The following is a 55,000-nucleotide window of genomic DNA, read 5'->3' on the forward strand; positions in this document are numbered from 1 at the left end:
ATATTAATGTAGAGCTCCAGGCCAACACACACACTACACACACACACAGACACACACACAGACACAACATATTAATATAGAGCTGCAGGCCAACACACACACACACACACACACAAACATACGCTCACACACGCTCACACACACACACACAAACATACACTGAGCGTATGTTTGTGACCAGATATGATGCAGTGCAGTGTGTGTGTGTGAGCATGTGAGTGTGCGCGTGTGTGTGAGTGTGTGGGCGTGTGTGTGTGTGTGTGTGTGTGTGTGTGTGGACATCAGGTTAGCTGATGACATAAAGGTCGTCAAAGGGGCTCCCCCAACCCCTCCCTGGGTCCTGCTGCACCCTCACCTTGCACCCCTTATCGGGACACACACACTGTTCTTTAAGGATTCCCCCCACACACACACACACACACACACACTGCTCTAAGGAATCCCAGACAGCACAGTTGACCCCACAGTGTGCCAGGTGTTAGTGTCTGCTCTCTGTGGCTGGAGAAACCCTTATGGGCAGCAACACACACACACACACACACACACACACACACACACACACACACACTCACACAAACTCACACCTCATTCCATCACCGATCTGAGATGTCCGATATGGCCAATCCTTTCCCAGTCGTGGCTTGAGTGCTGACATGCTCCCCCCCACACATGCCCCCCCCACACACACACACACACACACACACAGGTCTCAGAATATTCCTCTGCTCATGGCAGGAAGCCTTTAGAGGCAATCCCTCCCTCCCTCTTTCTCACATGACATGACTTCATCCTACCTTATGCCGCCACTGACCCTTATGACGGTTTCCTCCTCTCTTTTTTCTCTCCTTGTTTTTTCCTCTCTCTCACCCCTCTCTTTCCCTCTTTTCCCATCTTCCTCTCTTGTCTTCTCTCGATGACGCTTCATTTTCATGACCAAAGGTCCAGACTGACCGCAGCTCCTCCCGAGAGAAGGTCAGACTGACCAGCGCTTGTCTCTGATGACTAGTGCACTTGGACAGACCACTACAACAGGCGTGAGTAGGCCTGAGTCTAGTTGTGGTCATTTCTTCACAGGTCACAGAACCCTGTAGGGTCAGGGGCTGGTCCAACCACTTTGGGGATTCAGTTGTCTCATCTGATCTTATAAGCAACTTGAAATGTTTTTTACAATGTGGTGATTTTCTGTGTAGCACAACTTCAGCACAACACGATAACTGACGTGCTCAGATGGACCCTTACTTCTTCATACCCCCACACACACACACACACACACACACACACACACACACATAGACTCTTACTCCCTTGTACCCCTCGTATTGGGGTCGGAGGTCAGATTCAGCCACTGGTGATGTTGTCGTACTGTTGTGCTCTGAAAGTTTACATTTAAATCGAAGCTTCAAACACTTTAATACAATGTCATATCTCTGCACAATAAGCGGAGTGCTCGGACAGATCCTGACCTCCCTGGCTCCAGGTTCTAGATTATTCCGGTTCTGGATTCAGGCTGCTGGTAATGACTGATGACTTCTCTCTGGTAACTGAAGTGCCGGGCTCCTGATAAACTGTTATGTGCGGGTTGATGACACTTCCAGTGACCCTTTCGGCCGTCCTGCATGGATGTTACGTAACAGTAGAGCGCTCCCATGCAACCCTTCCTCCCTCAGTCCCTCCACACTCAGTGTGCTCAAAGCACAGCACAGCACAACACAACACAACACAACACAACACAACACAACTCAACACAGCACAACACAACACAACACAACACAACACAACACAACACAACACAACCACACAACACAGCACAACACAACACAACACAACACAGCGCAACATACAGCACAACACAACACAAAACAGCACAACACAACACAACACAACACAACACAACAGCACAACAACACAACACAACACAACACAACAGCACACATCATACAGCACAACACAACACAACACAACACAACACAGACAACACAACACAACACAACAGCACACATCATACAGCACAACACAGCACAACACAACACAACACAACACAGCGCAACATACAGCACAACACAACACAAAACAGCACAACACAACACAACACAACACAACACAACACAACACAACAGCACAACACAACACAACACAACAGCACACATCATACAGCACAACACAACACAACACAACACAGTCATATACAGCACAACACAACACAGTCCTATACAGCACAACACAACAGCACAACACAACACAACACAACACAACACAACACAACACAACACAACAGCACAACACAACACAACACAACACAACACAGTCCTATACAGCACAACACAACACAACACAGTCCTATACAGCACAACAACACAACACAGTCCTATACAGCACAACAATTCTCTGCGTCAGCCCTTATTTTGACAGGCTAAACAGGTTTCTTCATGGAGGCTTGCTTATCCTGACATAGATCTTGCAGTTCAATCACTGTGACATGCACACGTAATACCATAGACGCTCCCAAATCTGTGACCTGCAGCCTCAGACCATGAGGAGGCTATGCAATACCATAGACGCTCCCAAATCTGTGACCTGCAGCCTCAGACCATGAGGAGGCTATGCAATACCATAGACGCTCCCAAATCTGTGACCTGCTGTTTCTTTGTTGAACTTCCTGGATCTCCTGACGGTGTGACAGAGACCTTATGAAGTAAGTATCCAACACAGCCAGCATGTTTGAAATCAGAGTTAAGTTGTCTTCCCGATTGAGACAGGATTCCCCAGTGCATTGCGTTCCTATGGATACCTAGTGGGTTGGTTTTGCCCGTCAGTGTAAATTCCAACCAGAATTCCACCTTATACACATACTTATGGAAAGCCGATTGAGCATTTAGATAGATAGATAGATAGATAGATAGATAGATAGATACTTTATTGATCCTCAAGGGGAAATTCATTTATTCAGATATCTTGATATCAGGCATAATTGTCATGTACATGCAAGCCATTTCTGTCCACTAGTTAACTAGTGAGCCATTTCTGTGTGAACTAGTTAACAAGTGACAGCCAAAATGCTCACTAGTTAACTAATAAGGCCCAAATTCTCTCTAGTTAATTAGTTCATATGTTTCACTGAAATGTGCACTAGTTAACTAGTTTAAAGACTTCTATATTTTACTCGTCAACTAGTAAGGTACAAAAATGTTTACTAGCACCCATCAGGACCTGATCGCGAGGCTATGAACAGTAAATTTACATTTAGAATGGGTGGGATTCTTACATAATACCCAATAGGAGTCCTCTACCCACCCTCTCATTAGAATTTGCATAATAGCCGTTTCAGGCACTAGTTAACTAGTGAGCTGCTTCACTGCCACACATGCAAACTAGTGAGACTCCAATTGTTCCACTAGTTAACTAGTGGACAAAATATGCATGCCACTAGTTAACTAGTAAGGCCCACAACACCCTCACTAGTAAACTAGTGGGTATTTTGGCCTTTACATGTTAACAAGTGACCATTTTGGCATCTCACTAGTTAACTAGTGGGGCTGAAATGGCCTTCACTAGTTAACTAGTGGGCATTTTGGAGCACACTAGTAAACTAGTGACACTTTTTGCACCTCACTAGTTAACTAGTCAAATGGAAATTGCCACGACTAGTTCACTAGTGGGTGTTTTGGTGCACACTAGTAAACTAGTGACACTTTTTAGACCTCACTAGTTAACTAGTGGGCATTTGTGTCTTCACTAATTAACTAGTGAGCAGTTCTGCCTTCACTAGTTTACATGTAAGTGTCACATTGAAGCCACTAGTTTACTAGCTAGAGTACCTTTGGCCGGCATGTTAACTTTTGTGCCACATGCAAATGTTGTGGGTGGGATTTCGTGAAATTCTGCACTGTGATTGGTTGTCATGTTCTATTTGGACATAGGGAGCCAATAGAAAGCCTCAATTTTCAGAATTCTCCGCCTCCTAATTTGAATTCTGCGCAACTAGTTGACTAGTATGAATTTTGTCTTGAACTAGTTTAGTAGTATACATTTATGACCTCACTAGTTAACTAGTTTGGACAAATGATGCATCAACTAGTTAACTAGTGAGCCTACTGCCATCAGCTAGCTAGCTAGTAAGCCATTTATGGTTCACTAGTTAACTAGTGACATTGACCTACTGCAACTAGTTAACTAGTGAGGTGTTTTGCCTTCACTAGTAAACATGTGCAAATTTTTGGCTGTCTCTAGTTAACTAGTGAGACCCAAAAGCCTTCAACTAGCTGACTGGTATGCATTTTGGCCCTCACTAGTTAACTAGTTCAAACAAACATGGCTCACTAGTTAACTAGTTGACAAAAATGGCTTACATGTACATGACAATTATGCCTGATATCAAGATATCAGAATAAATGCTCAATTGGCTTGCCATACATACTAGCATCTCCTGTGGGTGAGCTAAGCATGAATGTTTGAGTGTGTGTGTGTGTGTGTGTGTAAGTGTGTGTGTGTGTGTGCATGTCTTTCTTTATCCTGGCCAGGCCCTATGGTAATGTGGTACAGTACATCCAGGCCTTTGTGAGGGGAGGCTTACACACACACACACACACACACATGCTCTAAAAAAAGCGCAGAGCCATGTGGCTCTGATGTGCAGCTCTAGTCTGAACCAGTTGAGATGATGTGGGGCTCAGCAGACACACACACACACACACACACAGCCTCGGGGTGACTGTAGGGAGGCCGTAACACAATACTGTGCAGAGAGGACAAGCTTCTCCTGTTGCTTCAATAGCTCCTTACTGTGCATGCCAACCTAGCAACACACACACACACACACACACACACACACACACCCACACACACAGAGTAGAGAGCAGAGTCATTTTTGGCAGAGAAAAGAGTCTTGTCCACTCCAGACCCCCTTCCCCTCTGTGATATTGTTGTCCTGCTGCTTAATCTTATTGACCACGACTACATGCTTGTTTACGAGACAGACTCTGGCTCTCCAGCGCTCACTTCCTCCCTGTTTACTCGTCCATGCGGACTGACGTCAGCAGAGTTCCAGCACCAGGCCTCCTCTGGGACCTCGATGGGAGGATGACATTTCAGATGCCGACCATGACCAGAAGAAAAAAAGAAAAACAAAAATGAGAAGAGAGGAGAAGTAGAAGATGAACGGACATCACTGTGTGGGTTATAGGGTTAGGACATTTAGAATTAGGATTTGTGTTTAATGGGTAGCTTTTTTATTATACTGTGCACTGGCCAGTTGTTCTCGCCCACTATTCCCATCTAAGAGTCAATAAAGGTTTAAAACAATGAGAAGTAAAAATATAAAAGTGTCATTGGTGCAGTGTCATGTAATGTCCTTAGTTCAGTGACAGTGCAGTGTCATGTAGTGTCATTAGTGTAGTGTCATTAGTGCAGTGTCATTAGTGCAGTGACATTAGTGCAGTGTCATGTAGTGTCATTAGTGCAGTGTCATGTAATGTCCTTAGTGCAGTGACAGTGCAGTGTCATGTTATGTCATTAGTACAGTGTCATTAGTGCAATGTCATGTAGTGTCATTAGTGCAGTGTCATTAGTGCGGTGTCAGGTAGTGTCATTAGTGCAGTGACATTAGTGTAGTGTCATTAGTGCAGTGACATTAGTGTAGTGTCATTAGTGCAGTGACATTAGTGCAGTGTCATGTAGTGTCATTAGTGCAGTGTCATGTAGTGTCATTAGTGTAGTGTCATTAGTGTAGTGTCAGTGCAGTGTCATTAGTGCAGTGTAATTAGTGTAGTGTCATTAGTGTAGTGTCATTAGTGCAGTGTCACTAGTGTAGTGTCATTAGTGCAGTGTCATGTAGTTTCATTAGTGCAGTGTCATGTAGTGTAGTGTCATTAGTGCAGTGACATTAGTGTCAGGAGTGCAGTGTGTGTGGGTAAAGTCTTCATGTTTTTGTCGCTTGAGATTGCTTTGTTGTTTGATTGAGATTTACTGGTGTTAAATGTTGCAACTACTATTAGAAGTGCACAGAACATGTAAAGCTCTATATAATTCATTAAGAGGATCTTTATACATAAGCTTACTTGGTAAATATCTTCTGTGTACAATGGAGGAAACTACACCCCCTAATGGTAGAGGATGGAACTTCACCTTCGGATTCCAAATAGGATGTTGTGTGGAGTTCACTCTTGTGCTTTGCAGGTTTGCATTCATTGTTGCACACAAAAATAATAAGAGATGTGACAAGTTAATGTTTATTAGGAGACAGGCAGAGTATTTCTGTTCACATCAGAACTTCAGACCTAGATATATCATTCACTCATTCATTAATTCATTCATTCATTTGTCTTAGACACATCATCTGTCTGTTAGAGATGCCATGACGATGCTGTGGCTCCATCCAAGCATATAGATGCCATGACGATGAAGATGAGATGCCATGACGATGAAGATGAATCCATCGGAACCATGGTGATTCTGTGGCTCCTGTGTCCATGACAGAGTGGCCTGAGGCTGCTGAAAAGGTCTGATCTCACAGACTACTTGGGCTAATGTTGTAACCTGAATTGACTCTGAGGCTTATGAAATGTTGACGCCTTGGAGTGCTGGCTGCATCAAGGGCACGTGTGTGTGTGTGTGTGTGTGTGTGTGTGTGCTTTGGCTAGTTATGCTGCTGATCGGATCATAAAGGGCCACAGAAATGAAAAGACCAATCATATTCTGAGAGACAAAGCAACAGACCAATCATATTCTGAGAGACAAAGCAACAGACCAACCATATTCTGAGAGACATTGCAGTTTGCATTCAATGGCACACAGCATATGCTTTTGGCATAATATGCGAAATTAAATTCTGTATACTTTGACAGGAAAAATATTTTTTTTTTGCAGATGACCTATCTGATTCAGTCATTCTTTCAGAACATTTTGATTCCAGTAAAAATGTAATTAAATGACCCCACCATGGACGCTTCAGCTGTCTAATGGACACTTTAGATGTCTGGGAAATAATATTGCTGAATTTCTCATCGCTCAAAATGTGACGGAAATACTTGTGTAAAGAGCTGCAGTTTCAGAGAGAAGCAAACCTCTCATTGCTGTTTTGTTTTTCTTCAGGGGCATCCATAGATAGATAGATAGATAGATGGGTAGATAGATAGATGCTGGCCATTGATACCCAGGGAAATTCAAGTTCAAGACATCCTGTTCCCTTCTTCCACAAATGCATATCCTTTGTGCAACAGGCCCAAGTCCAAACTAACTCTTGTTTTCCTTTTTCTGCCTGGGAAAGATTTGTACTAATCTGACATTCATCCGCGCGGTAAATACATTCCTCGCGGTAAAGCCGATACATCCAGCGTGCCCTCGCCCATTATTTGGCTGGACCTCACGGCTCCCCTCGCGATCTGGATGCGTGCCGTACCGCGCTGGTGGCAGCTCACTTACCTACACATGAACACACGCACACCGCACACACACACGCTGGACACGCACACACACGCACACACACCGCGCACGCATGAACACACACACACACACACCGCGCTTTTTACACACACGCTTGAACACACACACACACACACGCGCACACACATGAACAAACATACACACATACACGCACACACACACACACACACATGAACACACACGCACACACACACATGAACACACACCTGCGGCCTTTTACCGCTGCGCTTGCGCCGCGGCATGCATGCACACTCACACACACATACACACACACACACACACATGAACACACACACACACACACACACACACACGCGCACACATGAACAAACATACACACACACATACCGCTACGCACACACACACACACATGAACACCCTGCAGCACACACACACATGAACACACACCGCAGCACACACGCCTTGCATACGCCGCCCAGCTGCCATGCATGCACACACACACATACACACACACACGTATTGCATGCACACTACTGGCGCGTGCAGCACCGCCTCATACACACACACACACACACCACGCTCACACACACACACACTCACACACACACACACATCCACACACCTGGTAGCGTGCTACTCGTGCTGAGGTAACGCTGAGAGACGCCGCATGTGCTGGGTGAGAGAGCAGGGAGAGCAGGCGTGCACTCACACACACACACATGGCACTCACACACACACACACATGGTACACACACACACACATGGTACACACACACACACACACACATGGTACACACACACACAGTTGGCACTCACACACACACACACATGGTACACACACACACACACACACACACACACACACACATGGTACACACACACACACACACACACACACACACACACACACACACTGGCCTCACACACACACATGGTGCACACACACACACATGAATTTTGCACACACACACACATGGTGCACACACGTGTTTGCACACACATGGTGCACACACACACACACACACACACATGGTGCACACACACACACACACACACACACACACTCACACACATGGTGCACACACCACACACACACACACACACACACACACACACACTCTGGGATGTGCCAGCTTCAAGAGACCAGCCAGGGGACTCTGAAAGCCTATAGCGGCAGGGCATTTCAGGCCCTCACGGACGGCTAAGCCAGCGCCACCAGAGCTGTGAGAGCAACATCCTCTGCTCAACAACCTGGGCGCTTCTTTGCTCGCTTTGAAGCACAAACAACCCCCCCTGCCCACAGGAGCCATCCCCTCTGCGCAGAGCAGCCCTGTGCCTCTCTGCGACCAGCGTGAAGAGACACTTGCTGCTATCAACACCGCAAAACAGCAGGTCAGACAACATCCCAGGTAGTGCGCTGAAGAAGGACTGCGGGGGCGCAAGGATGCTTCACGAACATCTTCAACACTTCCCGCAAACGACCATCGATCCCATCATGTTTTCGGCTACCACCCATCATACGCAACCGCGACTGCTCCATCCTGCTTCAATGACTGCAGCCTGTAGCTTTGGCGCACATCATCCGCGGAAGTGCTTTGGCGGCAGTCGTATCATATCAAAACCATTCTCCCCCCACCCTGGACCCTTCCGTTTGCCGAGCCGTAGGTCTGAGAGGATGCAATCTGCTCTATCACCCAGCCCTCACCCTGGAAAAAGAGACTCATATGTGATTGCTGTTATAGACTTCAGTTCTGCATTCAACACCATAATACCACAACAACTCATCTGCAAACTTGACAAACTGGGACTCAGTACCTACCTCTGCAACTGACTGCTGGACTTCCTCTGTCAGAGGCCCCAGTAGTGCGATAACGGCGCCTCAAGCAGCATCACACCGAGCACAGGGGCCCCCCAGGCTGCGTGCTCAGTCAGCTGCTCTTCTTACTGACTGTGAGCTGCACCACAACCTACAGCAACAATCGCAGTGAAATTTGCTGGCGACACAACTCTGGTGGGTCTGTCTTACCAAAGTGACCGAGACTCAATACAGGTTGAGTCGACCATCTGACCACTGGTGCAGGACAGCAACTTGCCTCCTGCTGAGCGTCAGCAAGACCAAAGTTGTTGGCTTCCGGAGGGTCACCCAACACCTGCCACTGACCATCGGCGGTGCTGTGGTGGAAGGCGAGCAGCACCAAATTCCCTGAGGGTGCGCACATCGGCGAGCCTCCTCCACTGGACCACCAACACTACATCACTGGCGAAGGCTCCATAGCGCCGCCTGTACTTCCTGCGAAAACTCCAGGCGACCGTGCTCCACCAGCCATCATGACCACATTCTACCGGGGCACCGTGAGAGCATCATCCAGCTGTATCGCTGTGTGTGTGGGGCGGGCTTTGCACTGAATACAACAGGAAAGCCCTGCAGGCGCGCCAGTGAACAGCTGGAAGGATCATTGATTGCTTCCTCCCCTCCCTGAAGGACATTTACACCACCCACCTCACCCGCCAAGGCGACCGGGTAGCCAGGTGATGCCGGTCACCCGGCTCACAATCTGTTTGATCTACTGCCCTCTGGGAAGAGGTACAGAAGCCTGCTGGCTCCCGCTTTCACCAGACTCTTTTAACGGCTTCGCCGCGGCTGTGGGATGCTGAACTCTCTCCCTCCTCTCCCCCTCCACCCTCAGCTACACCAACACCCCTGGACCATTGGACCACAATGACCTACCTCTCCACCTGCACACTTGAACACTTGCACAACATACACTTTACAACTTGGTGTTGTTGTCACCAAAACCTAACACTTCCTGCTGCTCTTACAATAACACACCACTATGCCACTTTCTTTATTACTTGGGTCAAACAGTATTTTTATAGTATTTTACAGTGTTGCACTAGTGATATTTTTATTGACTGTCTATGCACAATTTCAAAAAATTTTGCTGCTCTTATTTTTCAATTATTATATGTGCCCTCTTATTCCTTATTTACTTACTTTTTTGTTTACTTGATATTATGTTTGTCTGTGGACTTAAAATTGGTCAAATATGTCTTGTCTTCACAGTGGGATAGTGAGAAGCGTAATTTGATCTCTTTGTCTGGAACATGTGAAGGGTGTTAGTAAAGCTGACTTTGACTTTGACTTTGACTTTGACACACACACACACACTCTCTCTCACACACACACACACACACACACACACACACAGTGCACACACACACACACACTCTGACACATGGTACGCTGTCTGCTCTCTGTCAATGCACCTATGGTGCTGGCGATATTTCCACACACGATACATTTCTGCTGTGTACCACTCTCTGTGTGCAGCACACAGAGTGCACGCTACCCCAACCACCGACTTCACTCATTGTTTGCCATCAGGTGCTGAGGTGCTGTTCAGCCTGAACTTCAACCCTGTGTTGGAAAATACCTCACTGGGACCACAGATCACATATTCGAATGAATATGATTGGTCTGTTTTGCCTCTAATGTTTGATGGACACCTAATGGAACTAATTACGCTGTCTATGAGTGAAGCACACACACACACACACACACACACACACACACACACACGTGTCTATGAGTGACAACACTTCCCAGGTCGTGATCTTGTGGGATCTGTCCCGTACGCCTGCTGGCCAGTAGCAGCCACTGCCACTGGGTATGTGTGTGTGTGTGTGTGTGTGTGTGTGTGTGTGTGTGTGTGTGTAGTGTGTGTGTGTGTGTGTGTGTGTGGCTGTGTGTGTGTGTGTGGTGTGTGTGTGGTGTGTGTGTGTGTGTGTGTGTGTGTGTGTGGTGTGTGTGTGTGTGTGTGTGTGTGTGTGGTGTGTGGTGTGTGTGTGTGTGTGCTCGAGACAATGGGCAGGAAGCAGGGCACAATCAACCAGCCTGATCAACAACCTCCATGAGCAATCAACCATGAATGGGCAATGGAGACATCAAACCTTATAAACAGACCTTGGGCGCCAGGCGGTAGCGTGAGCAGGTGTGGGATCAGGTTGATCAGGCCACTGCGTCCATAATATTGCCGTCTGCTTGACGTTCTTCTTCTGAGTTCGCGGCAACTCTGACTAAGCACATCAGATAAAGACGAAAGCTGATCCCTCCTCTCTCTCTCTCTCTCTCTCTCTTTATCTCTTCCTGTCTCACTGGGAACAGGTCAACAAGGCCCTGAGCGGGCAACACCTAGCCCAGCCTCATCACGCTACCACCACCCTCAGGGCTAAAACAGGCAAGGCAGGCGAAACCGTCAGGGGCAGGTAAAACAGGCAGGTGCGGGGTAAACAGGAGCAGAGGTAAGGCAGGCAGGAGCAGGAGGTAAGGCAGAGACAGGGGCAAAACAGGGCAAGAGCAGGGTAAGGCAGGGCAGATGTGAGCAGGGCAGGCAGGGAGTAGGCAGAGTGAGGGTGAGCAGGGCCAGCAGGCCATCATAACTTTTCGTCTCTGATGGTGTTTTACATGCCGCACCTGTTGTTATGTTCTTGTGTGTTTGTGTGTGTTCATGTTCTTATTGTTCTTATTAATGTTTTTGTTTTTTGTGTATTCTTATTATGTTTTATTATATTTCTTATTAATATTCTTGTGTGTTTTGTGTTTTTGTGTATTGTGTGTGTTTTATTATGTTGTAGCCATATTCTTGTGTGTTTGTGTGTGTTCTGTATTTTGTGTCCACTGTCACCGGTGAGTCCTCAGGCTGTGTCTGTATGAATATTCTCTGCTGGCGCAATGCGGCAAACTTTCCGCGGGGATAACAAACCAATAAAACCAAACCACACTCAGTACCCACACACACGCACACACACACACTCAGTGCCCACACACACCGCACAGTACACACCCTCGGTACGCACACACAGCACACACTCAGCACCACACACACAGTACCGCACAGTACGCACGCGCAGTACACACTCGCCAGTGCAACCTGCACATACGCTCGTCCGGTACCACCGCTCGGTACACACACCACGCACTCAGTACCACACACACACTGCCTCGGTACACACACTCGGTGCACACACACACGCACACACACCACGCACTCAGTGCACATCGCTCAATTTTACACACACACACTCAGTGCCTGCACGCTCCTCAATTTTTTACACTCACTCAGTACGCACCGCACACACGCACTCGGTGCACACCTCAGTTGCACACATCACACACACACACACCTCACTACACACACTCAGTACACACACGCACCTCAGTACACACACACACCTCCATTTACACGCACACGCACACAATGCCTCATCAGTACACACACACACACACACTCCGCACAGTGCCACACACCTCCTCACAGTACACACTCCACTCACACAGTACACACCTGGTACACGCACTCAGTACCACCTGCTTTTACACTACACACTACACACGGTACACACACACACACACACCTCAGTACTGCACACACACACACACTCAGCGCACACACACGCAGTGCACACACACTCAGTGCCACACACACTACCACACACACACTACACACACACACAGTGCACTCTCGGTACCACACACACACGGTACCTCCTCAGTACACACACACACACACTCAGTACCACACACACACACACACACACACACACTCCTCGGTACACACGCACACACACACACACTCCTCAGTACACACGCACACGCACACACACACACGCACTCGGGTGCACACACGCACACGGTGCCTCCTCGGTACCCACACGCACGCACTCAGTGCACACACACAATTACCTCCTCAGTGCCACTGGCACACCTGCCTCATCGGGTACACACACACACCACGCACACTCCACTCCAGTGCACACACACACACACACACACACACTCAGTGCCACACGCACAGTGCCCGCACGCTCACTCAGACACACACCACGCTCCTCAGTGCCTCCCTCAATTTGCCCACCTCCTCAGTACACACACGCCATTTACACACACAGTGCACACACTCAACACCGCCACCACACCACACACTCAATTTTACCTCGGTACACGCACGGTACACTCAAGCCACCACACACTACACACACACACACACACACACACAGTACACACACACACACACACCTCGGTACCACACACATAGCTGCCCACCTCACTCGGTACCCCACTCGGTACACGCCAGTACCACCACCTCAGTGCCACACACACCTCAGCACACACGCACTCAGTGCACACTCACACACACACACGCACGCACACACACTCAGTTTACGCTCCACGCACACAGTTTTGCTCACTCGGTGCCACACACACACACACACACCACAGTACGCACATCACTCCAGTGCACACACACACGCACTCAACCTCAGCGCACACACACACACACACTCAGTGCACGCTCAGTTGCACACCTCAGCGCCTGCCACTCGGTGCCACACGCTCCTCGAATTTTACACACCGCTCCCTCAGTGCCGCACACACACACCACCTCAGTACCTCCTCAGTACACGCACGCACACACTCAGTGCTGCCGCACACCTCAGTACCCACACTCAGTGCCACACACACGCCACTCAGTACACACACAGTACACACACACACACACTCCTGTTACCACACACACACACTCAGTACACACACACACTCAGTACACACACACCGCCTCAGGCGCACCACAGACGCACACACACACACCTCCTCAGTGCACACACACGCACCTCAGTACACACACACCTCCGTTACACACACGCCTCGGTACACACGCACACACACACACTCAGTACCTTTACCTCAGTACCTTTGAATTACGCACACCAGTGCCACACAGCGCACACACACTCCTCCAGTGCACGCACACGCGCCAGTGCACATCAGTGCACACTCAGTACACCACCACACACGCACACAGTACGCACACTCAGTGCCCACACACCTCCTCAGTGCACACACACACGCACACGCACACACTCAGCACACATCGATTGCTCACGCACACACACGCACACACCACGCAATTGCGCTCTTGCACACGGTGCCCGCACCCTCAATTCTGCCGCACTCAGTTACCACTCATCAATTGCACGCACACGCGCACTCGATTGCACACCGCTCGGTACACACACACACACACACACACACACTCAGTACACACACACTCACACACACTCACAGTACACACACACACACTCAGCACACACACACTCACTCAGTACACACACACACACTCAGTACACACACACACACACACACACACTCAGTACACACACACTCACCAGTACACACACACACACACTCAGTACACACACACACACTCAGTACACACACACTCACTCAGTACACACTACACTCACTCAGTACACACACACACACACTCAGTACACACACACACACACTCAGTACACACACACACACTCAGTACACACACACTCACTCAGTACACACACACACTTCACTCAGTACACACACACACACACTCAGTACACACACACACACACTCACTCAGTACACACACACTCACTCAGTACACACACACTCACTCAGTAATACACACACACATTAGTACACACACACACTACTAGTACACACACACACACACTAGTACACACACACTCACTAGTACACACACACACTCACAGTACACACACACTACTCAGTACACAGTACACACACACACACACACCACTAGTACACACACACACCTCTCAGTCACACACACACACACCTCACTAGTACACACACACACACACCTAGTACACACACACTAGTAATACACACACACTTCACTCAGTACACACACACACTCACTCAGTACACACACACACTCACCCAGTACACACACACTTCACTCAGTGTACACACACACTCACTCAGTACACACACACTCACTCAGTACACACACACACTCTCAGTACACACACACACACACACACACACTTTACTAGTACACACACACTACTCAGTACACACACACACATTAGTACACATACACACTCAGTACACACACACTTCACCTAGTACACACACACTACTAGCACACACACACACTTCACTAGCACACACACACACACACTCAGTGTACACACACACTCTACTAGTACACACACACCTACCTCAGTACACACACACACACACTCACTAGTACAACACACACACACACACACACTCAGTACACACACACACTTCACTAGTACACACACACTCTCCTAGTACACACACACACACCTCAGTACACACACACACTCACTAGTACACACACACACACTCAGTAATAATAACACTCACTAGTAGTACACACACACACACTACACACACACTCACTAGTACACACACACACTCACTCAGTAATAATACACACTCATACACACACACACACACTCTTTCAGTATCAGTACACACACTCAGTACAATACAGTACACACAGTACACACACACTCAGTACACACACACACTACTCTCAGTACACACACACACACACTTCACACAGTACACATACACTAGTACACACACACTCACTAGTACACACACACTAGTAGTACACACACACTACACTAGTACACACACACACTCAGTACACACACACACACACTAGTACACCGCACACTCACTCAGTACCTACCCTCGCTCAGTACACACACACACGCACACTCAGTACACACACTCCTCAGTACACACACACACACCTCCTCAGTACCCGCACTCCTCAGTACACGCACACTCACTCAGTACACACCGCACCTCCTCAGTGCACACCGCATCGGTACACACTCCTCGTGCACGCACTCGCTCGAACACACACACTCCTCCGGTGCACACACACTCACTAGTACACACACACACACTCACTAGTACACACACACACACACACTACACACAGTATTAATAGTACACACACACTCACTCAGTACACACACACACTCAGTACACACACACACTCTCAGTACACACACACACTTCACTCAGTACACACACACACTCACTCAGTACACACACACACACACACTCACACACACACACACTCTCAGCACACACACACACACACTACTCAGTACACACACACTCACACACACACACACACTCTCAGTACACACACACACACACACACTCAGTACACACACACTACTAGCACACACACACACACACAGTACACACACTCACTCAGTACACACACACACACACTCAGTACACACACACACTCACTCAGCACACACACAGTACACACACACAGTACACACACACACACCACTCAGTACACACACACACACACTCAGTACACACACACACACACTACAGTAAACACACACACACACACACACACACACACACCAGCAGTACACACACACACACTCAGTACACACACACACTCACTCAGTACACACACACACTCACTCAGTACACACACACACACCTAGCACACACACACACACACTCACTCAGTACACACACACAGTACACACACACACACACTCAGTAGTACACACACACTCACTCAGTACACACACACACAGTACACACACTCAGTACACACACACACTCACTCAGTACACACACACACACACTCAGTACACACACACTCAGTACACACACACACTCAGTACACACACACACACACACTCAGTACACACACACACACACACCTCAGCACACACACACCTCACTCAGTACACACACACACACACACACTCAGCACACACACACTCACCAGCACACACACACACTCACTCAGTACACACACACCTCCTCAGTACACACACACTCACTCAGTACACACACACTCACTCAGTACACACACACACTCACTCAGTACACACACACTCACTCAGTACACACACACACCACACACACTCACTCAGTACACACACACACTCACTCAGTACACACACACACACACCACACACACACAATACACAAGTACACACACACAGCACACACACACCTAGTACACACACACTCACACTAGTACACACACACACACTCACTAGTACACACACACACTCACTAGCACACACACACACACACTCACCTAAGTACACACACACACACTCAGTACACACACACTCACCTCAGTACACACACACACACACTCAGTACACACACACTCACTCAGTACACACACACACACTCACCAGTACAATACACACACTCACTCAGTACACACACACACTCACTCAGTACACACACACTCACTCAGTACACACACACACACAGTACACACACACACTCACTCAGTACACACACACACACACTCAGTACACACACACTCACTCAGTACACACACACACACACAGTACACACACACCACTCAGTACACACACACACTCACCTGTAGTGTACACACACACACACTAGTACACACACACTTCACCTAGTACACACACACACTCACTAGTACACACACACTCACACTATACACACACACCTCACCTGTAGTACACACACACTCACTCAGTACACACACACACACACTCACACTAGTACACACACACACTCACTCAGTACACACACACACACTCACCAGTACACACACACACACTCAGTACACACACACTCACTCAGTACACACACACACTCACTCAGTACACACACACTCACTCAGTACACACACACACTCACTCAGTACACACACACTCACTCAGTACACACACACACTCACTCAGTACACACACACACTCACACTCAGTACACACACACACTCACTCAGTACACACACACACACTCAGTAGTACACACACACTCACTAGTACACACACACACTCACTCAGTACACACACACTCACTCAGTACACACACACACTCACTCAGTACACACACACACACACTCAGTAGTACACACACACACACCAGTACACACACACTCACTCAGCACACACACACACACACCCAGTACACACACACACTCACTCAGTACACACACACACACACTCAGTACACACACACTCACTCAGTACACACACACACACACACTCAGTACACACACACTCACTCAGTACACACACACACACACTCACTCAGTACACATACACACATACACTCATTCAGTACACACACACTCACTCAGTACACACACACTCACTCAGTACACACACACTCACTCAGTACACATACACACATACACTCATTCAGTACACACACACTCACTCAGTACACATACACACATACACTCATTCAGTACACACACACCAACTGTAGTACATACATACACACACACATACACTCATTCAGTACACACACACTCACTCAGTACACATACACACATACACTCATTCAGTACACACGCACTCACACTCACTCAGTACACATACAAACATACACTCATACCCTCATATAGTAAATATACACTCATTCAGTACAAATACACTCATTCAGTACACATACACTCATACACTCATTCAGTACACATACACTCATTCAGTATGGTTATGGTTATAGTATTTAGCAAACGCTTTTGTCCGAAGCGACATACAAATAACAACAATACAAAGTTAAATTGAACAGTAAACAATTTAAAAAGTTGATAAGACGATCAACTTTAAGGAGAATAGCAATAATAAACGACAATGTCAATTCAATCAATAGCCTAATGAAAATAAATAAATACTATAATATACAAACCATAACGCTTAATAAACTAAGTGCATGTTGAATAGATATGCCTTTAGACCTCTTTTGAAAGACCCAAAAATCACAGGAACGGAGAGCACTGGGCAATTCATTCCACCAACATGGAACCACTGAGGAAAAGAGTCTTGAATTTTACCTAGCGTTTATGGCTGGTCGACACAACGTACGCTCATCAGAAGACCACAGTGGGCGGTTGGGGATGTATGTCTTGATTGTTTTTTTTTCAAATATATTAGGTCCATATGTGTTTGTGATGTCGTGAATGTGAAAATGAACAGCTACCTCCTCTGTCAGCTCTAGCCACTGAAAAGACATAAGAGGAGAAATCAGGCCAATTGCAAAAGCTCTTCAGTTTGACGTGGAATTGATTGAGCTCATTACTGTTCATGAGCTTGCTCAGTTGAGACCGTGCCCACAGAATTCGTTTAGCTCTGAATCAGCACTAAAAACAGCACCAAACCTTGTCAGTAGCTTGCTTAGGGTCTCTACACATAAAACAAAGCACCAACAACCTTTCAACAACAATTCTTTGGTCACCTCTATTAACGATTTATGGCTCCTCGATTGTTTACATATGTTGAATGGAAGTCAATGGGAGCCGTAAATCGGTAAGAGACGACTGTTACGTGTGTGTGTGTGTGTGTGTGTCTGCGTGCGCGTGTGTGTGTGTGTGTGAGTGTGAGGCTGCAGTGGCAGAGCAGGGTGTGTTGACAGGCAGATAGGTCATGTGAGTCGTCTGCATCCAGCACTCAGCCCATCAGCAGCTGTGTAATATACCACAACACAGTCTCACACACACACACACACACATGCTCTCTCTCTGTAACTTATACACACACACACCTACACACACACGCACACAACATACACACACACATGCTCTCTTTTTGTGTCTCTTATACTTAACTTATACACACACACACACACACACAGAATACACAACTACACAGACACACACACACACACACACACACACACACAGACATGCTGTCTCTCTCTAGTCTCTGTCTCACACACACACACACACACATGCTCTCTCATAACTTATACACACACACACACACCTACACACACACACACACACACACAGACATGCTGTCTCTCTCTCTTAGTCTCTGTCTCACACACACACACACACACACACATGCTCTCTCATAACGTATACACACACACACACACCTACACACACACACACACACACACACAAACACACACACATGCTGTCTCTCACAAATACAAAAACAGGGATACATGCACACACACACACACACACACACACACACACACACACACACACACACACAGATGGGTCATGTGAGTCGTCTGCATCCAGCCCATCAGCAGCTGTTTAATATACCAGCGGAATTAATGTGGAGCTCAACACAACACACACACCTACACACATCTACACACACACACACACACACATGCTCTCTCTCTGTCTCATAACTTACACACACACCTACACATACACACACACATGCTCTCTCTTTTTGTCTTATAACTTATACACACACACACACACACACACACACACCTACACACACACACACACACAAACACACACACATGCTGTCTCTGTCTCTCTCTCTCACACACACACACACATGCTCACACACACATGGTCAAAAACAAGTGCAAAAAGATACACTGTATCCTTTAATTTACTGTTCCTGCTACTAGCCCCAATGTCATACAGAGCACACACACACACACACACACACACAGAGAGCACAGACACACACACACACACAGAGAGCACACACACACACACACACACACACAAACACAGAGGGCACACACACACACACACACACACACACACACACAGAGAGCACAGACACACAGACTTTATCACACACACACACACACACACACACAGACACAGAGAGACTTTATCACACACACACACACACACACACACACACACACACACCACACACACCCCACACACACACACACACACAGAGAGACTATATCACACACACACACACACACAGAGAGACTTTATCACACACACACACACACACACACTCTCTCTCTCTCTCTTTCTGTGGCATGCAGACATAGACATATTGATGTTTTGGGTGATAGCTTGTTTTGAACATGGTTGTGTCTAACACTGTGTGAGGCTGCACACAAACTAAAACAAGACAAGGGCAACGTGGGGCTACTGATGTGGGGCAACTGATGTGGGGCTACTGATGTGGGGCAACGTGGGGCAACTGATGTGGGGCTACTGATGTGGGGCAACGTGGGGCTACTGATGTGGGGCAACTGATGTGGGGCAACGTGGGGCAACTTGGGGCTACTGATGTGGGGCAACTGGTGTGGGGCAACGTGGGGCAACTGATGTGGGGCTACTGATGTGGGGCAACGTGGGGCTACTGATGTGGGGCAACGTGGGGCAACTTGGGGCTACTGATGTGGGGCAACTGATGTGGGGCAACGTGGGGCTACTGATGTGGGGTGTACTGAAGCCAAACAGCATCAGGAGTTGGTCAGCCTTCAGTCTCTCTCTCTTTCTCTGTCTCTCTCTCTCTCTCTTTCTCTGTCTCTCTCTCTCTGTCTGTCTCTCTCTCTCTTTCTCTGTCTGTCTGTCTCTCTCTTTCTCTGTCTCTCTCTCTCTCTCATATTGTGTCACCTGTGCTGCCCATGCTATTGTTTGGGAGCCGGTCAGATAATCCTCTGGCCAATCATCCACCAGGTGCCATAAAGCTGAACCTTGACTGTCTCATGTTGGCACATTTACAGCTGAACCTTGACTTGTCTCATGTTGGCACATTTACAGCTGAACCTTGACTTGTCTCATGTTGGCACATTTACAGCATGTTGGCACATTTGCAGCATGTCGGCACATTTACAGTAAATTTCCTCCAAAACTCAGCTGCAGCTGTTATCTCATATGCTTCCTTTTTCTCCATTTTTCTATTCACACATGAGATCACATTGAATGGGTGCTGTGCATTAGGTCTATAGGCTGCTGTGCATTAAGTCTATAGGCTGCTGTGCATTAGGGATATAGGCTGCTGTGCATTAGGTCTATAGGCTGCTGTGCATTAGGTCTATAGGCTGCTGTGCATTAGGTCTATAGGCTGATGTGCATTAGGTCTTTAGGCTGCTGTGCATTAGGTCTATAGGGGGCTGTGCATTAGGGATATAGGCTGCTGTGCATTAGGGATATAGGGTGCTGTGCATTAGGTCTGTAGGCTGCTGTGCAGGGATATAGGTGCTGTGCATTAGGTGCATTAGGGATATAGGGTGCTGTGCATTAGGGATATAGGGTGCTGTGCATTAGGTCCTATAGGCTGCTGTGCATTAGGGATATAGGGTGCTATGCATTAGGTCTATAGGCTGCTGTGCATTAGGGATATAGGGTGCTGTGCATTAGGTCTATAGGCTGCTGTGCATTAGGGATATAGGGTGCTGTGCATTAGGGATATAAGGTGCTGTGCATTAGGTCTATAGGCTGCTGTGCATTAGGGATATAGGGTGCTGTGCATTAGGTCTATAGGCTGCTGTGCATTAGGGATATAGGGTGCTATGCATTAGGTCTATAGGCTGCTGTGCATTAGGGATATAGGGTGCTGTGCATTAGGTCTATAGGCTGCTGTGCATTGGGATATAGGGATATCTATAGGGCTGTGCATTAGGTCTATAGCGTTGTGCATTAGGGATATAGGGTGCTGCATTAGGGATATAAGGTGCTGTGCATTAGGTCTATAGGCTGCTGTGCATTAGGGATATAGGTCTATAGGCTGTGCATTATTATAGGGTCTATGCAGGCTGGCTGTGCATTAGGGATATAGGGTGCTGTGCATTAGGTATATAGGCTGCTGTGCATTAGGTCTATAGGGTGCTGTGCATTAGGTCTATAGGCGGCTGTGCATTAGGGATATAGGGTGCTGTGCATTAGGGATATAGGGTGCTGTGCATTAGGTCTATAGGCTGCTGTGCATTAGGTATATAGGCTGCTGTGCATTAAGTCTATAGGGTGCTGTGCATTAAGTCTATAGGGTGCTGTGCATTAGGGATATAGGGTGCTGTGCATTAGGTCTATAGGGTGCTGTGCATTAGGTAGGGTGCTGTGCATTAAGTCTTTAGGCTGCTGTGCATTAGGGATATAGGGTGCTGTGCATTAGGTCTTTAGGCTGCTGTGCATTAGGGGTATAGGGTGCTGTGCATTAGGTCTATAGGGTGCTGTGCATTAGGTCTATAGGCTGTTGTGCATTAGGTTTATAGGCTGCTGTGCATTAGGTAGGGTGCTGTACATTAGGTCTTTAGGCTGCTGTGCATTAGGGATATAGGGTGCTGTGCATTAGGGATATAGGGTGCTGTGCATTAGGTAGGGTGCTGTGCATTAGGTCTATAGGCTGCTGTGCATTAGGTAGGGTGCTGTGCATTAGGTCTTTAGGCTGCTGTGCATTAGGTCTATAGGCTGCTGTGCATTAGTTCTATAGGGTGCTGTGCATTAGGGATATAGGCTGCTGTGCATTAGGGATATAGGGTGCTGTATAGGGTGCTGTGCATTAGGTCTATAGGGTGCTGTGCATTCGGTCTATAGGGTGCTGTGCATTAGGTCTATAGGGTGCTGTGCATTTGGGATATAGGCTGCTGTGCATTCGGTCTATAGGGTGCTGTATAGGGTGCTGTGCATTAGGTCTATAGGGTGCTGTGCATTAGGTCTATAGGCTGCTGTGCATTAGCTCTATAGTCTTAGACAGGTGCAGCAGGAGTGGAGATCTATAGCCCATAACAGAGATAACAGGAGAGATCTATAGCCCCACAGTGGGGCAGAACAAGAGGCCTATAGCCCCACAGTGGGGCAGATGAAGAGGTCTATCCCCTGACTGGAACATAAGTACAGGTTCTTCAGGTTCTCCAGGTAGGTTCTGGTGAGGTCCACAGCCTGGGTTACACAGTGGAAGCAGTAGGACTCTATACAGGCCTACCACCCCACACATATGGGCCTCTATACAGGCCTACTGTACCACCCCACATATATAGGCCTCTATACAGGCCTACCACCCCACACATATGGGCCTCTATACAGGCCTACTGTACCACATATATGGGCCTCTATACAGGCCTACCACCCCACACATATGGGCCTCTATACAGGCCTACTGTACCACATATATGGGCCTCTATACAGGCTTACCACCCCCACATATATGGGCCTCTATACAGGCCTACCACCCCACATATATGGGCCTCTATACAGGCCTACTGTACCACATATATGGGCCTCTATACAGGCCTACCACCCCACATATATGGGCCTCTTTACAGGCCTACCACCCCACATATATGGGCCTCTATACAGGCCTACCACCCCACATATATGGGCCTCTATACAGGCCTACTGTACCACATATATGGGCCTCTATACAGGCCTACCACCCCACATATATGGGCCTCTATACAGGCCTACCACCCCACATATATGGGCCTCTATACAGGCCTACTGTACCACATATATGGGCCCTTTATACAGGCCTACCACCCCACATATATGGGCCTCTATACAGGCCTACCACCCCACATATATGGGCCTCTATACAGGCCTACTGTACCACCCCACACATATGGGCCTCTATACAGGCCTACTGTACCACCCCACACATATGGGCCTCTATACAGGCCTACCACCCCACACATATGGGCCTCTATACAGGCCTACTGTACCACCCCACACATATGGGCCTCATCAGCCCTCTTGCCCTCGTCAGCCCTCTTGCCCTCATCAGCTCTCTGTGGGAGTTGAGTCCAGTTGAGTCCAGACATGTTTAAGTAGCAAGGGTGTGGATGGGGAGTTGAGTCCAGACATGTTTAAGTAGCAAGGGTGTGGATGGGGAGTTGAGTCCAGACATGTTTAAGTAGCAAGGGTGTGGATGGGGAGTTGAGTCCAGACATGTTTAAGTAGCAAGGGTGTGGATGGGGAGTTGAGTCCAGACATGTTTGAGTAGCGAGGGTGTGGATGGGGAGTTGAGTCCAGACCTGTTTAAATGCTTGAGGGGTGTGGATGGGGGAGTTGAGTCCAGACCTGTTTAAGTAGCGAGGGTGTGGATGGGGAGTTGAGTCCAGACATGTTTGAGTAGCGAGGGGTGTGGATGGGGGAGTTGAGTCCAGACATGTTTGAGTAGCGAGGGTGTGGATGGGGAGTTGAGTCCAGACATGTTTGAAGTAGCGAGGGTGTGGATGGGGAGTTGAGTCCAGACCTGTTTAAGTAGCGAGGGTGTGGATGGGGAGTTGAGTCCAGACATGTTTGAGTAGCGAGGGTGTGGATGGGGAGTTGAGTCCAGACATGTTTGAGTAGCGAGGGTGTGGATGGGGAGTTGAGTCCAGACATGTTTGAGTAGCGAGGGTGTGGATGGGGAGTTGAGTCCAGACATGTTTGAGTAGCGAGGTGTGGATGGGGGGAGTTGAGTCCAGACATGTTTGAGTACTTGAGGGTGTGGATGGGGAGTTGAGTCCAGACATGTTTGAGTAGCGAGGGTGTGGATGGGGAGTTGAGTCCAGACATGTTTGAGTAGCGAGGGTGTGGATGGGGAGTTGAGTCCAGACATGTTTGAGTAGCGAGGGTGTGAATGGGAAACTGAAAGCGTCAAAGTGAAACTGAAAATCCAGCAGCACATGACTCTGAGTGTTCCTTCTGTACATTCTTAACTGGGATGTGGTTATCATAGTCACGTACAGCCTGGTCTCACCCTATTCCCAGGTCAGTCGGCACACACACACACACACACAGCAGCGCTAAGGGAATCCCCTTACGGCTTAAGCCCAGCGCTCTCATCTGACCAGCAGCTCACCCTGAGACGAGCCTTTGATCAAACAGGCCTTTGGGGACATTCAGAAGGATGTGTTCTTATTCTGGTACCGCTTCCACAAAAACAAGTTATTTAACTGCTGTGTGTGTTGGACAGAAAGACATGTTGTACAGTTTCACACATGCTAAGAATAGCTGTGAAAAGCTAAACCGGGTGGCGCTCCTAGAGGGCTGTGTTAACGGCGGTGCCTGGTCTACCGCAACCATTACGGCTCAGTGGCTGTAGCCCATTTCTACGTGAGATGCTGAATTCCTTCGTCTCCTCAGCGAGCAGTGGAACAGCCCCAATCCCACTTCACACATGAAAGCTCCTGATGGAACATTCTGTCTCGGAACAAGCCTGCTGCTCGTCTGGAGATTCCAACTGTAGCCCCCAGAGGAAGAGCTAGCTGAAAACACTCTATATGACTGGAGGGGACGGGGCGCAGAAATATGATCAAAGCAGAGGGTCTTCTCTGATGGACAACGGTCTAAAAAACCAAAGTTTGAGTTTATAGCCCAACATGCAATGTGTTGCAGCTGATAAAAATAAATAACAGACAAATAGAGATCATGTTTTGTTTTTTTATTAGAAAAGTAATAACAAAAAAATCCAAAAATAAATTTTGCAGATACAATAAGAGCATTCAGTACAAAATACATTCACTTTAAGATGAGTGCCATGCACAATTACATTGTGTCTGACCTGAACATATTCTCTCTTCACTATTTGGCAATGAGGACAGCCCATCTGGACTTCTGGAATGGTCACTGAGTATTAAAGCTTTAATGCAACATTGAGCAAAATCCCTGGGCTTGGTAAGAAACTGCTTCAGAACATCTAGAAAGGCACTTGGGTCAGAACATCTAGAGAGGCACCTGTGGGGTTGACTTGAGAGCTGAGGCCGCCCGCACTCGCTCCGCTTACGGCTACAACTGGGCCTGCCGGACACGGCAGCCATTGCAGAAGAACGAGTGCACTTGAGCCCCATCGACCATTTTGCAATAATTACCTGGACATAGCTCTCCTTTCTGCAATAATCACCTGGCCTGGACATAGCTCTCCTTTCTGCAATAATCACCTGTCCTGGACATAGCTCTCCTTTCTGCAATAATCACCTGGACATAGTCACCTGGACATAGCTCTCCTTTCTGCAATAATCACCTGAATAGCTCTCCTTTCGTTGCGTTTGTAAAACACAAGCGGCTGGACAGTTTTCAAAAATCCCATTGGGCTGTTCAGCACTCAACATTCTAATTCCCATTGGGCTGTTCAGTGCTCAACATTCTAATTCCCATTGGGCTGTTCAGTGCTCAACATTCTAATTCCCATTGGGCTGTTCAGCGCTCAACATTCTAATTCCCACACGTCTAAAACCCAGAGCGCAGTCCCACGTCACCGTACACAGAGGGGGCGGGACAGGGACGCATGCTGCCATGGCAACACTCATTCAACTTTGTCAAACTCAAGCTTCCGCTACGTTTCCCTTTTGCATAAGTGTCCATTCTGCTTCTGTAAAACTTGCTAACTGGCTAGCTCTCTTGACCTTTGACCTTTGCCCTCCAACACCACTCAAGAGGCACGGGACCAGTCTCCTGACACAAAGTCTGAATCTCCTGGGCTTATCACATGAAGGCATTTAGAGGCGTGTAAAGGTTTTTGACATCTATAAGTTGAGATGGATAAAGGTGGGGAAGATCAGATGGCAGGCTTCAAATCACGGCTGGCTTCCACGGACATCAATGGACTAGTTGCCCGTTTACAAATGCCAGGCACCAAAGTGAGGCTTTCAATAAAAAATATACACAATCACATATGAAACCTTTTAAACATCTGTTTCCCCAACCAGTCCACCGCCCACGGCTGGACTGACTCCTACACAACACTCAAGCGTCTCAATGTGAGCACCATGGGACGGGCTGGAGTGGACACAACTGGTTCCACCCGCAGCCACTCAGGAGGACAGAAACAAACAAAAAAGGTTCTTAGTTCTTTTTTTTTCTTCTTCGTTTAGTTCTTTATGTTTTCGTTTCGATATGAGAGGATTTGTTTCCAGTCCCCCCGCGGGCCCATAGTCCAGGACTCGCCCGGTGGTGCGGTGTTCCGCGCGTGCCTCGGCAAGAGTGAGGAAATGCGTCGGCTAGGCCGCAAAGCCCCCCTGGAGCGGAGAGAAGGCTCGAGAGAAGGGGACGAATCTCTGCTTCGCTCGAGAGAAGAGGACGATTCGGTCTGCTTCGGTTCAATCATCATCATCAGAGGCATCATTGCGTCGTGATGCTCAAGTTGGTCGCTCCGCTCAGCACGTCATGCAGCGAGGCCTCATGCTGCAGGGCTGAGGGTTGGGGTCCACCTACGGGGTCAGACCAGACGGACACATTAGACACACGCATCTCCCACAGGCCCACTCTGGGGACGAATGACATTCAGTAGCGTTGACACTTCTGTTGAGTTTCTCACGCAAGCGTTGACAAGATACAAATGAAACTCGTTGAGGTGAGAGCCATCTGTTACGGGCTAAGGAGGGTGGGCCGGAGGGCCGGCTCACCTCGCTGTACCGCAGTGAGGCCGAAACTCCTGGACGTAGGCCATGAGGGGTCTCTCGAGGAGGCCGCTGAGCTCGTCCTCCGCAGGGCTGCAGGGGGCCGATGAGCTGTTCTGGACAGCTTCAGCATCGGTCACCACAGAGCTGTACTCTGGGGGGGCTGTGAGGTGGAGAGGGAAACACACAGTGAGGCCTCGATCCAGGACAGGAAGTGCAGCCATGACACCTGCTAGCCACTAAAGCCACTAGCACTGGCCGCATGTTCTGAAGTAGCTGATCTGAAGCTTTGATTGATCATTCGTTATAGCTAACTTGCTAATCACATCGCAGTCCATTTCTACCTAGTACATCTGTTGAAATGGAAAGTGGTCATTTTTTACAATCCTAACTATGCTAACTCCTGTCAATTTCTGTTGTTTAACAGAGGTCTGTGTGTGTGTGTGTGTGTGTGTGTTGATGCGGAGGAGGAGACAGAGAAGCTACTCACGCTCGGGCTGCTCGGCGATGGCCATGCGGATCCACTCAAGGTTGACGCTGTACTGACTACTGACGCTGGATGTGCGACTGCCAAATGGATGCAGAGGGATGGTGCCCATCACCAGCGGCAGCTCCAGAAACAGCTTAGAGGTGCCTGGCACATCCACACACACCTGGCACACAGAGAGGGGGACAACCATTAGCAATACAGCTAGCAACCACAGTGTGATAGGTATCTGTGTTGAGGACATTAGCATTACAGCTAGCAACCACAGTGTGATAGGTATCTGTGTTGAGGACATTAGCATTACAGCTAGCAACCACAGTGTGATAGGTATCTGTGTTGAGGACATTAGCATTACAGCTAGCAACCACAGTGTGATGGGTATGTGTGTTGAGGCCATGAAAGTCAGTCTGTGTAAATAAGAGAACTGTATTTAATTATTAATTCATTGAAGTATGCTATAAAAACCAGTAGGTGTTGGTTCAGGCGCGGTCCAGGTGTGAAGTGAGGGGTCTGCGAGGGGACCAGTGTGAGGAGAGAGGCCACGCTGGACGAGAGGCTCACCTTGAGGGTGTACTCCACTTTGATGATGCGGCACTGAAGGATAGAGGGCCCGACGGGCGGGATCTTGATGGCGCGGCCGTGCCAGGTCTCGCGGCGCCGGGCACCCACGGGGTCACCGCAGAGCGTAGCCACCACTGCCCGCTTCTGCTTCATGGTGCCACGTGCGATGAACGTCTGCGTCTGCGTGATGTAGGCCTTGGGCACGATGGAACGAGACGTAGCGTTGTCAAACTCGGCAAACACGGGGATGACTTCGCCTGAGGGAGAGAGAGTGAACAGGAAGCAGTCATTACCAAAGCCGTCTGTGGTGGCGGATCAGTCAGCGCCAGTGATTGTGGTTACTGAAGTCAATTATTGTGGCATCACCTACCTGGAGTGTAGCCTTTGCGGTCGATCTTTGCTGTTACAGACACCTGTCCAAAGTTGCGGTACCACACACGTGCGTTCTTGTCTTTGGTTCCAGCTTGAGGTGCCTTAAAGAGGAGGAACATTTTTAGACTCCTGTTTGAGAACTTCTTGCTAAAGCTCTGAAATAGCATGAAAAGATGAATTGTGAACATACCAGAAGAGCGGGCGTGTTGATGTCAATGGGCTCGATGACGGTGAACTCCTTCTTGATCTTCCTGACGGTGCACCACGGCCTGTGCAGCTTCACCTTGACCCAGTAGCGGATGCTGCCGTGCTTGCCCTCGAAGGAGGTCACCAACGTCCTGAGGTGGAGAATGGGGAGCAAGTTAGGAACCGCTCTCCACTCACAATAACGTGGTGCCACGAAGAAAAACAAACGCACCAACTTTCCCTCTCGCTTTCTCTCACACACACACAAACGTTAAGTTAGGGTGATTAAAAGTGAAACTCACTCCTCAGGAAGCTGGAAACTGAATGGGAATTCGTGCTTGCCAGCAGGAAGGATAGTCAGCTCTCCATTGTCTGTGGGGGCAGACAGATAGACATTTCAATTAAGCATCACGTCGCCATAAAACTAACTCAGGTCACGGCAAAACTGGCTTTATTTCATCACAAATTGGTTGTTACGTTTCCACATTTACATGACATAATTTGACATCACGTCAGAGACAAACACCCACACAGGCTGTGCTGAAAAAAGTAGCTACCTTGTCAGAGCAGTGCCTTAACTGCACAAACAACTGTACAAAGAGCAAGTTACTGTACCACCCGCAAATGAAAAGTCATTTCTAATCGCTGTATATTTCTTGTGAACGCAATTTCCATCAAATGGAAAACAAAAAGTTCAAAACAAAACAAAAAGGGAAACTATTCGAGTTCCTGATACTTATGATGCCCCAAACAAAGGATCTGGCACCTTCTCGAAAACACAACACAAATAACTTAGAAAATGTTCAAACGTGGCGGAGAGGATATTCTATGAAGAAGTCGAGCTTTGTTGTTCTCATTTGACAGCACAAAGCAAAGTACCCAGTCTCATTCACCGAGCGAATGTGAGTGAATGACTAACCTGCTTGCAGAAGCAACTCTCTCCGGTTCAGGTACTCCACTTCATCGCTGTAATTTTGGGTATAAGCGGTGCTTGATCCAGCGCTTCGCGATTCTGTCCAATGCACTTTCGCAAAACCTTCTGCATGTAACTTCAATGACTCGATTTTGCTCTCTCCACCGAGCTCCAGGACAACTTTTCCCGAGACCACATCACCGCTGCTAAACACGGGTGGGGAGTCGATCTCAGGCGAGTCAAAGACGATGTCAAACTTTTTCACTTTGTCGAAAATCATCTTGTAAAATCCCAAACCACTGCTTCGAAGGACACTTCGTTATTTTCCTGACACTTGTCGACTAACGTCAAGTGTGTCGTGAGATCAGTGCTGAGTAGCCTCTTCCCTGTGAGTGCAACTAAACTGACTCTGTTAGGAGCCTGCAGTCCTTTAACATGGAGGGGGCGGGCTTTCTGCATTTATTATGTAAGGCTTGGGGCTAAGACTGGAGCTCGCTAATAAACATCTTCGCAGGGTGTGGACAGCGAACGGGGCTGAGCTTGGCCGATGATTGATGGTTGCAGGTTCTTAGACGAAAACAAGCTGACTGAGCATGCTCCGAACTCTAGGATCCTCCCTTCAAAAATTTTTGCACAACAAAATAGTTTCACACTGTACTATTGTGCACAAATATTTACATCCAGTGTTCCCCATAATTTTAATTTGCCAAGAGCTTGGAACTTTGGTAGAGTTTGAATGCACACTCAACTGAGTTTATCAACAGTAATGATCAAATGCAAGATCGCTCACTGGATAATAGCATTAAGGGGACCATTGTTCTGCCAAAATCGAAAATAAACAACTCGCCACTCAGCCTACGTAAGGGGAAAAACGATTCCCTCAGACACAACTGTCAGACTATCTGCAGCGCTGATATGCACCATCTACTTGTTGAGTGTGATACACTATAGGCTACATACGGAACGCATGGTCTATCTTTGTTGCTGATAAAAAAAACTTGTTTTCAAGAGTTTCGAGCACAGGCCAAGTTGTAGCGAAGTTGTAGCGTTGGCTGCTGCCCCCCTGCGGTTTAGTTCATATCTGAACTCGTTGCACAATTATATTTGACATGAGCATAAGTCGCCCTCTGTTGATTACACTTGGTAATACAAACACCTGATTTTCAGGCTTGCTCGAAAAACATAATAATAGGCCTACAGCGAAATCACCAAGTAATCTGTATGGCAAAGGAACCTGCCAGTGACCCGTAGTCAGATTCGTAGCTGTGACTCGATGTTCCTGTATTGGTTTTATAAAATCAACTGAAACATATAACCAAAATCCACACATTTCCTTCCCAATATTATGACTTTTCATTCGGCCTAGGCCAGCGGTTTACACGCCAAACAACGATTCAAAGCACAATGTGTCAAACAATAACGTGATGTGTAGGCCTAAAATAATTAGAAAATTGAAAATAGGCTAACACATGTCTTAAACCATCGCATGTTATTTTCAATAGTCTAGGCTAGCCTACAAGTACTATGTTTTAAACACAAACACACTGAGGCCTGGATCAGATCGAGAAGGTCTCGGTTGCCTCGGGGGTGAGAGGGGGGGTCGGACACCAGCTCACGAGCCAGCCGGCTACGTGTTGTTTCTCACGTTGCCTCAGAAACCAATGGAGCATTTTTTGAAACGCCCCATCTGAGCTTCAAGTCAATGGTCTCCAACGGCATAGTGCTCGTCTTGCAAAGGGGGGCGTCCTCCCCACCCCCATAAACACGATTTACCATAATTCATCAGTTAAATTATTCTAAACTGCTATTTGATTACTCCTAACCAGGAAGATGATATGTCATAACCGTGTCACTGTGTAGGCCTTTGCATGCACTAACTTTTTGGTGAACCTCACTATTTGGCCCAGGCTACAGGTCTAGAAGGCTACCGAGCGTTAACCTAGAGGGCTCCTCATTGCGGTGAAATATTAACCTCCGGTCTGGTGTTTGTTTGCAGTCACGTATGTTGGCCTAGATTCCTAGCATTAACGCCTTAAATTTCCCAAAGTGAAAAGTGTGAATTAACGTTAGACTGCATGTCAGAAGGAACTGTCAGGGCGTGCCTATGACCTTAGACTACGTTACCTCTGATAAGATGCTGTCTCTTCCTGAAGTAGGTGAGCTTAGACGTGTAGTCGTTATAAACTGTGTTCATGCCCACACTGCGGTTCTCCAGCCAGTGGGCCGTCGCGACCCCTCTGCCGAGCACTCTCATTGATCGAACTTTAATGTCCCGATTTAGCTCCAGTACTACCTGTCCGGTAACCATCTCCCCGCTCGTGTACACGGCATCGTCTGGTCCGTCCAGCTCAAGCTGAAAGCTTTTTATGCTCTTAAACAGCATCTGAAAGGAAAAGTAACGACTCCGTTATACCCAGCGCGCTTAACGCTCTGCGAGTGACAGTAGCGTCTAATGTTTGTCTCATGCCGACGGGCTGACAGTTATTAGCTGGATATTATGCAGCCTAGGACCTGCCCAGCAGTCAGGCAGGCCCGTGTTAACGAATACAGTTGCTGTGACTTGCAAACAAAGCAAAACAACTAGTGAAATACCTTTAGATGATGCAAGATGTAGAATCTTGAGTCTTCGCGTTCTGTGCGTAAAGTCTCAATTCACACGCGTGCAGAGTAGAATATATTTTCGGGAGTTTGGTTCACGCCTACCACAGATGGACAATCGTGTGCACCAATCAAACAACGGCATAAAGCGCTCACTACAGAGACCACGCCCACTATACCACGGTAAATAAAGAGGGTCTTCATGTGAGGTTCATTTAGTCCACCAACTCTACTACCTTATCGGCTTAACCCGAAGAAAACAGTCACGTCCATCTCACTGTAAAGAATAAAATAGCCTATTCTACAGTCAATCTTTTTGAAACAAAAACAAACACAAAACAAAAACAAACACAAAACGTCTTAAAAAGAAGTGAGTGCAATATGTGTCCAAGGTTGACATGCACATTGGACTGCTGACAAATCTTTACTCGTCCACCAAACAAACAAAACAGCCGAAACTGGGTCAGTAGGGAGAGCAGCGCATGGCTCATGGGGAGGGCATGTGTGAGTGCAATGCTTGGCACCCCAGTGATCTTGCTACAGGAGATAAGAAGGGCTGTCACAACAATTCTCATCTTCCCCTAAATGTCTCGTCCTCTCACCCCAGATACAGCGGATAGTGGGAGATGCAAACAGGAGACATGGGAGTGTCAGATTCATAGCTTGGCACCACAGATGCAGTCAGCAGGCCACATTAGTCTGGCCTGTTGGCTCGTCAATAGGGACTTTGGTCCTAAACCAAAGGAGCAGAGAGCAAAGCTCACCTTTCAGTAGACCCTGTGGTGACCCTGTGATGACCCCCAGTGAGAAAAGGTTCTAGAAGATTCCTAATCATTACACAGACACAAACTAAGAGCAGCAACATGTGTTTATTTGTTTTAAAGGTAACAGTGTGTGTGTGTGTGTGTGTGTGTGTGTGTGTGTGTGTGAGTTTCTACAGGGGGACGTAGCTGTGCTGGAGTCTCTGTGGGTTCATTGCTGATGTTTTTGACAGAGGAAATGATGTAAAGGCCTCGTTGTGGGTTGTGTTGAAGTGGTGCTTCTCACAGGGTGGACTGATGTGACTCTCTTTAATCTACAAACAAACAAACAAACAAATAAGCCTGAGGTGCATACTTCTGATGACACCATAGTGTTGTTTAAATTAACCAACTTCTGATGACACCAGGTAAGTGTTGTTTAATTAACCAACTTCTGATGACACCAGGGGGATATTCCATCAACCTCGCTAATGAAGGCGGCGCTTAACAGAAATAGCCTGGCTTGAACTAGCCTAGACTTTCACTTGGGGCTGAAGCCGTTCCATTAACTCGAGTTAGCAGCATCTTGGCCTCGTTTATTCAAAGCAAGGTTTAGTTCAGCTTCATCTCTGCTTTCGTGCCGGAGGTAGAACAGTAGACCAAAACAGTAGATTGACGAAAAGAGGATATATATTCGTAAAATTAAGACAATACTAGGCGATTTCTGTTGATTTGGCAAGCGCCATCTACAGGATTTTCATCGAAAGTCATCAAATTTAACATCGAGAGAAAAAAATAGATTGCCTACAGAAATGGGAGAATAATGAAAGCATACATTTAAAACAACAATGCTAATGGTTTTGAAATCAATTGCGAGTTTGATTGGCTTCACTCTTGAACACATAGGTCTATACAGTCTATGCTTGAACAAAACGAGTGAATTAATAAATAGTATAAACTCAAAAACAACTTATGGATCTGCATATGGATATTCAAAACTATCTATAGCCTAGCTTACGTTCTTAGATTAAAAGAGTTCACTCCAAATTTTTGTCTAGGTGTAGGTGGTCATAAAATTAGTATCAACAAGTCCCAAAGTGTTTTGGAATAAAATTATCTGAAATGCAATGGCTTTCAATTCAATTTATGCCTAATATTTAATCTGTGTAGCACACAGTTGATTTGACATTCATGAAAAATCGTCGACACATGAAGCAGTTTTAATTATTAGCTGGCTGCAGAATTATCCTTTGGCTTGCATCAGATAGGCTATAGCTGTAGCCCACTGGCAAAGCTGTCACTGAACAGCCTACCAAGATGTGCATGATCCTTTATCAGCAGTAGACATATGTCTTTCATCAAAGATTATAACAAAAAATTCCATTATCAAGTTGATAAACTATGGAGCCTTAATACTTCGTATGGGAAGCGAACCTGCGAACACGCAAGAATGTAATTCCTTTCCTATGCTGTCTCGCTGCACGTTACACCACCACCGAACGTAAGTGACATAGAGTAGCAAGATTCCTAGAACCACACGCATGTGAAGTTAAAACATTTTTAATCGCATAATCTTCATACGTTCTTTGGAGCTAGTGAATGTGTAAATCCATGCTTGGTGACACTGTCGGAAAAAACATTTCTATTTTTGAAGTTGTAGGCTACAGGTGACGCAAGCACAGGTTGACGGAACCATCTTTTTGGACTCGTTTTCCGACTGATTGTTTTTTTTTGCAACACAGCTTAATTTAGAGTGAAAGATTAAGAATCACCGCACACTGATCACCATTAACTTAATATTTATTTTTGAACGAACAACGCGTTTCGCCTAGCGCTTCTCAGTGTGCGGTGATTCTTAATCTTTCACTCTTGGATTATACTTACCTGCCTCACCTGCACCTGTTCAACTGAAGGTTTGTGCACAGGGACACCTATGGACTTTGACAGCTTAATTTAACTTGAAAGTTAACCTGCTATGGAGCAGGTTAGTTCTGTGGCATAAATTCCCATAGTTACCAAGCTGGGATTCACGTTAACCTCATTAATGGAATGGAATTCTCACTAAAATTAGCGAGACTTATCGAAATAAGCCAGGTTTGGCCTTTAGCGAAGTTGATGGAATATCCCCTAGGTAAGTGTTGTTTAATTAACCAACTTCTGATGACACCAGGTAAGTGTTGTTGTTGGCTAAGGCCCTAAGTGGTCTTATTGGCTAAGGCCCCTGAGTGGTCTTATTGGCTAAGGCCCTGAGTGGTCTGATTGGCTAAGGCTTGAGATCAGAGTCTGGTGTCAGTAGGTGGGTTTACATGGACAGTTTTTTTGTCATTCCGATTAAACGATTCCGATTGAAAGATTCATGCCATCTGTTTACATTGAGTACATTCTACTTTGATCAGGTGCTCAAGCACTTTAGAATCTTTTACATGGGGTTCGTTCTATTCCGATCAGGTGCTCAAGCACTTTAGAATCTTTTACATGGGGTTCGTTCTATTCCGATCAGGTGCTCTCAAGCACTTTAGAATCTTTTACATGGGGTTCGTTCTATTCCGATCAGGTGCTCTCAAGCACTTTAGAATCTTTTACATGGGGTTCGTTCTATTCCGATCAGGTGCTCTCAAGCACTTTGCCGTTGTTGCTTCATTTTTCCATGAGAAGATACAGCAGCCAATCTGATTGACCGTATACATGACTGTTTAATCAGCAGTTTTATTCTGATCAAGGTGTTTATATGTGTCATTTAAGGGTTAAGTCTAAATTAACTAAAGCTTATCTAATAACTAGGCAAAATCAATTTGCTATTGGCAAGACATTACATGTAAACACTGATGCTCCCTCAAGCTTTTACAGCTCCCAAATCTGTACAATCTAAACAGTGGACTCGATCTGCAGTAGTTGACCTAGTTTAATTGACAGTGAACTAGTCAGACAGTCTCTTTCTACATAAACTGTATCAAAGTTCAGGCTCCTGGAAAAGAAAAACAATTATTTGAAGTGTCACAGTCCAGTATTTGGTCCACGAATGAGTAGGTCCCAAAATAGAAGCTGTAGGAGGTGAATGAGTGACTCACAGACTGTTAGCCAAACTAAACAGTCTTCTGTTTCAGATGTCTGGACCTCAGATCAGCTACTAACCATATTCTAACCATTTTACTCCTGTTTTATTTTAACCATTTTAACTCCTGTTTCAACTGCTTGTGGTGCGGCTCCCCTGTTCTGACTGGGCGTCTACTACCACCAGCTGTTTTAACTGAGAGGGGTCTACCGCTTACCTGTTTTAACTGAGTTACCTGTTTTAACTGAGAGGGGTCTACCGCTTACCTGTTTTAACTGAGAGGGGTCTACCGCTTACCTGTTTTAACTGAGTTACCTGTTTTAACTGAGAGGGGTCTACCGCTTACCTGTTTTAACTTAGAGCAGTGTTTCTCAAACTTTTTCAGACCAAGGACCACTTAACTAATAAAAAGAAACTCACGGACCACTTAGCTAAAGATTAGACCTACTTCAACAGTATAAGCCTACAAAATAGGCCTACTCACTGAACCACCTTGCTTATTGTCTTTGCAACTTGCTTATTGTGTCAGAGGATTCATATGATTTAAACGGGCATATCTTACATAGACAGTGTTGCAGAACTGTTTAGATTTACATACAAGTTGGTTCAATATGGCAAACAACTCATCTATATTATATTTTACCACGTCTGCCCGTGGACCACTTGGGATAGCTTGCGGACCACCAGTGGTCCCTGGACCACCCTGGAGAAACACTGACTTAGAGGGGTCTACCGCTTACCTGTTTTAACTGAGAGGGGTCTACCGCTTACCTGTTTTAACTGAGTTACCTGTTTTAACTGAGAGGGGTCTACCGCTTACCTGTTTTAACGGAGTTACCTGTTTTAACTGCAGTGTTTCCTCTATGTTTATTTCAGCATGGCGGCCCCCCACGTTTTAATTAATACCCACGGTATCAGAATCAGGGCAGACGCACATTTGCTTTTTAAATAATCCTGCGACGTATCCTCCCCTGCTGGCTGCCGCTCACATTGCAATTTAACAATAAGTAGCCTAAACTAGTGAGAGGTTATTATGGCCCGTCCAGTTTCACTTCACATATTATATATTGTATTGATGTAGCCTATTTAAAGCATTAACTGTCTTCTCAGTGTTTCCCCATTCATTTTTATCGGTGCCACTGCTTCAGAATTAGGGGAGACGCAAAATATTGTCCGGAAGCATAGTAGGCTAAAAGCCCTTCGCTGGCTGCTGAAAATTGCAGTTTATGAATAAACAGCAATGCTAATCCGAGGTACCTGTCTAGTTTTATTCCATAAATATATTGTTTTTATAGACGTTAGTGGCATGCGCTATCAAGAGCTTCCATGTGCTACGCATGTTTGTCAATCATGGAAGAAAACTCGCACACCATTGTTTGCCGTTGAAAAATAAATAAACGAAGTGTTTAATCCATCAACCAATGTGCTACCAAGTGAGGTGACAAACGTTTCGATCCTCAGACCTTCATCAGTGCAAAGCACTGTTACCTTTACCTGTTACCTTTGCACTGATGAAGGTCTGAGGATCGAAACGCTTGGCGCGAGACCCTACCTGTCTAACCTGAACTACGCATGTTTGTCAACATCGCAAAAACTACAATTTTCGCACAACTTGGTGGAAAGGTGTAGCACAGGCCAAGGAAAACCCATTAATTTCTGAAGCTGATTGTAGAAAGTATTTCCCATATCGTAGGCTATAGGCCTAAGCTCGCTCGCAACAACAGCAAAAATGAAACTGAGAGGATGTCTCCGCGAAGACACCGCTGTTACATTAGATGCGCACTAAATCACGAATCGACGCAGTAAAAAAGCAACGACTGCTGGTAGTAACGAAGGTAAATTTCAAAACATTTTGTATGCACTCGCAGTGATGGCCTAGTAGGCCTAATGTGAATCGCGGACTATAAAGTAAAGGAGATTTGCACCAAATAAAGGCAGTGTTGTGGGTTGTGTTTTTACAACGTCTTGGCACATAACCTAATTTCTGTCATGAACGAAGTAAGCTAAGCGTTTCTCCATTGTCAACGTGAACTACCGGTATGTTCAAGCAGTGACATGTGGTTTAATGCATGGGTTAACGTGACATGAGTCAAACAGAAGATGGGCCTGTCTTAGTTCCTGAATCCTGTCCCTCTCAAGTCATGTTAGGCTAAATGGTGTGATTAGCAACTAGAATTAAATAAACACCCCGCGAGTGACACCCGACCAGTTTTTTATACTAACCTTTTTTTCCTTGAGGGGCGGGGGCGCTGCTGCCACTGTTAAAAAATCTGAAATCTAGCGGAAACACTAAACTGAGAGGGGTCTACCGCTTACCTGTTTAACTGAGTTACCTGTTTTAACTGAGAGGGTCTACCGCTTACCTGTTGGGGTCTACTATTCACCTGTTTTAACTGAGTGGGGTCTACTATTCACCTGTTTTAACTGAGAGGGGTCTACTATTCACCTGTTTAACTGAGTTACCTGTTTTAACTGAGAGGTGTCTAATATTCACCTGTTTTAACTGAGAGGGGTCTACTATTCACCTGTTTAACTGAGTTACCTGTTTTAACTGAGAGGTGTCTACTATTCACCTGTTTTAACTGAGAGGGGTCTACTATTCACCTGTTTTAACTGAGAGGGGTCTACCGCTTACCTGTTTTAACTGAGTTACCTGTTTTAACTGAGAGGGTCTACTATTGACCAGTTTTAACTGAGAGGGGTCTACCGCTGACCTGTTTTAACTGAGTTACCTGTTTTAACTGAGAGGGGTCTACTATTCACCTGTTTTAACTGAGAGGGGTCTACCGCTTACCTGTTTTAACTGAGTTACCTGTTTTAACTGAGAGGGTCTACTATTGACCAGTTTTAACTGAGAGGGGTCTACCGCTGACCTGTTTTAACTGAGTTACCTGTTTTAACTGAGAGGGGTCTACTATTCACCTGTTTTAACTGAGAGGTGTCTACCGCTTACCTGTTTTAACTGAGTGGGGTCTACCGCTTACCTGTTTAACTGAGTTACCTGTTTTAACTGAGTGGGGTCTACCGCTTACCTGTTTTAATTGAGAGGGGGGCAGCTCCTGCCTTTTTCCGTTTGAGGGACGGAAGTCTCTCTGCATCGTTGTGATAGCAGGTTCTGGTTCTGGGGACAAAAAAGGTCATAATAATGATCTATTAAATATTATTATACGGCTCTTCACAATGCTAGTAGAACACTCCATTGACTTGAATGGGATTTCCCAAAGTTCTAGCGGTAAATAAATTCATGTAATTACCACTGCAAACATATAATTACCGCTGTCAATGGCAACGGGTTTTGTGCTTCTGATACGTCTTTCATATCACTACGCAAGGACTGGAACTTCATTCAAACGTGAAAGCATATTATAGCAGTGTGTGTTTCTCAGCAAATGCCACGATGAACGGTAACAAATAGGCTAGGCTATGTAGGCTAAAGTCATATTGTGGGAAGTTTATCATTTCGTTTTGGCAAGTAGCCAGATAATAAAAGCGGGATAATGTATAGAGAGGCGGTCATTACTGTGAAAATAAGTCCCTTCAGGGCAGAACAAGACCCCTCCGCCGGGTCCGGGTTCACCCTGTCGGGACTTATTTTCCCAGTAATGACCCCGCGTTCTATACATTATCCCTTACTTAATAATGATTTATTAAATATTGAACTCTCATAATAATGATCTATTAAATATTAATATTGATCTATTAAATATTAATACTGATCTATTAAATATTGAACTCTCATAATAATGATCTATTAAATATTGAATTCTCATAATAATGATCTATTAAATATTGGGGCAGCCGTGCCCTACTGGTTAGCGCTTCGGACTTGTAACCGGAGGGTTGCCGGTTCGAACCCCGACCAGTAGGCACAGCTGAAGTGTCCTTAAGCAAGGCACCTAACCCCTCACTGCTCCCAAGCGCCGCTGTTGTTGCAGGCAGCTCACTGCGCCGGGATTAGTGAGTCCTTCACCTCACTGTGTGTTCACTGTGTGCTGTGTGTGTTTCACTAATTCACGGATTGGGATAAATGCAGAGACCAAATTTCCCTCACAGGATCAAAAGAGTATTTATACTTATACTTACTTATTGAACTATGTAGCATTGGACCAGTAATCTGGTTATAGCAATAATAGAACAACCCCAAATCAGAAAAAGTTGGAATGTTGTGTAAAATGCAAATAAAAATAGAATTTGATAATCTACAAATTTTGTAAACCCATATTTTACATTACATTACATTACATTACATTTGGCTGACGCTTTTTTAACCAAAGCGACTAACAACATGGTAAACAGTAAGTTTTAGAACAATTCTCACAATTTTAGGACAGTTTAAAAAAACATTAGAGTACAGTAAGAATAAGTGCGTCGGTGAGTGCTGTTTTTAACAGTTACTTGTCAGTTCAAGACGGCTGGTGAGTGCTAGGATCAGTAAGACTTGTTGTAAGTGTTGCTATGAGAGTAGATGTTCTCTAAAGAGCTGGGTCTTCAGGAGTTTTTTGAAAGTGGAAAAGGATGTCCCTGCCCTTGTAGGAACTGGCAGTGTGTTCCACCAGCGAGGAACAACAGATGAGAAAAGTTTGGATTGGCTTGAGCGTACCGGTGGTAGAGCTAGGCGTTGTTATTCGCCAGAGGAAGCGGTCTGGAGGTAGTGTAAGTCTGTATGAGGGCATTCAAGTAGGTGGGAGCAGAACCGAGACTACTTTGTAGGCAAAAGCGTTAGAGACTTGAATATTTATTTAGATGCAAAATGACAAATTTGACTATTTCAGGGAAAATATATGTTCATTTTGAATTTGATGCCAGCAACATGTTTTAAAAGAAGTTAGGACTTCTTTTAAAAGAAGTTGGGTTTCTTGAATTTCCCCTGGGGATCAATAAAGTATCTATCTATCTATCTAGCTGGGACCGGGGCATGTTTACCACTGTGCTGCTTCACCTCCGGATTTCACAGCATTCTGTGTTTAGGGACCAGTTTTGAGAATGAAATGTTGTCCCATTCTTCCACAATATATTTCAGCTGCTGAACCGTCTGACCCACCCAATTGGACAGGTCTGAACTGCAGAACCGTCTGACCCACCCAATTGGACAGGTCTGGACTGCTGAACCGCAGAACCGTCTGACCCACCCAATTGGACAGGTCTGGACTGCAGAACCGTCTGACCCACCCAATTGGACAGGTCTGGACTGCTGAACCGTCTGACCCACCCAATCTGACCCACCCAATTGGACAGGTCTGGACTGCAGAACCGTCTGACCCACCCAATTGGACAGGTCTGGACTGCAGACAGGCCTTTTCAGCTCCCGGACTCTTCTTCTGTGGAGCCATATGTTTAAATATGTGCAGAATTCATTTTGCTTTGCATTTTGTTGCCTCTGTCCCAACATTTTTTGAAACGTGTTGCTGGCATGAAATTTAAAATGAGCATATATTAACCATGAAATTGTCATTTCAGCTACATTTCAACATTTCAGATGTTGTCTATGTCCTTTTTGCAACTAAATATGGGTTTACGAGACTTATATTATGACATTCTGTTTTTATTTGCATTTTACACAATGTCCCAACTTTTTCTGTTTTGGGGTTGTAGAATTTAGTACTTCAAATGTAAAAATCAAAGTGTGAAAACCAAGCATAGTGCCGCTTCTGGTTAGCCCAAAGCGTAAGAACCAATCAGAGAGACTGATGTTTCGGTATAGACTAGATATGGCTCTGGTAGGAACCAATCAGAGAGCCTGATGTTTGGTGTAGAGAGATATGATGACTGGTGGGAGCCAATCAGAGAGCCTGATGTTTGGTGGTGGTTGGTGTGTGTGCTCATACCCAGGCCGGAGAGCACACGTCCAGAGGGGTGTGTGTGGGGCTGGGCCCGGGCCCCCTCTCGTCTCGGGTAGTCCTCTTTGGAGGAGGTTCCGTAGAACATCTGACCAAAACTGGGCCGACCAAACTGCACGTTACTCCTGGTTCTGAGGCTGGCCCTGTCTGCATGCGTGGGAACCTCGCTGTGGTTCCCCTGAGGAGCCCCCGGTAGGAGGAGAGAACACAGAACCACATTCAGCAGGAACGTTTGGGGTGAGGGGAGAGAACACAGAGTTGATGCAAGGGGGCCCATCCGAACTAAGAACTAAAACTGAGCTTTTGTCATAGTATTATTAAAGGAGCGATTTGTAGGATTGTTACCGAACGTTCTGTAGGCTAAAATCAAAACACTGGTGAACGTTCTCGAGACTACCAGACGCGAGCCTCTTCTGGGTTGCCAGATGTAGGCTAATGAATGAATGAAACCTTTATTGCCCCAAGGGGGAATTTGTCTTGCATTTAGGAGCCATAAGTTACATAGAGCTAGACAACACTTATACAGACTCACACATTGATACATAGAATGACAAACAAATCCAAAAAACATACAATATTAAAAAAGTGTGTATGCATGCTTTAGGATGGTGTCAACTTTCTGACTTTCTGGTGGTCAATGATTTCTTAGGGCTTTGTTTAGTTCAGCTGGTGAATAATTATGTTACGTGCAACAGCATAACTGGAGGTGTGTGTGAGTCTGTGTGTGTGTGTGTGTCAGCTGGTGTATAAATATGTTACATGCAACAGCATGACTGGAGGTGTGTGTTTGTGTGAGGGTGTGTGTGTGTGTGTCAGCTGGTGTATAACTATGTTACGTGCAACAGCATAACCGGAGGTGTGTGTGTGTGTGTCTTGGGCATAGGCGCCGATACCATGGCTCCGTTGCTCGAGCACCCACGTGTGCCAGCTTACAGTCCCGGCTAAATTGACATTAATTTAAAATCAAACATCGCAGTTGATGTTAAATTCAGCATCTCTCATAATGTGATTGGCTATGTTGCTGTCAATCCCCTACTCCATATCCTAACCACCAATGAGAGCATCTCTCATTATGAAAATTCCTGACACTTCCCACCTGAAGAATTAACATAAGGCTTTGTGGTCTTCAGCCCGAATGTTTAAAATGTATATAGCCCTGATTATCATTTTAAAAGTAGTCTGACAAAGCTTATTGTTTTGTGACACAGCTAAACACTGGTACCTCATAGAAAGTCTATAACATACATAGCCTATTAATGTAGCGAGGTGGTGCAATACAAAAGTAAAAGCAGATATGAAAAGAACTCAAAAGCAAATCTAGCCTACAACCGCAGACAACAGCAACTTCATGGGCAAGGGGAGAGTGTGTGTATGAGTGGTGTGAAATTATTGATGTGTGTGTGTGACTGTGTGTGTGTGGACTGTGTGTATTATGAGAGAAGGTGTGAGAGGGAATTAATGTGTGTGAGAAGAGTGTGTGTGTGTGAGTGTGAGTGTGGGAGGTAGTTGAGTAGAGTGTAGGTGTGGTGTGCGTGTGTGTGTAAGTGTGACTGTGTGTGTGTGTGTGTGTATGTGAGGGAAAGTGTGTGTTATTAAGGTGTGTGAAGAAGTGTGTGTGTGAAGAGAATAATGTGTGTGTGTGTGACTGTGTGTGTGTGTGTGAGTGTGTGAGTGTGTGTTAGTTTGAGTGATATTTTAAACAGTACTTTTGGCTGTTATTGTTGTTCATTTGAGTGATATTTTAAACAGTACTTTGGGCTGTTATTGTTACAGTAATGGAGCACTGCTGACCAGCGTCTCACCTCAGAGAAGAAAAAATTGATGCGTGGTGGGTATGCATTCTGTACGGTTCGGCTCAGCGTCCACATCTCCCTAGACGCGGGCTGGAGTGTCGATTCAGCAGCTTCGATTAGACATACTCTAACACACACACATGAATGGACACACACACAGATACACACACACACACACACATATATACTGTACACCAGTGTTTCCCATACATTGACTAATGACTAAACCGGCCGCTACACATTAATGTTCTATGTTGTACTATTTTTATTATTATTTACGCACACAGCCTTTCCTTGCCCCGCCCCGCTCTCTCGTAACAGGCCATGCCCCTCCTCTGCATGTGCATTTAACAAAACGATGCGATTGTTGAAGGATTGTTGTTGCCACATACATGTAGATGCATTGCGCATTAAATCCGCTTAGATCTTGAAAATGTGGCTGCATAAATTGCTATTAAATTGGCTGCTTAAACTGCTTGGCAGTTGGGTGGTGGCTTGAAAATTGGCTGGTGGCAAATTTATTCAAAACTACTGCTGTTAAACTTAACTCTACTGTTGGTAGGTCTGTCAGTTTTTCTGGCTGTTGTGGCTGCTTGGCGTTTTCTGTGTCTGTTGTGTGTCAGTTTGGTGGTGGCTGCTTGGCGTTTTCTGTGTCTGTTGTGTGTCAGTTGGGTGGTGGCTGCGTGGCGTTTTCTGTGTCTGTTGTGTGTCAGTTGGCTGGTGGCTGCTTGGCGTTTTCTGTGTCTGTTGTGTGTCAGTTGGCTGGTGGCTGCTTGGCGTTTTCTGTGTCTGTTGTGTGTCAGTTTGCTGGTGGCTGCTTGGCGTTTTCTGTGTCTGTTGTGTGTCAGTTGGCTGGTGGCTGCGTGGCGTTTTCTGTGTCTGTTGTGTGTCAGTTGGCTGGTGGCTGCTTGGCGTTTTCTGTGTCTGTTGTGTGTCAGTTGGCTGGTGGCTGCTTGGCGTTTTCTGTGTCTGTTGTGTCATTGTGTGGCTGGTGGCTGCGTGGCGTTTTCTATGTCTGTTATTAGCATTACCTTCTCCATCAGAGCAGTGGGAGGGTGTTTGATAGTTAGCGTACCTTCTCCATCAGAGCAGAGGAAGGTGTTTGATAGTTAGCGTAGTTAGCGTAGTTAGCGTAGTTAGCGTAGTTAGCGTAGTTAGCATAGTTAACATACCTTCTCCATCAGAGCAGGAGGTGTTTGATAGTTAGCGTAGTTAGCGTAGTTAGCATAGTTAACATACCTTCTCCATCAGAGCAGAGGAAGGTGTTTGATAGTTAGCATAGTTAACATACCTTCTCCATCAGAGCAGGAGGTGTTTGATAGTTAGCGTACCTTCTCCATCAGAGCAGGAGGTGTTTGATAGTTAGCATAGTTAGCGTGCCTTCTCCATCAGAGCAGGGGAGGGTGTTTAATAGTTAGCGTAGTTAGCGTAGTTAGCGTAGTTAGCGTAGTTAGCGTAGTTAGCATAGTTAACATACCTTCTCCATCAGAGCAGGGAGGTGTTTGATAGTTAGCATAGTTAGCGTGCCTTCTCCATCAGAGCAGGAGGTGTTTGATAGTTAGCATAGTTAACATACCTTCTCCATCAGAACAGGGGAGGGTGTTTGATAGTTAAGCGTAGTTAACGTACCTTCTCCATCAGAACAGGGGAGGGTGTTTGATAGTTAGCGTAGTTAGCATAGTTAACATACCTTCTCCATCAGAGCAGTGGGAGGTGTTTGATAGTTAAGCGTAGTTAGCATAGTTAACATACCTTCTCCATCAGAACAGGGGAGGGTGTTTAATAGTTAGCGTAGTTAGCATAGTTAACATACCTTCTCCATCAGAGCAGTGGGAGGGTGTTTGATAGTTAGCATAGTTAGCGTACCTTCTCCATCAGAGCAGGAGGTGTTTGATAGTTAGCGTAGTTAGCGTAGTTAGCGTAGTTAGCGTACCTTCTCCATCAGAGCAGTGGGAGGGTGTTTGATAGTTAAGCGTGGTTAAGCGTAGTTAGCGTACCTTCTCCATCAGAGCAGGAGGTGTTTGATAGTTAGCGTAGTTAGCGTAGTTAGCGTAGTTAGCGTAGTTAGCGTACCTTCTCCATCAGAGCAGGGGGAGGGTGTTTGATAGTTAGCGTAGTTAGCGTAGTTAGCGTACCTTCTCCATCAGAGCAGGAGGTGTTTGATAGTTAGTGTAGTTAGCATAGTTAGCGTGCCTTCTCCATCAGAGCAGGAGGTGTTTGATAGTTAGCGTAGTTAGCGTAGTTAGCATAGTTAGCGTACCTTCTCCATCAGAGCAGGGGGAGGGTGTTTGATAGTTAGCGTAGTTAGCGTAGTTAGCATAGTTAGCGTGCCTTCTCCATCAGAGCAGGAGGTGTTTGATAGTTAGCGTAGTTAGCGTAGTTAGCGTAGTTAACGTACCTTCTCCATCAGAACAGGGGAGGGTGTTTAATAGTTAGCGTAGTTAGCGTAGTTAGCGTAGTTAACGTACCTTCTCCATCAGAGCAGGAGGTGTTTGATAGTTAGCGTACCTTCTCCATCAGAGCAGGGGGAGGGTGTTTGATAGTTAGCGTAGTTAGCATAGTTAGCGTGCCTTCTCCATCAGAGCAGGGAGGTGTTTGATAGTTAGCGTACCTTCTCCATCAGAGCAGGGGGAGGGTGTTTGATAGTTAGCGTACCTTCTCCATCAGAGCAGGGGGAGGGTGTTTAATAGTTAGCGTAGTTAGCGTACCTTCTCCATCAGAACAGGGGAGGGTGTTTGATAGTTAGCGTACCTTCTCCATCAGAGCAGGAGGTGTTTGATAGTTAGCGTACCTTCTCCATCAGAGCAGGAGGTGTTTGATAGTTAGCGTAGTTAGCATAGTTAAGCGTACCTTCTCCATCAGAGCAGGAGGTGTTTGATAGTTAGCGTAGTTAACGTACCTTCTCCATCAGAGCAGAGGAAGGTGTTTGATAGTTAGCGTACCTTCTCCATCAGAGCAGGAGGTGTTTGATAGTTAGCATAGTTAGCGTGCCTTCTCCATCAGAGCAGGAGGGTGTTTGATAGTTAGCATAGTTAGCGTGCCTTCTCCATCAGAGCAGGGAGGTGTTTGATAGTTAGCATAGTTAACATACCTTCTCCATCAGAACAGGGGAGGGTGTTTGATAGTTAGCATAGTTAACATACCTTCTCCATCAGAGCAGGAGGTGTTTGATAGTTAGCATAGTTAGCGTGCCTTCTCCATCAGAGCAGGAGGTGTTTGATAGTTAGTGTAGTTAGCATAGTTAGCGTGCCTTCTCCATCAGAGCAGTGGGAGGGTGTTTGATAGTTAGCATAGTTAACATACCTTCTCCATCAGAGCAGGGAGGTGTTTGATAGTTAGCGTAGTTAGCATAGTTAACGTACCTTCTCCATCAGAGCAGGGGGAGGGTGTTTGATAGTTAGCGTAGTTAACGTACCTTCTCCATCAGAGCAGAGGAAGGTGTTTGATAGTTAGCGTACCTTCTCCATCAGAGCAGGGGAGGGTGTTTGATAGTTAGCGTACCTTCTCCATCAGAGCAGGAGGTGTTTGATAGTTAGCGTAGTTAACGTACCTTCTCCATCAGAGCAGAGGAAGGTGTTTGATAGTTAGCATAGTTAGCGTGCCTTCTCCATCAGAACAGGGGAGGGTGTTTAATAGTTAGCGTAGTTAGCATAGTTAACATACCTTCTCCATCAGAGCAGGAGGTGTTTGATAGTTAGCATAGTTAACATACCTTCTCCATCAGAGCAGAGGAAGGTGTTTGATAGTTAGCATAGTTAGCGTGCCTTCTCCATCAGAGCAGGAGGTGTTTGATAGTTAGCATAGTTAACATACCTTCTCCATCAGAGCAGGGGGAGGGTGTTTGATAGTTAGCGTAGTTAACGTACCTTCTCCATCAGAGCAGGGGAGGATGTTTGATAGTTAAGCGTACCTTCTCCATCAGAGCAGGGAGGTGTTTGATAGTTAGCATAGTTAGCGTGCCTTCTCCATCAGAGCAGAGGAAGGTGTTTGATAGTTAGCGTAGTTAGCGTAGTTAGCATTACCTTCTCCATCAGAGCAGGGAGGTGTTTGATAGTTAGCGTAGTTAGCATTACCTTCTCCATCAGAACAGGGGAGGGTGTTTGATAGTTAGCATAGTTAGCGTGCCTTCTCCATCAGAGCAGGGGAGGGTGTTTGATAGTTAGCGTAGTTAGCATAGTTAACATACCTTCTCCATCAGAGCAGGAGGTGTTTGATAGTTAGCATAGTTAGCGTGCCTTCTCCGTCAGAGCAGGGGAGGGTGTTTGATAGTTAGCATAGTTAGCGTGCCTTCTCCATCAGAGCAGGAGGGTGTTTGATAGTTAAGCGTAGTTAGCGTAGTTAGCATAGTTAGCGTGCCTTCTCCATCAGAGCAGGGAGGTGTTTGATAGTTAGCGTAGTTAGCATAGTTAGCGTACGTTCTCCATCAGAGCAGTGGGAGGGTGTTTGATAGTTAGCGTAATTAGCGTAGTTAGCGTACCTTCTCCATCCAGAGCAGGGGAGGGTGTTTGATAGTTAAGCGTGGTTAGTACCTTCTCCATCAGAGCAGAGGGTGTTTGATAGTTAGTGTAGTTAGCATAGTTAGCGTACCTTCTCCATCAGAGCAGGGGGAGGGTGTTTGATAGTTAGCGTAGTTAGCGTAGTTAGCATAGTTAGCGTACCTTCTCCATCAGAGCAGGGGGAGGGTGTTTGATAGTTAGCGTAGTTAGCATAGTTAGCGTACGTTCTCCATCAGAGCAGGAGGGTGTTTGATAGTTAGCGTGGTTAGCGTAGTTAGCATGGTTAAGCGTACCTTCTCCATCAGAGCAGGGAGGTGTTTAATAGTTAGCGTAGTTAGCATAGTTAGCGTCGTTCTCCATCAGAGCAGTGGGAGGTGTTTGATGGTTAGCGTGGTTAGCGTGGTTAAGCGTGCCTTCTCCATCAGAGCAGGAGGGTGTTTGATAGTTAGCGTAGTTAACGTACCTTCTCCATCAGAGCAGGGGGAGGGTGTTTGATAGTTAGCATAGTTAGCGTGCCTTCTCCATCAGAGCAGAGGAAGGTGTTTGATAGTTAAGCGTGGTTAAGCGTGGTTAGCGTAGTTAGCGTGCCTTCTCCGTCAGAGCAGGGGAGGGTGTTTGATGGTTAGCGTGGTTAGCATAGTTAGCGTCGTTCTCCATCAGAGCAGTGGGAGGGTGTTTGATAGTTAGCGTAATTAGCGTAGTTAGCGTACCTTCTCCATCAGAGCAGGGGGAGGGTGTTTGATAGTTAGCGTAGTTAGCGTAGTTAGCGTACCTTCTCCATCAGAGCAGGAGGAGGGCACCATCTGCCCTGGAAGGCCTCCATGTGGTGGGAGCTGAAGCTCATCCTGCTTTGGTCTCCTCGGATAGTCCTCTCTCCTCCTGATCAAGATAGATAGATAGATACTTTATTGATCCCCAAGGGGAAATTCAAAATCAGCACACAGACAGCATTATTCAGCACTAATAACAATTCATTCATCTCTAGTATCAGCATGATTTAATAACCATTCATTCTCTAGTATCAGCATTATTCAGCATGATCTAATAACCATTCATTCATTTCTATTCTACAGTTTACAGAACTGTAACATGAACATGAATAAAATCATGTTAGGCCACTGAACATGAATAAGGTCATGTTAGACCACTGAACATGAATAAAGTCATGTTAGGCCGGTGATTTTTAACCACTGAACATGAATAAAGTCATGTTAGGCCGGTGATTTTTAACCACTGAACATGAATAAAATCATGTTAGGCCACTGAACATGAATAAGGTCATATTAGGCCAGTGATTTTAACCACTGAACATGAATAAAATCATGTTAGGCCACTGAACATGAATAAGGTCATGTTAGACCACTGAACATGAATAAAGTCATATTGGGCGGTGATTTTAACCACTGAACATGAATAAGGTCATGTTAGGCCACTGAACATGAATAAGGTCATGTTAGGCCAGTGATTTTTAACCACTGAACATGAATAAAGCCATGTTAGGCCACAGAACATGAATAAAGTCATGTTAGGCCACTGAACATGAATAAAGTCATGTTAGGCCGGTGATTTTTAACCACTGTTCCGTGGCACACCGGTGTGCTGTGAGAGATCATCAGGTGTGTCGTGGGAAATTGTCCAATTTCACTTAATCGTTCCAAAAACATTTGTTATTTAGTTGTTGAAAATAGTAGGCTATGCCATTGTCGAGCATCTGTGCCTGCAATGCAGGGACTTGCTAAGTAAATAAATACTCTTTCATGTCAGTGGGTGGCACTAGGTAGAGAGTGAGGTGTTTGCCCCCAACAATGTGACGGCCGCACTCACGTAGCCTATGCCACTTAATAGAACTCGACGGACAATGCTGTATCTAGCTTTCTAATATCTATGGGTGAAAAGACGTAAAACAGCGATGGATAAATAGGCCTAGCCCTACTTGAAAAGGACAAATGCAGACTCTGAACTGAACTGTAAACAAATGGAGAGATTAAATTGTCATTACTGTGTGTACTTTTGTGCTGGTGGTGTGCTGCGGGATTTTTTTAATGTAAAAAATATACCTTGGCTCAAAAAAGGTTGAAAAACACTGTGTTAGGCTACAGCTACTCTGGGTTTAGAAATGTCTATGGCTACTTAGATATGTCTATGGCTACTCTGGGTTTAGAGATGTCTATGACTACTCTGGGTTTAGAGATGTCCTCTATGGCTACTCGAGGGACGTCGTTAGGCCTAATTTGGGGGGCTGAAGGCAGCCTAGAGATGGTTTAGAGATGTCCTCTGTAAAACTTGAGCACTGACCGAGGTGCCTGACTGGAGCTCTGACCACAGGCTGCGCTGTGTGGGCGGGGAAGGTCTCCCTGTGGGTGGTCTCGGGCAGCCTGTCGTCATGGGAACTCAGCTGGATGGCCGTGTGAAATGAGCCGAGGCGGAGTGGGGGGGCGAAGTAGCCCTCGGCCTGGGTGCTGCGGAACGTGACCTGGCGCTGGTCCGCGTGCATCCGCAGGTTAGTGCCCAGCATGGCCCAGGCTGGGATGCGGCGGATGCTCTGGAGCTGTGGCCGTGTGTAGGAGCAGAGAGACGCCGTGCCGCGCTCCAGGATGCGCTGGTCAGTGTGCCCCATCTGGGCCGGCGTCGGCCGAGGAAGGGTGTCGCATTTGGGGAGCTGGCCAGACGTCCTAAAGTCCCTCTGGAAGGTGGTGAGATAGATCTGGTCAGGGCTGACGCCACTGTTGTCTCTCACCACTAGGGTGCTGGAGGACTTCAGGAAGTCTTTCCATGTCAGCTGAGCTGGAATCAGTGAGCCTGAGATGGCAGTCATTTCCGGTAATGGCCTCAGCCTGTGGTCACTTTAAACTTCTTTACCTGCTGATTTCACATTTAGATCAACTGATTTCCCTGCAGCACAGTCATGTCCATCCATTCTGAATTATGAAATAGAATTCATGTGATGTCACAGTTGAAGTGATGTCATCTGTCTAAATGCAATCTTCCATACAACTGTGTGCTAAAATCATAATGGCGTTTGGCCTTTCATTTGCAACTAACAGCACAGAACACAGCGCAATGGTATTATTGTGCTCCAGGGTTCACATTGTAACTACAGGACACATGATGGTGTGTTATTGTGCATAGGCTCGACTGAAAAACATTCTTAAGAACGTCATTCTCCACTAATACTCGTCATACTTACATGACAGATATAAGCCAAACTAGATGTACTGCATAGCGGTACAAAATATGACCGCCGCTCAGTCCTGATTCTCTTCGCAAAAATAAATCACATTTATCAATTTGTCTCCATCTCCTACTCCATCCCCTACTGTTTACAACTTTTGTATGTAAATAGTGTACATATTATTAATATTTATTATTCTGTGTGTGTGTGTGTGTGTGTGTGTGTGTGTGTGTGTGTGCTGCCTCTGTGAGTATGTGTGTGTGTGTGTGTGGGTGGGGGTAATGGTGTGTGTGTGTTTATGTCTGTGTGTATGTGTTTATGTGCGTGTGCCGTTATGTGTGTGTGCGTGTAGGTGTGTGTTTATGTAATATGTGTATTTTGTGTATGTATATCGTGTGTAGGTGTGTGTTTATATGCGTATGCATGTATTTATTAATATGTATACGTATATAGGTATGTATTTATATGCATGTGTATTTATGTATATACATCACGTATGTGAAGTGTATGTTATATACGTATATATACATATATATATATTTATGTATGTATAAATAATATAGAGTATATATTTATATAAAGTATATATATATTTATATATGTATATACGTGTAAGTGTATATTTATAACCATATGTATTTATTATGTATACATATATGTATAATATATATATGTATATTTATATACGTATTATATATACATAACAAAGTATGTATATATGTATACGTGTATAGAGTAATATAGCTATATACGTATGTAGAGTATATGTATATATATGCGTATGTAGAGTATATATTATATGCATGTGTATCGCAATGTATATGTATATTTATATCGTATATGTAGGTATATGTGTATGTGTATATATACGTATGTAAATTATGTTATATATATGTATATTTATATATATATAGGTATATTATTTATATAAATGTGTATATGTATATATATACCTATATATATGTATCATGTAGAGTATTATGTATATATACATGTATATGTATATGTTATATACGTGTATATGTATATATATACATGTATATATATATATAAATGTAAATTATATATTTATATATAATATATGTATATGTATACGTAGAGTGTATATTTATATATATATGTATATACGTATATGAGTGTATATTTATATGCGTATATGTATATGCTACATGTATGTATATGTCGTATGTAGGTAATATATTTATATAATATATGTATTTATATGTATGTATAAATGTATAATAGTGTATATTTATATGTGTGTGTAGGTAGAAGTTTATATGTCACGTGTGTATTTATGTATGTGTATGCGTGTATCGGTGTGTGTTTATATGCGTGTATATGTTGTATGTGTATATATGTATGATGTGTATTTATATGCGTATGTGTATTATATATATATATAAATACATGTATATAAATATATATATTTATGTATATATCTATGTAGGTGTATATATTTATATATATATAAATATAGAGTATATATTTATATAAATATATGTGTTTATTAAATTAATATACGTATGTAGAGTGTAATAATATAAATGTGTAAGTATATATTTATATCGTATGTATATACATATATATATTATTTATGTCATAATATCATTAATATAGAATAATATTTATATAAATGTGTGTGTGTTTATGTATATATGTGTGTAGGTATGTTTATATGTGTATGTGTGTTTGTGTGCCATATATATGTGTATGTATTTATATACGTATATACATATATTAAGTCTATGTGTGTGTATAAATGTGTAGAGTATATGTTATATAAATGTGTGTAGTATGTATATATACATGTGTAAGTGTATATTTATATATTTATATATATATGTGTATGTATATATGTATATATCGTGTATATTTTACGTATATATGTAACTATATTATATAAATATGTAAATTATATATATGTATATATATCGTATGTAAGTGTATATTTATATATATAAATATATATATATATATATATATATATATATATATACATGTATAGATGTAATATTTATATATAAATATATATATTTATATATATATATAAATATATATATATATATATAATATATATAGAAATATATATATTATATATATGTGTATATTATATTATATATATATTATATATATCTGTAATATATATATAAATATTAAGTGTATGTTCTATGCGTATGTGTATACGTATGTGTGTATATATACGTGTATATATATATATATAAATATGTAAGAGTATATGTATAAATATGTATGTATGTTATATGCATGTGTATGTATATCGTGTGTAGAGTATATATTTATATACGTGTATGTATGTATATAAATGTAAGTGTATGTTATATATATATATATAGAGTATGTATTTATATGCGTATGTATTTATGTGTATACATACGTGTGTAGGTGTATATATTTATATGCGTGTATACATATGTGTATTTTAATATGTGTACATACGTGTAAGTATGTATA

General features: G+C 45.3%; 2 protein-coding genes across 2 annotated transcripts; both read right to left on the reverse strand.

The window, feature by feature from the left end:
* Positions 1 to 28,344: 28,344 nt before the first annotated feature.
* On the reverse strand, positions 28,345 to 33,536 carry arrdc2 (arrestin domain containing 2; the record flags this gene model as incomplete). The annotated part of the gene is made up of 8 exons (XM_048252938.1): positions 33,430 to 33,536; positions 32,962 to 33,220; positions 30,227 to 30,296; positions 29,929 to 30,076; positions 29,737 to 29,839; positions 29,367 to 29,623; positions 28,809 to 28,971; positions 28,345 to 28,481 (listed from the first exon to the last, which is right to left on the reverse strand). Coding segments are annotated over exons 2-8 (1,137 nt in total), but the record flags the coding sequence as incomplete, so codon positions are not given.
* A 763-nt stretch (positions 33,537 to 34,299) lies between these two features.
* si:dkey-13m1.5 lies at positions 34,300 to 44,932 on the reverse strand. The gene is made up of 4 exons (XM_048252939.1): positions 44,867 to 44,932; positions 43,053 to 43,242; positions 40,260 to 40,348; positions 34,300 to 34,510 (listed from the first exon to the last, which is right to left on the reverse strand). Exons 1-4 carry the CDS (start codon positions 44,930 to 44,932, stop codon positions 34,370 to 34,372), a joined length of 486 nt encoding a protein of 161 aa, XP_048108896.1. The 3' UTR covers positions 34,300 to 34,369.
* Between the last annotated feature and the right edge of the window lie 10,068 nt (positions 44,933 to 55,000).

This window comes from Alosa alosa, chromosome 9, assembly GCF_017589495.1.
Source record: "Alosa alosa isolate M-15738 ecotype Scorff River chromosome 9, AALO_Geno_1.1, whole genome shotgun sequence".
Lineage (NCBI taxonomy): Eukaryota > Metazoa > Chordata > Actinopteri > Clupeiformes > Clupeidae > Alosa > Alosa alosa.

Excerpts from the sequence above, each read along its gene's own strand:
- si:dkey-13m1.5 (XM_048252939.1), bottom strand. The coding sequence starts at position 44,932 with ATGTGGACGCTGAGCCGAACCGTACAGAATGCATACCCACCACGCATC. Across the intron at positions 40,349-43,052 it reads ACGTGTGCTCTCCGGCCTGG|AACCAGAACCTGCTATCACA; the intron begins GTATGAGCACAC and ends TTTTGTCCCCAG. Across the intron at positions 34,511-40,259 it reads CCCCCTCTCAATTAAAACAG|ATTAAAGAGAGTCACATCAG; the intron begins GTAAGCGGTAGA and ends GTTTGTTTGTAG.